A 72089-nucleotide genomic window follows, 5' to 3' on the forward strand; every position below is an offset into this window, starting at 1 on the left:
CAAATTAGGCTTAATGGATTGTTCCTTATTCTATGTTAATAGGTGTGTTGTATAATCTAGGATCATATGACCGAGGAACCGTAGGTGACAAAGGGTAATCCTTTAATCGGGCATCCTAGGTTATCTCTACTACCTAGGGACATTGGGTAATCAAGGGAGCGATACTCCGACACGACCATCACAGGGGAGTGTCGAAATTTAGTTAAACTTCCTACATTGCATAAGGAAAAAGGATGAGAGATGAGCAATCCATAACATATTGATTAACATTACAATGAAACTGAACCCCTAGAACACTTACCTTGATATATTCTCCTCAAAACTCTCTTTCTCTCTTTTACTTCCTCAACCCTATTTTGTAAGACTTCAACCAATATTTTGATCGTCTAGTTAGCTAGCTGTGTGAACTCACTAGTGCTCATCAATCCCAGTGGGATCGATATTTTATTACTGATGATATAACCACACACTTGTGGTTCGTAACACCTTAGAAGGACTAACCGCCAACGAAAGCAACAAGAAAGATGGTTGGATCAAGCATCCATCTACCAAAGTTCGAGGGGGAGTTCACACTTTAGAAGCGTCGAATGGAGGTATTTTTCAAAATCAATTTCAATATACTTTTAACTATTAAATATATTTTTGAAGCACCTAGGAATGAGAACGGAGAAGAAAATGAAGAGTACCAATGGAACAAGAAGCAGCAAATTGACTTTATGACCAACAGCAAGGAAGAGTTCTATCTACTGAGCATACTATCAACCCAGGAAGTCAATTGGATTGACACATACGACTCCACCAAAGAAATCTGGGAAAAGTTTCTAGAGCTTCATAAATGTACCTCAGAGGCCAAACTAACAAGACGAGACTTGCTCCAAAATCAACTTAGCAATCTATGGCTAAAACAAGGAGAAACGGTCGCACAAATGCAAGCAAAGCTGGAAGAGGTAATTACTAGGCTCAACAACCTTAGAGAAATAGTAATAAATAGAGATTCACTAAGGTATGTATCAAATGCATTTTCAAGAACCTCGGAATGGACGTCAATCATAGATTCTGACTACATCTCCAAGGATATCGAGGTAAGTATATTAGAAAGTTTGTTTCAATTTTAGAACTTCATGAATCTCAATGTGCATAACTCAGAAAAGAAAGGAACCGAAATAGAACCTAGCACTAAAAACCAAAAATATCAAACCGAATTTAGAATCATTCCTTAATGAAAATGAAGAGGCTTATATGGTAAGGAAATTTAAAAAGATTTTAATTTTAACAACTTTAATAAGACACGTGCCAAAAAGTTTCTACGAGGAAGAAGGAAAGTGAGGTACTACAATTGCAATGAAGAAGGCATATCAAGGTCAACTATCCAAAATTGAAGAACAAGGGAAATGAAAAAGACAAAAGAACAAGAAGGACCAAGCACAAGAACCTCAAGGCGTCTCGGAGCAAATCGTCGTCAAAAGAGTCTGAGACCGAGGAATACACCAGACTAGTACTAATGGCCAACCACCAAGAAAAAGATGATAAAAGTACTTCGGGAGAGAGCATGGGTGAAGGGGAGCATCCACCTACAAATTCGACGCAATAAGTAAGGTATGATTCTTACCCGCTGATAAATTATACAAAGCTATTAAAATGCCAAGTAGATCACTATGTAAAACTAGGAAACATATAAATTCAAAGAAAAACTATGTAAGTCTACTAGAAGATTTTGATAAACTTAAGGTTGAAAATGTAAAATTAAAAGAGCAAATAGAAATGTTAGAAAAAGGATCATACATGTTCAAAGTCAAATTTTTTACAAGTTCCAAATTTTAGATATTTTAGAGGGCTTAATTGGTATATTAGAAATCATAGGGGTCAATTACAAAATTATCAAAAAAAAAATGATATTCCTAGAAAATTCTTAATAAATCTAGTAGGTAGAAATTTGTATAGTTCCAAAAACATGTTTAGCCAATTAAACAGTCTTAATTTGCATGCTAGAATTTAATTTGGTTGATTTTTTTGAAAAAAAAATATTTTCACAAATATTCTGTCTGATATTTTATTTTAATTTTTTTTTGTTATAAATACATATGTTATCTATTAGCAAAAAAAAATAGAATTTTTTTACTGTTAAATAATTTTTTATTAATTATTTAATAAAAATGAAATTTTTAAATTTTAAAAATGTTCTGAGAATGATTTTTAAAAATCTTGATTTTTCTACTGATAATCATTATATTTTGAATGTTTAAAAAAATTGACAATTTAGTTTGAAATTCAAATTTATTTTTAAGCATTTAATTTCAAAAATACCTATTTATGAAATGAAAAATATTTTCTCACTATCAAAAAATCAGATTTTTTGGGAAAAATTTTTCTATGGTTAGATTGATACTCTTTAATATTGACAAAAATTTTAGAAGTTTTTAAAAATTATAAATAATTTTTAAATTTTATTTAGAGAATTAACGTATAATTCTTAGAAATTATTTTCTTTTTATTGAAAAATATTTTTTTTGAAAAATATACAGAATGCCATGCTATTGGTAAACCCCTTATAAAATTTTTAGATTTCTTTCTATTTTTTTTTTTCATTTTCTTCACCTATTTTTTTATGTTATCCAAGGAGGGAGAAATTATGAGGGTTAAGTTAAGGGGGAGATTACAATTTTATTGTTTGTACTTAATTGCAAGATTTAATGTTTTCAATTGTTAACATAAATCATTTATTATTTATTTACCCTAACTTTAACTCGAGTTGAGGTATATCAAAAAGAGAAATATTGTAAATATCCCGGGTTAGTTTTGATGTTGATCAATCAAAGTTAAATTAGACTCTATGTATTTGATGTCTTGTATTTGAGTGTGCAGGAACTTAGGAATAAAAGAAATTAAGCGGAAGATGTAGTGAGCGAAAAGGATGGCATGGAGAGGTAGTCGACGGGCTTTGTGCATTCAAGCTGGGGACGAGGAGTTGCGGAAGAGTACACCAATGGAGCAAGAAGGATGTGCGCGACACATCTGAGGGACGAGAAGTCGGAAGGAAGTTTACTTGAGGAGAATGTTGGAGTTGAGTTTGGTGAGCTCGACTCTAGACAATCGAATCATCACTAAGGCGTGTGAAGGGTGATGGTCAACTCATAAGTTGACTATCCAAGGCACCTCCAATTGACTGGAGGTGCCTTGTTGAAGTGAAGATCCGAGGTGCCTCCAATGAGTTTGAGGCACTTCACATGCAATGGACTTGAGCCGCCTTTGATTGAATTGAGGCGCCTTTGTTGGAACTAAGGCACATCCAATGAGCTGAGATGCTTCCATTCAGCAAGATCAGTTGAATGTTGGCAAACTTTATCTGATTGGAGGCGCCCCTAGTCAACCGAGGCATCCTGAATTGTCAAGTCAACAAAATCGTCACTTTGACTGGTGAGCTATAAATAGCATCTTAGAGCTAGTTGTAAAATATACACCTGTAATCAATTCTGTATTTTCTTTTTAAGCTTTTAACTGCAATAAGGGGTTTCTCTACCTCCGACCTCTATCGAAGAAGGAATTTTCTTAATGCATTTTCCACTGACTTGGATTAATAACCACTCAGGTTGTAACCAAGTAAATTCTATATCCTTTCTTTATTTTTATATTATTTGTTTTTAATTAATTATGTGTCCTTGCTAAGTAAAAAGTAAGAAAATTTGTAACTTTAATTTGCAGGATTATTCATTTCCCTCTAGCCGGTTCATCCAATCCAACAGAACTATCTGATGAAGAAAGCAAATCTATAAGTCATCTTCACGACAGATTCAAGGAGCTTCTCAATGGTCTTAACACAATAAGGGAATGACTTAAAAATCATGATCTCATCAGATATGCTCTTAAGGTATTTCCATGGACTACTTTATTGGCATCCATGGTAGATGTGTATAAAATGTGTAGGGATTTGTATAATATAAAATTAAATTAGTTATTTTACAAATTCAAACTTCATAAAACAGACTAACCTTTATATGTAAGAAAAAGGTATAGCCTTAGTTATTGGCATGTCTAATACAGTCAGGATCAAAATCAAAGTCAAACATTAAATCTAAATCCGAGTTTGAGTCTGAACCATGCACTGATGAAGAAGATAAATCCTAAAAAATTGTTAACATGGTGAAGAAAATGATGAGGAGAAATAATTTCATCGAAAGAGGAGTTAAAAAAGAAATTCAAAGAAGTAAAGAAACAAAGAAAATATCTGGTGTTTTGAGTGCAACAAGAAATGGTACTACAAGTTAGAATGGTCTTAGTTGAAGGAACCAAAGAAAGATGATAAGCCAAGGAAGCAAAAAAGAAAGAGGGCACTCAAAGTAACTTGTGATGAATCATCTATTGAGTCAAAATCAAACTCACAACAAGTCAATTTTATGGCTCTCATGACTAAGGAGCTTCCAAGTTTGAGTCCGAGTCTAAGATCAAGTCTGAATTAGAATCAAAATCTAACTCAAATTCAAAACATTAAGAAATGATCAATGACTCAGACAAGTCCACTAATAATGTAACAAATTCCCTGACAAATTATATGATACAATTGCTTATCTAACTAAGCCTTTAACTAAGTTTAAGCCCAAAGTCAAGTCACACCTTAACGAGGTCAGAGAGCATGATGATGCATTATAATCATAAAATTTAAATCTAATATGCTTCTTATTAACATGAAAAGGTACATCATTAAATATTGCATAAGAGCGCAATGATGATATCTTGGGATTTATCTTAGGAGCTATCCTTTGACTTGAGATTCCTTTCTTGTGACTCTTGAGTTGCCTCTTATTTTGACATATATAGTTGTGGTTGTGTCCTTTCTCATTATACTTGAAGCACATAATATGGTCTGCTTCAAGGGAATGACTTCCTTAGATTTCTCCTTAACTTTAGCCTTAGGATGTCATTTGAACCTTCCCCATCATATTGGGATATCTGCTCTTATAGTGTCCATTTTTCTACACTCAAAGCATGATTGAGTATGATATGGTCCTTGTTATTCAATTCAGGTAATACCTTTAGTTGTTAGGTTCTCAATGCTTGAAGAAATGGACTTTCTTCTTCAACATGTCTAGATTAGGTGGAAGGCTCATTGACCTTGACTTTGAATGTTAAATTTGAGACTTCTTGTTGATCTAGTGTCAATAGTATTTCCTCATTGAAATCGCATGATTATGTAGAAGCTTCATCAACTTCCACTTTTGAGGTTGATTTCTCTCATTCTCAAATGGTCAAACACCTCTCATCCTCTATTTTCTCTTGTCCATAAGCAAACTAGCTTCTATTTTAGATTCTTCCAACTCTTATGCTAATGAGAGATTCTCATGGAATCTGCTTAACTTACTCCACAATTTATGAGCATCTTTATGCTCATTAATCCTATATAAAATATTTTAGAACACTAACCAAAAAGCAAATGTTTGGCTAGCTTATTATTTGTCTCAAATTTTTTAACTTTCTTCTTGGCCCACTTTTCTCTCTTTAGAATTCTTTCTTTCTTATCCTTTGGAACTTTGAAACATTCCTTGTGCGAACTAATTTGTGATGTCCATCATTATCAAATACTTCATCCTTACCTCTTATAGGTAAAATCTCCTACTAAAAATATAATACAACGTGGATGTCATAACAACGTCCATCTCCAAATCCATGATATAATGATATCGAATCCTGATTAATACTGTGCTTCTCTAGCTCTTTGCTCCATTGATGATTAAGCCTAGAGAGACTTACTCTCATACTAACGGTTGAATTGATAGTGAGACTAAGGAGTGACTTCTTAATTATCATTTGTTTGTGTCTACAATAGAGTATGTAATGGAAATGAATCAAATAAAAAAAAACAAGAGCAACACTTAGCCTTGACGTGGTTCAGAATCCTCAATTCCTACTTCATAACTTATGACTTGTCAGTGAGTCACCGATAGAATATCTCTAAGTTTTTTCCTTCTCGAATACTTTCTACAGATAAAGCAACCTAACTTGTCATTGAGTCATTCCTAGAATTCCTCTAGCTTTTTCACTTCTCGAATACCGTCTAGAGGTAAAGAAATCTTTTGCAATTAAGATTATAATGAATAAGAAGTTACAAGAAAAATAATAACAATTCCAACAAGAAATAATAATTCCAATATTGGAGGCCTAACATTTGAGACTTCTCTGGCCAAGAGATCTTGTCTTTGGGACTACCTCTATGCCTAATATTAGTTAATATTGATCCATTAGGGTGCCCATTTGATAAGAGGCCTAGTTTCTAAGACTTCCACTTGCTAAAAGGGCATACCTCCATTATTTTGGCATGTCAAGCAGCCTTATCTTTGGAACTTCATTATCTATTTGGTATCATCTATATGGTAACAATCAACCTTGACTTTCAAAACTTTCACTTACCCAATTTTAGATTCACCGTGATTTATTAAGACTTCTACTTATCTAACCTTAATTCATTTTGACTTGTTAAGATTTTCACTTATCCTGCCTTAGGTCCACCATGATTCACCAAAACTTCCATGTCATGATTCGTCAGAACTTCTACTTATCTAGCCTAAGGTCCACATATCAATTTGTTAAACATCCAATTAATTTTAATCTATTGAGACTTTTTTCGCTTATCAAACATCTAATCAATCATGACTTATCATATTTCATCTAATACCACACCGAGAGTCCAATCAACCCTAACTCACTTAGGTGACATTTGGTTAAATGACTGAAATGACTATGTATATAAACTTAATAGTAAGATGGAATAAGAATGAAAATAAAAATGAAATCCACCTAGTCATATGAGTTTGGTTGATTCCTATAAATCCGCAAATCATTCTCAAACTGTTATTCTCAAACTCATAATCCAAATACTATATTTTGCTATCATTCCATTCCCTCATTCTTAAATCTACCAACCAGACACCAACTTTGTCCGATATCTAATATTCAATCATGATATATCAACCTAACTTAACCACATAAGTACATTGCTTAAAAATTAAAACACCTTGATCTAATTTTACCAATTAGAAAATAAGTACAACTACACTGAACTCATAAAGTCAATGTGGCAATATATGTGACTACACATGTTTTTATAGCCACAAAGCAACTACACAAAACACTTATTTCGTGTATCCTCTTGAAGCAACTCCTTTCAGAAAAAATAAAACCCTTTCTTATTCAAATGCCTTTTATACTCTACAAATATTTTATCTATTTAAGTTTATTTTTCATTCAATTTAGCTTTAAAAAATCACTGAATTCCAAATTTTAAAATGTTCCAGCTTTAGAAAGAACACTATTGCATTTTAAGAAACAACTAACCCAACTTAAATGGGACAATATCATCTCCGAAAGAGAGATTCAAACTCTCACCTCATTCTAATGCCGATCATATTATTACTCCACCGGCTTATATCAGAGTTGACTACCGAAAAGATATTTTGGCCACCAAAGAGTTGTCAAGTCGTAACCTAGATCACCTGCTGAATCACCGCATAGTCAACAGGCTCACCCACAAGGAGATGAAGATCTCTGCCCACCCAATAATTCACTCATTCTTTAACATATTCTAAACTATGAACTTTTTCCCCCTTCATTATTTACGTTCGATGAATCAGTCCATACACCATGAAGCAACAACGCTAATTTTTTTTTAAAAAAAAAAAACAGAATAAAATTGCTGAAAGGAATCTTTTTCTCAATGTTAGATTACAACATTATATTGGGGGGGTAAAAAACTAGTAAACTATTCCTTTATTCAAGGTTCTTGCAATACAGCAGAATGACAAAGGGACAAGTATAGTAGTTTTCTCAGCTCATGCTAGCACAAGCGGAAAACAAATGAGCAAAGTCATCAAAATGTGAACAATTGCCGCTGCGGTGTGATACTGTAGTTCATATGGTATACCAAAAGATATTAATTTTTTGATGGATGAAATTTGCTCTCAACAGCTTGAGCAACAGCTCGATACCATGTTGCTGCTGCCATTGCTCCAGGATCAGGAACAGAAGATAGTAGATCAGGAGCAATATAAGAAGATCGGCCAGCCTGCGTGTTGGTACATCTTTTATCATGTTGGAGCAGAGTACAAGCATATAGACATGCATGCATTGAACTATACAGGCAACAAAACGTGTGTAACCTATGAAAGAGCTACCATTGAAAGTACTAAATATCAACTCCACTCCAGCATGAGGACCTAGTACAACAAAGGCTTTTAACTAGTGTATCACCACTAAATGGATGTTAAGTTGCAATAAATGATACAGGTGTATTGAAATATCCTTCTCAAGTTAAGATATCAAGTTAAGCTAAATGAATGTCAAATAGTGATAAGTGGAGCTAAATAGTGATATCTTAATTTGAGAAAGATAGGAAAGTAGCCTGAAGATTATGGAAATAAATGCTTCAAATATCTCAATTTTCTCAACTATTATTACCTGTCTTTTTTTTAGTAGATCTTCCTATTTTCTTTTGGAAAATTGCTAGTTCTAATTGAGCCCTAGGCTAGTTGAAGTGCATCCTTAAGGGGTTTATTGGGCCGCTTTAGAAAGACTTGGGGGGTAACAAGGTGCAAGAACATGATATTGAAAATAGTAGAGAGTTGACTCTAATGCCAAATTACGAGGGATAAAAATATTATATTATTGCAATAAAATTTCTACATATATACCCTATAATTAAATACTCAAGTGGGACTAATCACACATGATATAATTAATTACTCCAGCACCATCAAATGCAACTGCTTAAGATGCTTTTTTGTAGCATAATGCATAACACAACATCAGCTGCAGAGTACTATACCAGGGCACGCATATTCTTCGTAGACTCAGCCCCAGTCACTGCTGCTTCAGAAGATAACAGAAGGGCTTTTAAAGGATCATCTCCAGCATCCAATCTCTGACCATAGGAAATATTAAAATAAATCTTTGTCATAAAGGACATATCAAAGGAAAACATGCGCCTTAATTTACCTCTCTTAGAACTTCAGATGCTGGAATTAGTGCATCCAACATAGTCCGATATCCAGCAACTGCACCACCATATTTACTGACAGCTGCTACAGATGCCTCCAGAGCAGTAGCCCCTGATCAGTGCATCACTCTGTTACAATTACTAACGCAGCAAAGAAACCCTATGAGCCACAAAAACTTTTCTTACATTGTCTCGATGAAATAACTTGGTTTTGTTTCAAGCTTGCATATGCAGCCTTGCAGAATATATCATACCTGTTCAGTACACAACAAATAATATAATGTAAAACGCATCCATATGCTAACAATGGAATACAGGAAAACGAACATGTGAAAAAGGGAAACAATTTTTGATAAAGAGTAATGATATACTACAGGATTCCACTAGTTCCGCCCATAACCCTTCTAAGCGAGGCTCCGATCTCATTTACTGTTTCTGCAGCATCATTCAGTGGATAGCTGTGAAGTAAACTAGAATTAGAAAATGAATGGTGGCATGCAGAAAGGACACTTGAATTGTGTCTCTATGACACTTCATCATCCAAATATATTTTTAAATCATCATATATTCAACTATTGACACTTGAAGAGAAATGATGGTCAAAATAAACTTCAAATCAATCAAATTTGCCAGTAAATTGGTATGCATACAAGATGTCAACTATGCTTGACTAAACTTGGAACAATTTTTCCTGAGAAAATAAGGATTTTTAAACTATCTAATATTGTGATCCTTAGTATCTGAAATCAATCTTTCCATTAACCTTCTGCAAGATAAACACAACATAATTTTCTGGAAAAGAAAAGTTGATGTTTATTTAAACATTTTATTGAAAATTGAATGTGCCTAATCCAGCCTAAAATAGTGAAAAAAAAACACTAAAAGTAGGTGCACTAAAGGAATCCAAAAAGGAGATGCCTAATTGCCTTTTGATCCTTCTACTTGCTTCACATAACCAAGATATGTTTTCTATAGCCTATAGCACTAGAAAGAATGCATACCATTTAATGTCTTCAAGAATAGTTGTAGCACCCCTGTACATCTGTAGATGTAAACACGGTATTTCTTAAACATATAAAACAGACTTTTACTAAAACGAAAATCAGTGATATCATCAAGTTTACTCACAGTGCTCCCACAATCACCATCACCCACTTTACTGTCCCACTCATTTAATTTCTCTGTCAGATTAATTATCTCTTGTGCAGCTGCCTCAATAGCAACTTGTAATATGCAGCCTAGCTCATTAAGCTTTCTTGGTTCACTCACTATCGACTGAAGAAAAATAATTTACAAGGAAAATAGAAATAAGGGGTGCAATTTAATGCAATATTTTCTACTTCTGAATAAAGCCATCACCAAAATATGAAAAGCTAAGAAATCAACAAAATACAGTTTACATCTGGTCTGATGTATGCAATTACAACAAGAAGCAAACAAGCTATGTTATCATTAACTTAATTCAATGTCTCACATATACATATTAAACTACAATACAGAGTGATGAAGAATTTTTTGAGTGTGGTAAATAAATTTGTCAATTTTGATTTAGTGCCAGCAGCATTATGAATGGGAGCAAACAGTGGTTCATCTAAATAGCTGACTACTATGCCAAAAGGGAAAAGAAAAATTAGAAAAGAAATTAAACAACACACAAAGTCCCAAAAAGAATTGATTCCAGCGCATAAGCCACTTCAAATTTTTACATCAGACAACTTCACCAAAGGACAAATACCTGATCAATCATAAGCATTTTTATTATTACCCTACTAAGTGAATTAATCACCGTTTTACATTCCAGTCTTCTCTTTATAATGTTTCTTAATCTGTCTTAGTTTTCTTATACAGAACAGGAATTTATGAAATCTTGCCACAAATTCATTACAATATATACTATATACTACGAGTTCTGTTTCTGTCTATGGACCCAGCCATACTACTTCTCACAGAAACCAAAAGTGCAACACAGCAATAAGTTCAGCAAACTTATCTAGATTTTTGCTTAGAATCAAATGCAATTTTGTAGGTGATACTAGGCTTCTTATCTGCAAGATACAACCACAACATTACAACAAATATAGCAGATGCAGTTTGGTTCTGGACCATTGTTTGATGCAGTAATACAAGTTATGCAAAACATCCCTACAATCAATTCCAACCTAGAACAAGGCTCTGTTTCGCATTCGTGGTCAATAAAACAGCACTCTAGTTTCACCAACAATGGTTCTCGTTGTTAAGTGATGTTCTCTTCTTTAAAATGTATGAGATTCCTTCATTTCAAAATGTCGAACTCTTCATCTACTTCACCATCACTTCATCTAGCAGCCCTCAAGCCTATGTTTATTACCACGGAAAATTGAATGGGAGAAACGATGAAAACGACAATTCTTAATGGCACATCATTCCTTGCATGATGCCTACATGAGGATGTTGCAAACTTCTACCAGATCTATTCCACCCATTATGCCTGTGTCAGATCGGCCTACTATTTTACTTCAGCCACAGTGAGGAGGGTTTCATGGAGGTGGCAAAGATCGTAACAAAAGACACAAGCAATGGAGGTAGGCAGACTCCAATTCACCTAATATGAGAAGCTTAGAGATATGAAGGATATGTTTTGCACTTTCCATGCAAATTCCAATTGGCTATACCTCATATAACACTCATATGGCTCAATCTGGACTAACTTCATAGGATGAACACCCTGCCAATAAACAATCTAGTCCTAGCTCCAACATTATCTCTGCTTAGGAATGCACTCCAATTTCCTTCGATTCCATGCTACAACAAATGTCTCATCATGGCATAATACTTGCTTGACGTATACCCATACTAAATTCAAAAGCTTCTAGTATTACTTCATTTTCTAACCTCTTGCCTTACTAATGGTAAGATTGCCAATAGGCCCTTCTCATCCATTTGAGGCATTGATTAGTGTTATTATCTATCCATTTTTCCTTCTTCCTTTTATATACCTTGAGTTTCCTATGAATGTATTGTCAGTAAGCAAACTCATCAAAGCATTGAGCTATCAATAAGGTTTATCTAGCAATTCTATGCCCATTCAAAATTCAAGGACAGGAGAAGTGAAAAACATAGAGCTTTGAGTTGATGATTATATACCAATTGACTATGTTATATCCATAACAACAACAACAACCAAACCTTTTCCCACTAGGTGGGGTTGACTGTATGAATCCTTTTACGCCATTGAGCTCTATCTCCTATTATATCATCATCTATATTTAAATAAATTTTATCTTGTTTTATTGTTGCTAACCAAGTCTTTTTTGGTCTTCCTCTTCCTCGTTTGATATGCATGTTTATCATAGTTTCACATCGCCTAACTGGAGCATTTATTGATCGTCTAAGTACATGTCCGTGCCATCTTAAACGTGTCCCTCGGAGTTTGTCCTCAATAGATGCAACTCCAACTTTCTCTCTAATGCTCTCATTTCTTATTTTGTCCATCTTCGTATGTTCACACATCCACCTTAACATCCTCATCTCTGTAACTCTCATCTTTTGCTCATGTGCTCGAGTCATAGCCCAACATTCAGCTCCATATAACATAGCAGGTCTAACTACGGTTTTATAGAACTTACCTATAAGTTTAAGAGGTACTTTACGGTCACATAAAACACCCGACGCTCCCCTCCATTTCACTCATCCTGCTTGTATTCTATGTAAGACATCTCTCTCAATCCCTCCATTATTTTTAAAAATGATCCTAAATATTTAAATCTCTCAGTTCCGGACAACTCGTCCTCTCCTATCTTAACAATTGTTTCATTACTTCTAATATTGCTAAACTTAAATTCCATATATTCTGTCTTTAATCTACTAAGCTTAAAATATTTCCCTTCTAGTGTTTCCCTCCAAGATTCTATCTTAGCATTTACTTCTTCACATGTCTCATCAACCAAAATAATATCATCTGCAAACAACATGCACCACGGTACTGTGTCTTGAATGTGCGCAGTGAGTTCGTTCATAATTAGTGTAAAAAGATAGGGACTTAGGGCTGATCCTTGATGTAACCCTATCTTTATTGGAAATGTTTCAGTTACTCCACCTGAAGTCTTTACTCTGATCGTTACATCCTCATATATATTCTTAATTAGTTCAATATATGTTACGCTAACACCTCTCTTTTCTAAAATTCTCCATATAAGTTCTCTTGGGACTCTATCATAAGCTTTTTCTAAGTCAATGAATACCATGTGTAGATCTTGTTTTTGCTCCTGATATTTTTCAATTAATTGTCTAAGGAGATGTATAGGTTCTATTGTCGACCTTCCGGGCATGAACCAAATTGATTTTCTGTCACTGTGGTCTCCTTAATCTTTTTTCTATTACTTTTTCCCCAAGTTTCATAGTATGACTCATTAGTTTAATACCCCTATAGTTTGCACAATTTTGTATGTCTCCCTTGTTCTTATATAAGGGAACTAGAGTACTTATCCTCCATTGATCAGACATTCTTTTCATTTTCAATATCATATTAAATAATTTTGTAAGTCATTCAATACCTAGTTTCCCTAAGCACTTCCATACCTCTATCGGAATATTATCTGGTCCAACGGCTTTTCCATTGTGCATCTCATTTAAAGTTTGCTTTACTTCTGAAATTTGAATTCTACGATAAAAATTAAAAATTCTATGCTCATTTGACCTAATTAAATTACCTAAGTTAAGTTGGTCACCTAAACCTTCATTAAAAAGTTAATGAAAATACCTCTTCCACCGCTCTTTTATTTCTCCATCATTTACTAATACCCTATTACATTCATCTTTAATACATTTTATTTGGCTACGATCTCTTGTTTTCCTTTCTCTCACTTTAGCTATTCTATAAATGTCTCTTTCCCCTTCTTTTGTATCCAATTTTTGATATAACCGTTCAAAAGTTTCATTTTTTGCTTCACTCACTATTTTCTTAGCTTCTTTCTTGGCTATTGTATATTTTTTTAAGTTTTCCTCGTTCTTACAAATATATAATTCCTTATAAGCTATTCGTTTTTCCTTCACTTTCTCTTGTACTTTCTCATTCCACCACCAAGATTCTTTATTTAGTGGTGCATGTCCCTTTGATTCACCGAGTACACTCTTAGCTGTTATTTTCAACTTTGATACCATCTTATCCCATGTTGTATTAGAGTCATCGTATATTTCACCTAATGCTTGTATTTTTACCTTCTCCTTAAATATATTTTGTTTCCCATTCTTTAACTTCCACCACTTAATTCTAGGAATTGTATATATTTTCTTTCTATTGATACTATGTTTGAGGCATATATCCAACACTACTACCCTATGTTGGGTAGTTAAGCTTTCTCGAGATGACTTTGCAATCTTTACAAATCTTTCTATCCTTCTTCCTAACCATAAGAAAGTCAATTTGCGATTTATTATTCCCACTTTTGAATGTGACTAAGTGTTCTTCTCTTTTCTTAAAAAAATGTATATGCTATCGCAAAATCTAATATAGTTTTCCCTCTCTCATATTCCTCAGTTTTCACTCCGACATGCCCATTTAGATCACCTCCTATTAAAATCATTTGATTTGGTAGAATATTTTATAATATTTCATCTAAGTCCTCCCAAAACCTTGATTTGGTAGATTCATCTAATCCTACTTGTGGTGCATATACGCTAATTATGTTCATAGTTTCTTTCGCCACTATTATCTTAAGGGCTATAATTCTATCCCCTTTTCTAACTACTCCTACAACTTCATCCTTTAACAAACTATCTACAATGATACCCACTCCATTTCTTGCTTTACTCTTTCCAGTGTACCATAACTTAAAACCCGAGTTCTCTATCATCTTTGCCTTCTCGCCTGTCCATTTTGTCTCTTGTACACACAAAATACTAATTTTTCTCCTAATCATCATATCTACTACCTCCATTGATTTACCAGTGAGAGTTCCTATATTCCATATTCCAAATCTTAGATTATTAGTTTTCCTATCATATTTTTGTTATTATCTAACCTATGGTGTGAGAACTCTTGCCTATTTAACACTACACCCAAGTTCTCATGGAGATATAGCGGTCCTTGCTAAGACATTACAGTCGGACCCTGTAACGCGAACTCTTGCATATTTATCACTACATCCGAGTTCTGGAGATGTAGCGGTCCTTGTCGAGACGTTACAGTCGGACCCTGCAACGCGTTCCTTCCGGGGAACAACCTAGTATTAGCACAATAGTTTAATGGATTCATTCATTGAATATTTGTCATAATTTGACGCTGGCTGACAACCTAACGCAACCCTCCTCCTTTATCCGGGCTTGGGATCGGCCATGACCGGTCATCATGGGCGGAGTTTGACTATGTTATATCCATAAACAAAAAAAAAATACTAAGGGTGTAGTTGTAAATTTTAAAACTTCTTGGATCTTTTCACAACAGTGTGATTAAAAAGCAACGACCTGAATTTTTTTCCTTCCTCTCCTGTGACTTTGTCTTTCCCATCTGCCCTAACCTCTTTTTAATTCTCCCTAACCCATATCTTTGTCAACCCCATCTTTTTTTTTTCTTAACCACAAATCATGTTGCCGCCATCGCCTCGCTGCAAGCCGTCGTTGTCGTTGCCGCCACTACCACTCCACAATAATAAGCCGACTAGACTCAATCAATTTAGGTGGAGTTTATTTCTACATGTTCTCATTGAACTACCTTGTGCATGATTAAACCTATAACTACAAACTACAAACAACCACCAAACTTTATCCCCACTAGATGGTATCGACTAAAATCCTTTTATGACATTGAGTCACATCCCCTACTTTATCATCATCTATATTTTAATAAATTTTATCCATTTTATTATTGATAATCAAGTCTTTTCAATTTTCCTTTTCGTGTATATTTATAATAGTTTCACTCTAAATAAAGAATTTATTACTCGTCTAAGTACATATTCATGTCATTTAAATGTGTCTTTCAGAATTTTTTTCAATAGATGTAACTTTAATTTTCTCTCTAATGTACTTATTTTTTATCTTGTCCATCTTCCTATATCCACACATTCACCTTAACAACCTCATCTCAGCAACTTCCATCTTATACTCATATGCTCAAGTTATAGCCCAACATTCAGTTCCACATAATATAACAAGTCTACCGTCATTTTGTAGGACTTCCCATTAAATTTCAGAGATACTTTACTATCACAAAAAAGATCTGACGCACTCCTTCATTTTAGAAATCCTGTTTATATTATATATAAGACATATATCAATCTCTCCATCCTTTTGCAAAAATAATCCTAAATACTTAAAGTTCATAGATGCTCTTCTATCTTAACAATTGTCTCACTACATAAATTTAAATTCTATATATTCTGTCTTTATTCTATTAAATTTAAAATCTTTCACTTCCTCCTTCACATGTCGGATTTAACAAAATAATATCATATGCAAATAACATGTACAATAGTACAAAGGATAAGGACTTAGAGTTGATCCTTAGGATGCGTTTAATTCAAGTTATCATGTATAACCTTGGTTATATGATTACCAAGTAATCACATAACTAAGGTTATGGGGAATAAAACATAACCAAATGTTGTTTGGTTCAACTTAGGTAATGCAACAAAAACTTGTTTGTTTAAAGGTTTTAATGAATAACCTAATTTAATATTTTACTATATTACTCTTAGTTACAAAACCAACCATATATATCTTTTAAACTCTACGTTTTTTTATTTTTTCATTTTCACATTTTTTCTTTATTTTTATGTTTGTTTTTTTATTTTTTATTTCTTTTCATTTTTTTATTTTTTAAATTTTTTCTATTTTTTATATATATATTTTTTAAAAAATATGTTTTTATTATTTTTTATTATTTTTTATTTTTTTATGTTTTTCCCATTTTTTTATTATTGTTTACATTTTTCTATTTTTTAAATTTTTTAATGTTTTTTTACATTTTTTTATTTTTTTAAAAGTTTTTTATTTTATTTTTTATTTTTTTCTTTACATTTTTGTTTTTTATCACATTTTTCTTTTATTCGAGGATATTTTGGGTAAAAAAATTTGTTCACCCCGGAATTAAGAAAAATCTCAATTTTTCGAGGTTTTTCGATTCCGGGTTACATGTCCCTTTTGCTGACGTGTCGGACATGGAACATTACTCGGGAATCATCCATTACCTAAATCAAACAGGATTTTCGTTGATAACCTTGAATGGATAACCAACCAAACGCACCCTTAATGTAATCCTATTTTTATGAAAAATGTTTCGGTTAATCCACATGACGTCTTTACTCTTATTATTACATCCTCATATATATCCTTGATTAATTCAATATACGACCCCACGGGTCATCCGAGATGGTAAGTGGTGGCATGCTTGCCACATGAGGTCGTGGGGTCGAACCGCAGGGCTATCGGAGCATAAATCCCCGAATCCTGTGCAACTCACCCCACCACCACTTGCCCTCTCGGCTGTCGTGATTTACCTCCCTCGTGATGGCCTGGGGTCGGGTGCGGCGAGGGCGCTGGGGGCGAGCAATTTCGCCTTTTGCCACTTGCCACTTGATTAATTCAATATACACTACACTAACACTTATTTTTTTTGGAATTTTCTATATAATTTCCTTTGGGGCTCTATCATAAGTTTTTTTTAAGATAATATCATGGGTAATCTTGCTTTTGTACTCAATATTTTTGTATAGTTTATATTGTAGACATAAATCCAAATTGATTTTCGATCACCGTGATTTCCTTTTATTTTTTTTATTACTCTTTTTCAAAATTTCATGGTATGACTTATTAGTTTAATACCCCTATAGTTTGCATAATTTTGTACGTCTCATTTATTCTCTATAAGGGAATTAGAGTACTTACCCTCCACTAATAATGTGTTTTTTTCATTGTCAATATAAAAGTTGAATAATTTTGTAAATCATTTAATGTCTTATTTTCCTAGGCACTTCTATACATCTATCGGAATATCATCTAATCTAACTATTTTTTTTATTTTACATCTCATTTAAATATTATTCTACTTCTAAAGTTTAAATTCTATGATAAAAAATTAAGTTTTTATACTCATTTAACCAACTTAAATTACCTAAGTTAAGTTGGTCATCTAAACTTTAACTAAAAAATTGAAAAAAAATACCTCTTCCATCACTCTCTTATTTCCTTATCATTTAATAATATTCTATTATATTTATTTTTAATGCATCTTATTTGGATAAAATTTCTTGTCTTCTTTCTAGCTTTAGTTATTCTATAAATATCTTTTTCCCCTTCTTTTGCATCTAGTTGCTGATATAAGCACTCAAAAGTTTCATTCTTGATTTCATTTATTATTTCTCTTTTTTTGGCTAGTGTATATTTAAAAAAAAAAATCTCATTCTTTGTATAATATCTTAAGGCAAAAATCAAATAAGCACCCTCATTTTTAGAATCATCAAGATGACGCCCCACTTTGATATTGTTATCAAAAGGGCACCTCATCCCATGAACAATTACCCAACTACCATTCACTACATTATTCTCATTATTATCTCTTACCAATTATTTCCTGCCTAAATCCTGAACCAGGGGCATGTTTTAGCGTTTAGTAGCTACTACAACGTGAATATTTGGTAAACTTTGAGAGATCGTAACTTTTGACTCGAGTTGAACCACTAAATGCATAATATATCAAATTGAAACTCGTTAAAAGATCTACATTTGCTACACCCGTAATGACCTAGGCTTAGGCCAAAAAAGTCATTTAAAGTCTTTTCGGAGGCTTTGAAAAATTTTAGTCCTCTTTATTAATGTTATTTTCTATATTATAACAGTTATAAAATCATAGTTGCTACAACTATTGTAGTTGTAGCAAATATGAGACCGTAACTACTACAACATGTGTAACTACAGTTTCGTAACTGCTACCACGCACTTGAACGATTCAAGATTTAAGCAAAAGATATAGACGGGATAATAATAAGAACGGTATTAGAGGCTAGTTGTGTCATTTTACATAAGGTGAGGCACCCTTTGACAATATAGAAAAATAGGGGTGCTCTTTTGACTTTTGTCCAATACCTTATAAGTTGTTCATTTTTGCTTAACTTTCTCCTATACTTTCTCATTTCACACTAAGATTCTTTATTTGTCGGTGCACGTCCCTTTAACTCATCAAGTACACTCTTAGTTATCATTTTCAACTTTAATATCATCTTATTCTATATCGTATTCAAATCCCCATGTATTTCTCCTAATACATTTATTTCTGTTCTCTCCTTAAATATACTTTATTTCCTATCTTTTAACTTCCACTACTTATTTCTAGGAGTCGTGCACATTTTCCTTCTATCAATACAATGCTTGATGAGCATATCCAATACTAACCTATATTGGGTAGTTAAGTCTTCCAATTTTTTAACATGACTTTGAAAAACGTATTAGCTAATATAAGTTCATATATTATAGTAAAATCTAATATAATTTTCCCTTCTTTATTTCTTGTTTCAAACTCATTCTCTCATGCACCCTACAATGGAAAAAAAATTATTTATAATTGCTGATGAAGAAAGATTCAGTAGATTAAAATGTATATAATATGTGCTCGATTATTTCTATAAATTAACTTAGTGCATGATGATGAAAAATAAATAATAATTTCATTGATAATCAAATTAAGTATTTATCATAGGAACATTAAAGATAAATTCTTAATTGTGTATATTATGTCTTGTTAGAAGAAAAATTAATTGCATACTCTTATTTACCTCTATTGCTCAATCATATCCTTTATGTTTACTTCTCCTTTGATACTCGTGTTTATCAAATTATTGTATTCTATCAAAATTTATTAATGAAACTTATAAGGGATAACTTGCATTATTATAAGAAATAAAGAGTGGACCAATATCATATATAATTACATTAATATAGTTCCTATAACTAAAAAATATGAGAGGGCTTCGACTCAACGCTTACATAGCTTCTCAACTAAATAAATAGAGATTCTTATCAAGTTATTTATATTAGGTTAGTAATAAAATATTTCTTTATAAACATGGAACATTTGTTTCATGCTTTTAAAAGAATTTTCGAGTCTTTCTACACTTTCATAGCCTTTGGCCAAATTAAGATAATTTTCTTCACCAAATGGATTGCGGGTCGTTCACCCTACTCTTATGTAAGGCACCTTACTAGGTGGATTGTTAGTGTTGTGCCCAAAGAATGTCCACATATCTCCATAATAGTATGATATTGTCCACTTTAGGCCTAATCCCTCATGACTTTGTTCTTGGGCTCTATCCAAAAGGCCTCATGTCAATGGAGATATCCTATATCCTTTTGAATTCATGATCTTTACCAAATCTTGGGACTTTGATTGAACCCCAACAATCCTCCCCTCAAATGAAGGACCACAATTACTCTCATGGTCTGAGCCTCCTCGTGAGCATCCGGTCACCCTAACCTGCTCTGGGCCTCATGAGCATCCGGTCACCCTAACCTGCTCTGGGCCTCCCCGCGAGCCTCCACATCTGGTCATCCTGGCTTGCTCTGAGCCTCCACATCTGGTCACCCTGACCTGCTTCGAGCCTTCCCACAAGCATCTGTCACTCATGACCTACTTCGGGTCTCCTCGTGAGCATCCAGTCATCCTGATCTACTCGCCCCTGCAAGTATCTAATCACTCTGACCTGCTCCGAGCCCGCCACAAGCATCTGATCACCTTGGCCTGCTCCGGGCCTCCTCGGGAGCATCCGGTCACTCATGACAAGCTCCGGGCCTACCCTCAACTTCGTTCAAGACCACCCCACATGACATTTGATCTGGACCATGACTCTGATATCATTTGTTGAGACCAAATGATGTCTACATATCTCCACAATGGTATGATATTGTCCACTTTAGGCCTAGGCCCTCATGGCTTTGCTCTTGAGCTCTATCCAAAAAGATCTCATGCCAATGGAGATATCCTATATCCTTTTAAACCTATGATCTTTACCAAATATTTTCAATATGAGACTTTAATTGAACCCCAACAGCTAGCTCACTTTATTTTTATGTAAGACATTTTTCAAGTGAATTGCAAGTCATTCACCCTAATATGTACGTATATATGCATATATATGATGTATTTCGTATTGGATGGATTGTGAGTCGTTCACCCATGTAGATACAATACATCTCGTTCAAGTGGATTGCAGATCGTTCACCCTATCTATGTATAAGTGCATACTACAATGCATTTCATTATAAATGAATTGTTGGTCATTCACTCTCATATACAATGCATCCCTCTTGGGTGGATTGCAGGTTGCTTACTTTTATTTTTACAGTTATATGATGTATTCATATTATGTGGATTACATAACGTTCACTTTTACTTACACGACATAGCTTTAATGGGTGTATTGCATGTTATTCACCCACTTGATAAATTATGTTAAGTCTTCAATAAAATAAGACTATAATATGTATAACGTTGAAAACAAGAAAGTAAAAAATTGATGAAACAAGAATTAAAGATGAATGACATAAAAAAGGTATAATCAAATGGTGCTTACGAACATGGAAACATAAATTATCAATTATGTTGTTAGCCTCTCTTATGTTGTTACCCTTATATTTTCATGCACGACTCTCCTATTTCCACTTTTCACATTGTGCTCGCTTTCCTTTTCCTTTGACCTCCATACCAGACTTAAGATGATTTTCAAAGTTTGGTCAATATTATGGACGATTGCTTAGGGTGGCATCCGGCCGGAGGTGTCTTGCGACTCCTCAGGCGTCGCCTGCGACGCATCGGAGATGAGGACGCCTCCGGTGCCGGTTTCGCCCGCCCAATGGTAAAAGTCATCTGTGTCGGGCGGCACGGAACGACATTTCATTCGTTGGTTTTACATACTTTTTTTACCTTGATAGACAATACATTACCTTAATAATATTGAAAACATTTCTATCTTTTTGTGCCTCGGTAATTGAAATAAAAACTCAATTTGATATGGCAATTCTAATTAGTATATTTCTCATAAGTTCCAGTTCTTTTCTAGCCAATGTATCCTTATTAGTCATCCTATACTTATTTCCCATGACATTGTAGAGAAAAATAGACACCCGATCAAGATAGCTTGCACATTACTACTTCACATGGAAGTTCCATACAAATTTTTGAATGATGCAGTTCTCATTGCATGCATCTTATAAATGGCATATCTTCTATTGTTAATCATGGTCAAATTGCCTTCAACATTTTATTCCCAACTGATATCATATATAGTATCTTTCCTGATTCCATTTAGTTGTATTTTGTTCATCTCTTAAACCCAGGTAGAGAAAATGTCTCCTAAAATTGTATAGAGTATCTTCCTTAGCTACACTGCTATGCAAATAGGGCATCAACTGCTGAGTTACAAGTTGTCTTCATCCATGCAGATGTTATGTCATAATTAAGCTGCCACACACACTTTGTTTGGGAAAAGGTGCAATCTAAGAAGATAATCACATCATTCATTTGTTTGAAGGATATTAATAGATTTACTAAGTCTTCATGACCTCCTAAAATAAATATATTTGCAACAGTTGGAAACAACTTAGAGAAGGGAGAGTTTGTGACCTACTCATACGCATGCTAATACACACGGTTGTATATGTGAAGTTACAATAAGGTAATACATATATAGGTAGAGGGGACTAACCGATAAGCCTAATAATTTCCCCCTTAACAATTATTAGATAAGAGAAATTAGATGTAAGTACAGTAGATAAAATGAGAAAAACTAGGTTACAATGAAGGCATGTTATAAAATATTGATAAATTTTATAGTTAAACAGGAATCAATTGGAGCTGACAGTGTAGGAGAGAGTTGAGTATGTAGTGGGTAAAAGATGATTAAAGAAACAAGTTACCTAAACTAAAAATGATTGATTACTAGTGGCATGCCTAGCATAGTTCAATGGAAGGATAAAATTCATATAATTGGTCTCATATAGTTGGGACTAACATGGCTTGTTGATGTTGAAGTTGTAGACTGGAAGTAAATTAAAGAAGCAACATCTTTCCTCTCAAAAAAGGCAATATATTGTCAACGTCTTAGACAAAGAGCTAGACTTCAACTGCTATTTGAAAAGACTGTTTCCAACAAAAAGTGAAGTAGAAGTACTACTCAAAACTGATGTTCTACCTCTTTTTTGCTACTTGCATTTGATGCTGGTACTGGAACAGGAATTTTGGTAGGCGGTCGATCACCTACAACTTCACATTACCTACCTCAGTTCAATAGACTAGACCTTGACAAAGTAAAAAATGAATGCAACCAGCAATGTAACCAACAAACCCATACAAATATACAGTAAGAAAGAAGGACAATAATAGCCAAATAAACTATATTGGATATGAAAACATTCTATAAAAAGTCCATTGGCTTAGTGAGAAAATTTGACTTGTTGTTTATTGTTTGTTACTTGATCTAAAACCAGATCAACTAAGCACCATACACTAGATGAGCAGCAGACTCAAAATACAAAAGTCAACATCAGCATTTAGTTGCCACTAACTATTGTCAAGGCATGGAATCTTAATCTCAATGCATCACATAGCTAGCTTGAGAGTTCATGGATCATACTGTTCTTTTTGTTACAATGAGTTCATATGCAGAGTCCATTAGTCAAATATGCTTCACCTATATTTTACAACCTTCATCTTCCAAGTACATTGTAAAATGAAGAACACTTGACTAATATGCATTACTTGGTAAATCATCATTTAGAAGCCTCAAGAATATGACAATTAAATTTATGTTGAACAGTAAACATTTTTATTCATTTTACAAATAGGTTCTGTAATACTAAAACATATTCAAAATTGTGAAACACTTGGATAGTAGCTTCGATCATATTCACATCTCAATCATCCCATTTGAAAGAATAAAATTGGTGCTCTAGGTTGTCGAACATTAATCATGGTAAATTGCCAACAGTCATACAAATGGAAAATTCATAAGGTCCAATGATATTAAGGAAATCATACGGATAAAACATAAAATTCAAACTAAACAAAGTTGTTCATTCCATGGGTTCATGCTTATAACAAATGTACGTTTAGATGAAATTGAATAAATAATGTAATTATACAAAGTAATGGGGAATTACCTTCCACACCAACAGGCCAACATGGAGCCCGAGTTGGGGCATCCAAACGAGCCAGAATTGCTGGATCTGCCTTCATAATGGAAATGGAAAATCCTGTTCAAATACAGCCGTATTGATTAGTGCTAAGAAACATTGAAGACTGGAGCTTCTTGGATAAGCTGACCTGCCATATCGAGTGAAGTCATAAATGATCCAGTGTAAACACGGTCAATAGCAAGTCCATGTTCTAGCTGTAATTGCGGAACAGCCTTTCCTGCTGCAATCATCAACTCCATCACAGGTGTGGCACCAAGTCTACATTCATGAAAAACTGGATTCAGATACAGTTGGATGTTGGAATTTCCTGTGACGACATGTCTAGAAAAACATTCATTTGTAATTCATTTAATAAGTAATTTGAAGCATGACTATTGTATAGAAGACATCTAGTACAAAAAATTCAACAGGAAACAAAATATGAAATCACCGCACCAATTTCTAATCTCTATTAGAGAGTACAAATTGAATATTTACTTAAAAACTTAAGTCTGGTAGCTCCAATCTATACTTTCATATTCATATCATGAAAGTGACTTGTACCACCTCTGTACTAGGACCTCACAACTGGTATTATGATTGAATCAAGTTTAAGCATGGGACAGTGTAAGAAATAATAATTAGATGAGTATTAGAACATACAGAGTTTAGTCAAGTGAGCTACTTAGTGAATCAGTGTCATACTGGAGTGTAATGATTCTTTTTGAATTAAATAAAAATTCTTTCACAACTCTGTAACTAGAGGTGCCCAAAGCTTAGGGTTTAAATTTTTCCTCCTTCCCATAACAAGATCACAGGTTTCATACACCTTGAGTAGACTCTTCTATCCATTTATATTATTCATCATCATAATATTATATTCATATTCAAACATTTCCATTCACAAATAAGTCCCTATAATTAGTATTAGGAACCTTAATGCAATTATAGAAACGTGTTTGGAAATACTATATAATGCAAGGGTCTGCATGTAAAATTATGATGAGTAATAAACACACACCCATAGAAAGGGCCCTAATCTTTCTCATCTACATGATATCTAATCTCTTCATGGCACCCAAACCAGCCTAATTCAATCTAATCGCACTATCCCTCCACATCAATGTCAATCACAGGATCAGCAAGAGCATCAGATTCTCAAACGAGTGTGTCGCCAAACAGTTGATTTGTTCTCACATCTGCTACCATCTCCAAGGCATCATCACCCAGCCAATCTGTCATCTCCAGACAGGCTTCATGTAGCAAATTAGGCTTGATGAGAGCATCAGATTGAAAGATTGGTCGAAGAATAATTTTGAGATTGAAGCATCAGAGTAGCATCAAATTGGTCGAGATAATCATATTAGCATCAGATTAGAATATCAAATTGGGATCGATTTCTGAGGATTTCTGCCAAAATGTTATCCGCATCAGGTTATGGAGTGATTTTGCAACTTTTTTTGGAGGATTTCTTCAACAGATTGGGAACAATAGCCAGCCATTACACCAGTTTCACCAATTCCTATGTTGATTTGTGAGCAGGCTGACTTCTTCTCCTTGAACAAAAGAGACTTTAAACAAAACTCAAAATGTAAAGTTCCTCAACCACATCACCAACAGTGCCGTCTACTAATTCCTTGAAGATTTCAGGATCCATGAATATCACCAATGAAAAAGTTAATGGGAAGAATTATACCCCATGCCTGTGGCGGTTCAAATCTAGTTCATGAATCAAGGTTACCTGGAACACCTTACAATCCAAGCTACCAAGATTTTCAAGTTTATCAGAGCCTCATGGGAGCAGATTGATGTTCAATTGCTTGCACTTCTTTGATAATCCATAGATCCTAGCCTCATGAGCATCTTTTAATACTTCTTTTCATAATGCAAGACTTGGACACCAGCTAGAGTTTTATACTTAGGTGATAGATTTTGAACCTGTGATATTAAAAACACAAAAAACAGGAAGAAACAGAACTAAACTATATATCTTATTATTTAATGAATTACATGAACATATAATTATAGTTATATGTTTACAAGAGATAAAAATAAACTAGAGATAAAATCAGAGATAAAATAGGAAGATAAGATAAGATATTTTACACTCCCCCTCAAGCTGGATAGTATATGTTATACATCCCAAGCTTGTCTATTAACCGGTCAAATATAGGCTTAAAGAGAGCCATTGTAAGAATGTCTATAGCCTGTTGTGCGGTAAGTACGTGAGAGACTTTGATAATGCCTTCATCAATCTTCTCCTTAATGAAATGTCGGTCAATCTCAACATGCTTCTATCATGATAGATGGGGTTGTGTGAATTGAGATCGCAGCTTTGTTGTCGCACCAAATAATTATAGAACTTTGCTTTGGTATGTCTTCAAGGAGTTGTTCCAACCAAAGGGGTTCACATATACCAAGAGCAGTGAAACGAAGCTCGGCCTCGACACTACTTCTTGCTATAACATACTACTTCTTACTTCACCAAGTGACCAGATTTCCGAACACAAAAGAGCAATCACTCGAAGTGGATCTCCGATCATTCGGACACCCTGCCAAATCAGCATCAACAAATACTTCAACATTTCTTGTGAATTTCTTTCTGAACATCAACCCTATGTCAAAAGTTCCCTTTAGATACTTCAAAATTATGTTTGCAGCATTCAAGTGACATTGATACGGTGAGTGCATAAATTGACTAATACAACTCGCTGGAAATGCGATGTTAGGTTGGTGTGCGTAAGATAAATCAATTTGCCAACAAATCGTTGAAACATGCCTCGGTTATCTTCTGGACGAGTCTTAAGTTTTACATTTGGATCCATGGGAGTATCAACATGTTTACATCCTATTAACCCGGTGTCTCTTAGCAAGTCAAGAATATATTTTCATTGTGAGACGAATATTCCTTCCTTGGTTCGAGCAACTTCCATTCCAAGGAAAAATCGAAGTTTCCCAAGATCCTTCATTTCAAATGTTGCTGCAAGATGTTTCTTGATTCTTTCCATCTCTTCAAGGTTATTATCGGTGATTATAATGTCGTATACATAAATAATCAGTATGGCAATCTTATCCTTTACCCTATGGTGAAATAGAGTATGGTCGGTGTAAGCTTGCTTGTAACCAAGTTGTTGAACCGTCTTGGCAAACATGTCAAACCAAGCCTTAGGAGATTACTTTAGACCGTAGAAAGCCTTCTTTAGACAACAAACTGAGGCTCCTTTATTCAAGTGGCAGATCTGTATACACCTCTTCTGCTAAATCACAGTTGACAAAGGCATTCTTGACGTCTAGTTGGTAAAGTGGTCAATCTAAGATTGCTGTAAGAGATAGTAATACCTGAATAGTGTTGATCTTTGCCACAAGAGCGAAATCTCTTGGTAGTCAATTTTGTAAGTTTGAGTGTATCCCTTGGCCACGAGACGGGCTTTATATCTTTCAACTGACCATCGCTTTTACACTTAATCGTGAAGACCTACCAATAGCCAATCAAGTTTTTTCCTATTGGTCGATTAATTATGTCCCATGTATCGTTGTTTTCCAAGGCTTTTATTTCTTCATAGAGCGTTGTATGCCAATGTTTGTGTTTAAGAGCCTCGTCAATATTGGCTGGTACTGCTGTTTCTGATAGATTTGTTACCAAAGCACGCATGTTTAAATAGATAAGAGTATCCTAAAAAATGTGAGATAGGATGCTGAGTAATCAAACAAATACCTTTATGAAGTGCGATTGGCATATCCAATTGTGGTAGCTTAGTATCATCAAGACCAGAACTTGAGCCAAACGAGTAAGGTGATGGAGATATCAGATCAGAATTGATTTCTATGTGCTTTCTTCTGCTGTAAGCTACTAGAAAAAATCAATGGGTTTGAAAATTTTGGGTACTAGAGTGATACAGGAAGATATTTGAGGTGATTGTGGATTTTCCTGACTTGGAATTTCTAGATATGCAAAAGAAGGGTAATCTTGAATTTCTAAATTTTTTTTATGGGTCTTGTGGAAGTAAGATAGTTCCTGATTTTGTGGAGTTAATATCTCCCCCTAAGCTCGATTAGGAAGTTGATTTGTTTCCCATAAATATTCCCAATTAATTAGAGAAATATGCAATAAGGCTAAATTTTTTATCAGAGACTCTCCCTGGGTAGAAGGTTTCGAATAAAAGGATTGATGTTAAAAAAAGATGACATCTCTAGAGATAAAATATTTTCTCTTTGAAGGAGAATAACATCTATAACCTTTTTCTTTTTGGAAAAGTACCCAACAAAAATGTACTTGTAACTTCTAGGATCTAACTTAGACCTAAGATGATTATAAATATGAATGAAAACTGAGCATCCAAATCTGTATAAAGGAAAATCAAAAAAGATATGAGATTTTGGAAAACATTCTTGTAGATTGGAAATTGGGGTTTTAAATTTTAACACCCAAGTTGGTAACTGATTTATCAAATAGCAAGCAGTTAACATATCCCCCAAAAATATTTATGTAGATTGCTAGTAAAAAGTAGTGTGCGATCAACTTCTAGAAGATGACGATTTTTCCTTTCAGATATACCATTTTGTTGTGCTGTATCAACATAAGAGCTTTGATGAATAATATCCCTTTTTGAAGAAAAATCATTTAGTCAGGAATTAAAAAATTCGATTCCATTATCAGTTCCAAGAATTTGGATACAAGAGTTAAATTGAGTGAGAATCATGTTATAAAATTGCTCAAATATATACGCAACTTCAGATTTTTCACGTAAAAGAAATATCCAATAAATCCAAGAATGGTCATCAATAAAGGAAATAAACTACCCTTTATTTGAAATTGAATAAATTCGTGAAGGACCTGATATGTCATATGAACAAGCGAAAAAGGTTTCAAAGCATGATATAAATGAATTGAAAAAGGAACCTTAGTGTGTTTAGAAAATTGATAAATTTCACAGAGTGATCTAAAGGAAGAAACAACGAAGGAAATAAGCAACGCATATAAGAGAAGCTAGATGGCCAAGACGGTGGAGTGGCTTTATTTGGTGGTGGCGGTGAGAAGAGACTAAACTACGAACAACTTGACAATAGCAAATCTGAGAGTTAGTACATAGAAAGTAGTACAATCCAGCCACCTCAGCAGCACGTCCAATCGTCCTCCCCGAGTTCTGATCCCGAAAAACACACAAGTTTTGGGAAAAATTAGCCACCCAATCCGAATCCCGAGTTAGTTTGCTAATTGAGAGTAAGTTATATGACAACTTGGGAACCAAATAAACTTTATACAATAAAAGATTAGGACTAAGAGTCAGTTCTAATTCCCACTACTGTTTCATCCATCCTCCAAAATAAGAGTACGAGTACCAGAATATTGACTGTATGAAGAAAAAATACTACGAGTACCTAACATATGCTCAGAAGCACCAGAATCAATAATCCAAGACTCACTTGTTGTGGTTGACTCATTCATAGTAGAGGAGGAAATACCATGAGTCACCAAAGATGTAGAGGATGAGAACATTTAACTAATCTGATTGAGTTGGGCCTGGGTGAAGGTCAAAGATGATGAGGATGCTGCATCGGATTTGGCTACAAGCGGAGGCTTGGATCTAGACCCGACCCTGGGCCAAGTCCGACCGACCCGTTGACCCGATTACGCTAGGCCGAACCGGAACCGGCCCGACACCTGCCGGACCGATTCCGATTCCATAGATCAAGAACCGACGAACCGCCGATTCGGCCTGTAGTTCACAATTTTTTTTTTACTTTTTGCCCGATTCTTAGCCGATGGAAACCTCCGGTTAACTAGCGGTTCTAGCCAGTGAGGGAGGGATGAGGGTTTTTTGGATTTTTTTCAACAGTTAAGATCATTTGACGATTTTTTAATCAATGGCTATGATTTAGTGTCCATTACTATCCAAACTCTATAAATAGAGAGATCATTTCATCATTTTCACACACATCTTCTCTACTCTTAATCTCAATTTCATATTCTCTATACGTTTTCGTCTTCATTTCTATGCACTTTCGTATCCAATTTTCAATTACAAAGGAAGGAGATTATGGAGGTGCATCATCTCGCGCTCAAAAGGGAAAGAAAATAGTAAATCCCCGCAAGGACCCAACATTCAATCCACCGATGATGAGATCGAGCACCTTCCGAATCCTCTTCTAAAGTCTGATGATGAGATCGAGGACCCAACATTCAAAACACAAGGAAGTACTGATGCAATTACTTCTAAGGTTCGAAAAATTCCTCCTCTAAAGTCTTTTATTTTTACTAAACATTTTGAGAATGTCACTCTTCCAATTACGTGCAAAATATAAGTACCGCAATGCTTCTTACAAATTTCAAGCCGACGACGGCTATGGGTCGTTGAAACATGTAAAAACGAAGCATCCGATGAAATATGAACTCGACTGTTCTCAAACATAATTATCTAGATTTTCTTCAACTAGCGGTATTACTAATTCCGGTTTATTTTTATATTCGGATAATAAATTAAGAGAATCATTAGCTAAATATATTTCCGTAAAACATCTTTCTTTTAGTTTTGGATCTAAATGCACATTTGAAGATTTTTATAAAGAATCTTTTAATCCATGTGTTAAACATGTTTCTAGGACTACATTTACTCGTACAATTAAAAAATTAGTAAAACAAGGAAAAAAGAATTTAATTGATGAATTTAGTAAATTAAATAATAAATTTCTTTATGTTCTGATATTTAAAGTTATCATTGACAAACATATTCGTATATGGGTGTGATCATTCGCAAACACATTCATATTCGTAAAAATGAGCTTAAATTAAAGGTAACTACTGTAGAGCATCAAAATAGTTATAATGAATATTATCCTTCATACATATAGAGAAGGGGAGACTTGGCACAACGGTAAAATTGTTGTCATGTGACCAAAAAATCACGGATTCGAATCCTGAAAAGTCTTTTGCAAAAAGTAGGGTAAGGCTGCGTACAATGGATCTTTCCCCGGGACCCCGTATAGCGGGAGCTTCGTGCACCGGACTGTCCTTTTTTATCCTTCATACATATATAATTCCATAAATAACTTATACCCTCTTCCACAATTTCATTATCCTATATTGAGAATAATTAAGTTTTTCTATGAAAATAACGATCAATAATTAAGATAGATGACCCTAAAATAAAAAACTATTTTGTTATTATAGTATTGACTCTTATCAAACCACCATGATTTTCCAAAATAAAACTCATGGGAGAAATTAAAATATTTTGGCAACGTGTTCAAGCCAACCTAGTCATGCTATGACCTGAACCCATCCCATGATCCCATGATGGTCTTTGATAAAAAGAGAACTAACCAAAACAATCCATTTCAAATCCATACAATAACAACACAGTCTAATCCCACTAAGTCGGGTCGGATATATGGATCCTTCAACGACATTGGACTTTATACCCCATTATATCATCATCATCTATACTTAAATAAATATTATATTATTTTATTATTACTAGGTCTTTTTTTAGTATTCCCCGTTTGATGTGGATATTTGTCATAGTTTCACATTGTTAACTGAAGCATTTATTAGCCGTATATTCGTGTCATCTTAAACGTGTCTCTCAAGTTTTTCCTCAATAGATGCAACTCCGATTTTCTCTCTAATGCTTCATTTCTTATTTTATCCATCCTCGTATAACATCCACCTTAAAATTCTCATCTATGTAACTCTCATATTCTGCTCATGTGCTCGAGTTATAGCCTAACATTGAATGTCACATAACATGACAAGTCTAACCGCTGTTTTGTAAAACTTCCTTTTAAATTTTAAAGATACTTTACAATTACATAAAACACCCGACGTTCTCCTCCATTTCAACCATCTTGCTTATATTCTATATAAGACATCTCTCTCAATCCCTCCATCATTTTACATATATGACCCTCAATACATAAAGCTTTAGTTTCAGACAACTCGTCATCTCCTATCTTAACTGTTGAATACTTCTGAAGATTCCCTTAATTATAGAAATTATGATTGATTTGTATTCCCTTGATTATTAGGATTGAGATTCTCTTTTCCACATGATATCAGAGCGAGGTTGAAAGGCAAATCTTATTTTTTCTGTGTCGTTGTTCCTTGTGCCGCAACATCGCCCGACGCTGTTGTCCTCCTCTCCTCTTCACAAACTGACACCGACGTTTTCCTGCATCATGAGCACATAGTCCTTCGTCCTTTCTTGTAGTCCGGCGACGGAGAGCAGCTCGGGAGATCAGCAGTTTAACGACGACAGGGATTATTCTTCATGTAGTTCCACCGTCCTCACCTATCTTCTTGCATCGCTTGAGTCTTTCTTCGCTATGTGCCCTCTTTCATTGAACTGATCAATGGCTTTCTCCGGCACTTTAAAATCGGATATTTCAATCTTTACCAACAACATCACTGCACCATTCTCTTTCGAGCAGTTGGATGGTAAGAACTACTCTTCTTGAGCCTCTCACATCAAGCTTTGGCTTGTTGGATAGGGTTATGAGACACATCTCACTCACATCAAAGAGGATGTCCAAGTCGTCGATCGTCCTCTATAGAAAACGATTGACGTCCGGTTATGTTGCATTATCCGAGCCACCATCCATCCAATTTTTAGGAATGTCTTCCGCACTCACAAAACCTGTAACTCTGTTTGGACAAAGGCTCAACAACTATTTACAAACACCTCTCGGCGATTCTATTAGGTTTGAGTGTTAGTATTAGCCCTAGTACCAATTATGAGATGATTGTAAAAGGCTTATTTTGTATCATATATATATCATTATTAATAAAAGACAAAGTTGGTTATTATATTTATTTCAGTTCAGTGCCAATTGAATAAGTATAATAATGTCCTTGGGTAGTAGGTTCTTATCTACAGTATATCAATTGGTTGAATTGATAGTGAGATATTATAGATATACATAGAACACTATTCTTAACTGTTCCTAGTCGAGCATTAATATACAAGGACAATATTAATACGTTGAGACTAGCATGTAGGTCAACGAATGACTTGATCTCACAAGTCATGGATATGAGATATCAGGTTGACACATTAGTATATATTAGAGAATATATACTGAATGACCCGCCATGAGAATATTTCATGGATCGTCGTATGAGTGTCGTAAACATTCTCATGTGACTATTGGTATGAATAGTCCTTAGACTGAAATCACTACGGTTCCTACATAAGGAGTTGTATATTTTAGTATCGTCAAACGTCACCCGTAACAGGGTGGACTATAAAGTCGATCACTGGGTTACAATAAATTATGCAGAGGAATGTGAGTGATGTAGATGGGATCTATCTCTTTGACGGAAGCGATATCCCTTGATTAGTAGGACACAAGAAAGCATGACCATGCGCAAATGAGTCAATATGAGATATTGAGCTTATTTGATTGAGTGTGTCTACTTAGAGATCAAGGAACACAAAAATTGATAAGAGGATGGCATGGTCTATGCCTCATTAATCAATCTAGATATCAAGGATAAAGGGACCAAGTCATACAAGATGATAGCCACGGACAAGTTAAGTCGGATCTCGACTTTCTCGTCACTTGGGTAGCAATGATGTCTTGCTAGATGTCACTCATTGTTTATGTATCGCAAATGTTGGTTTGGGAACATTGCCAACATTACGAGAACCTATAGGGTCACACACAAAGAATAAGTTGATATGGAGATGAGTTCATGTGATGAATCAATGGATTAAGTGTAATCTGAATTTGACTCATTGAGTTAGACTCAAAGGGATCCAATTGTTGGATTGAGTCGAGTTGCTTGAGAATCAATGGGTTGGACTCATTGGGTGAGCTTGAGTTCACCAAGGAAGTTGAATGGTCAAAATTGAACCATTAGATTGAATGGTTAATTTTGAACCATTAGATTAGAAGATGAAAGGGTGGAGACTCTTGGTATACCATGGGATGGTTATAAATATCATTTTGAATGATATTTTTCATGAGTTTTAAGAGAGTTTTCATGTGTTGAGACCCTTGGCATTCTTCTTCCTCCTTCCCCCTCTTGGCCGAAATTACCATTGTGGTTGCTAGCACAACCTTGTGATTTCTTCTCCATCTTACTTTGTTTGTGAGACAAGCAAAAACAAGGCTTGTTCGTGTGGATACCATAGAGGCGCGGACGTGTGATCGTGCTGAGATCCGAGCTGTCGGGAGATCGTGTGCACGCATCAAGAGTATAATCCTATCATATAGTTTAGTATAGTTTGTTTTCAGAAAATGTTTCTTCCCTTCGCATGGATCTGCTAGATGGAGGATCTAGTAAATTTGCGCTGCGTTTCCGCGTCTTTGGCACGCTAGATCCCAACATTGAGAAGATCTCATGACCACCCTCAGTGCCCATAGGTTAAGGATTCAATGTTTACCTATTTAGGTTCAGTCTCTAGCTTTCTTTGTGACTTCAATGAACTACTTCCACCTGCGATCACTCCTATTGCGGGGCTTGAAAATCGGAAGAAATTTTTTGTCGATGGCTTTATATGGTTTGCCCCAAGATTATTCTCATATTCACAATCAGATCCTGAGCAACTCAACAGAAGCTATCATGGATAGTACCTAGGCACCTCTCCTCCGTGTCCCTGTCAAAGTGTTGTTGTTGCCTCCACTGCAACCGACCAGGACACACGATTGATAAGTGTTGGAGTCTCCATGGTCGACCTCCTCGTGCTGCTCAGATCGCTCAGAGTTCTGTCATTTCTTCTGCTTCCGTTGCACAATTGCCACCGGATCTGACTCCACCGCCCCCACCGCCTTCCTATGATGACTTTCTGAAATGGTATGAGGATCGTCAAGCTTCAGATTCCACTGCTGTCGTCGCACATGCTGGTAATTCCTTTGCTGGCAATTCCTTTGCTGGCATATCTCGCTCTTAGGGTCCTTAGGTTCTTGACTCTAGGGCCACCGATCATATCACTGGTAATAAATCCTTTTTCTTGTCTCTCTACTTTCGGTTATTTACCCTTTGTCACCATGGCCAATGGTTCCCAAACTCAGTCCAGGTGTTGGTATTGTTCATCATTCCTCGTCTTTTTCTATCTATAATGTTCTTTATGTCCCTGGAGTTCCCTTAAATTTATTGTCCATAAGCCAACTTACTCGGGCCTTTGATTGTGTCATCTCTTTTACTAAAACTTATGTTTCCTTATAGGACCAAAGTACGGGGAGGAGAATTGGCTTCGAATGTGAGTCTCATAGCCTATACAGGCTTTAACAACCCTCTCTTATTGGTTCGGCGGCGACATCTCCACTTCTTATTCATGCTCAATTGGGGCATCCAAGTCTGGATAAGTTGAAACAACTACGTCCTAGTCTTTCTCACTTAGAGTTTTTGTCTTGTGAGTCGTGTCAATTAGGAAAGCATGTCCGTAGTTCTTTTTCTTCTCGTACAGTCGAGCTACGCCCCCCTTTTGTTTTGGTTCATTCTGATATTTAGGGTCTGAGTCATATTTCTTCTACATTAGGATCACGATATTTTGTTAATTTTATAGACGATTTTCCCCGTTGTACTTGATTATATCTAACGAAGGATTGTTCAGAATTATTTCCTATTTTTCAATCTTTATTCCATGAAATCAAAACTCAATTTGGTATTTCTCTTCAAACTTTGCAAAGTGATAATGCGAGTATCTATCTACTCAATTTTGTACCTTCTTGGTATCTCACTGTTGCATCGCACGTCTTGCCCTCATACCCCTCAACAGAATAAGATTGCAGAACGTAAGAATCGTCATCTCCTCGAGATCACCCGGACTCTTCTTCTCCACTCTCACATTCCTCATCAGTTTTGGGGTGACGCTATACTAACTGCGTGTTATCTCATCAATCGCATGTCTTCCCCAACTTTCCAGGGTAAAATACCTCATTAGTCTCTTCATCCTTTACCGCCTAGGGTCTTTAGTTCTATATGTTTTGCTCATGCTCTTAATCCTGGCTTGACAAATTCTCTCCCCGGTCTCATAAGTGTGTCTTCCTTGGATACCCCGATATCAGAAAGGGTATAAGTGTTATTCCTCTACTCTCCATCAGTACTTTATCCCTGCTAATGTCACATTCTTTGATCTGATTCCCTTTTTAGGGTCTCACGCATCTCCATCCGAGTTCTCTCCTCCGCCTCCAGTAGTGACTGTCTTTATCCTCCGGGGGCGTCTCTATCACCTCCAGCCCATCTCCTCCTTTGTAGGTTTATCGGCATTGTCCTCGCCCTGCTTTGCCGCCGCCCATCACTGACACTGCCATAGACACACCTTTGGAGCCAAGTCCTTCGCCTCTTCCTCCGGTCCCGTCTCCTGAGTCTGATATTCCCATTGCACTTCGGAAAAGTATGCATTCCACTCGTAATCCTTCTCCTCATTAAATTTCCTTAAGTTATCGTCTTTCTCCTTCCTACTTTTGTTGTCTTTCTTCTTTGTCGTCTATCTCTCTTCCAAAGACTACAGGTGATGTCCAGGATGAAAACAGGCTATGCTCAATGAAATGTGTGTCTTGCAGCGCAGTGGGACTTGGGACCTCGTTCAGCTATCACCTGGGAAGTCAGTTGTTGGTTGTCGATGGATGTATACAATGAAAGTTAGTCCAGACGACACGATTGACCGACTTATGGCTCACCTCGTCGCTAAAAGCTATACTCAAATCTTCGGATTGGATTATGAGAACACTCTTGCTCCTGTTGCCAAGATGTCTGTGCGCCTTTTCCTGTCCATTGTTGCGATTTGACATTGACCTCTTTATCAGTTGGACATCAAGAATGCATACCTACATGGTGACCTGCTCGAGGAGGTCTACAAGGAGCAACCTTCTCAGGAGGAATCTTTTGGTCTTGTATATCTTTATATGACCTCAAGCAGTCACCCAAGGCATGATTCGGTAGATTTAGTATTGTAATTCAACAGTTTGACATGACTCGGAGTGAGGCTAACCATTCTGTCTTTTATCGCTACTCCTCTACTTGTTGCATCTATTTAGTGGTTTGTGTTGATATCGTCATCGCAGATAGTGATCAACTCGAGATTTCACAGGTAAAATAACATCTTTTCAAACATTTCCAGACAAAGGATCTCGGCAAACTCAAATATTTCTTGGGGATAGAAGTAGCACAGTCTAAAGATAAGATCATTATATCCCAAAGGAAGTATGCAATGGATATTCCGGAAGAAACAGAAATGTTAAACTCAAAGACAATCAACAACCCCATGGATCCTAATGTTAAGCTCCTGCCAAATCAGGGAGAATCTCTTCCAAATTCTGAATGGTACAGATGATTAGTAAGGAAACTAAGCTATCTTACTGTTATTCGTCCGAATATCTCGTTTGCAATAAGTGCAGTAAGTCAGTTTCTCAACTCTACATGCAAGGATCATTGGGATGTTGTGACTTACATTATTCGATATATCAGAGGTACACCTGGAAAGTCTTTTGTACGAAGACAAAGAATATACTCGAGTTGTAGGATATTCTGATGCAGATTGAGCAGGATCTCCTGCTGATAGAAGATCCACTTCTGGGTTTTGTATATTTGTCGGAGATAACCTTGTTTCTTGGAAAAGCAAAAAAGCAAAATATTGTGGCAAGATCCAATGCAAAGGCAGAGTATCGAGCTATGGCCATAGCCAGTCAAGAGCTTATATAGCTAAAACAGTTGCTTCAGGAACTAAGGTTTGGAGAGGCTACATAAGTATCACTTATATGTGACAACCAGGCCACCATGCATATCACCTCGAACCCAATTTTTCATGAGAGGATAAAACATATTAAAGTTGATTGTCACTTTTGTCAAAAAGAAAGTTATATCTAGAGAAATATCTACTAGCTTTGTCAATTCACATGATCAACTAGCAGATATATTCACTAAGTTACTGAGAGGTCCCCGAATTGACTATATATATAAAAATTTGGTGCATATGATCTATATTCTCCCGCTTGAGAGGGAGTGTTGAATACTTCTGAAGATTACCTTAATTATAAGGATTATGATTGATTTGTATTCTCTTGATTATTGGAATTAAGATTAATTTTTCTTTTATCTCCTTATGTATATAAATACCTACATGTAAACATATTAATGATAAGATAAAGAGATTTTCTCTTTTCCACATTAACAATTATCTCATTACGTCTCCTGTTACTAAACTTAAATTCCATATATTATCTTGACTTTACTAAGCATAAACCTTTCACTTATAGTATTTCCCACCAAGATTCTAGTTTAGCATTTACTACTTCACATATCTACCAAAACAATATTATCTGCAAACAACATGCACGACGGTATTGTATTTTGAATGTATTTAGTAAGTTTGTCTATGATTAGTATAAAAGGATAGAGACTTAGAATTGATCCTTAATGTAATCATATCTTTATTAGAAATGCTTCAATTAATTCATATGAAATCTTCAATCTGGTCGTTACATCCTTATACATATCATTAATTAGTTCAATATATGTTACGCTAACACCTTACTTTTCTAAAATTTTTCATATAATTTCTCCTAAGACTCTATCATAAGCTTTTTCTAAATCAATGAATATCATGTGTAGATTTTGTTTTTGCTCCCGATACTTTTCAATTAGTTGATGCATAGCTTCTATTGACGACTTTGTAAGCATAAATCCAAATTAATTTTTATCACCGTGGTCTCCTTCCTTAATCTTTTATTTTTTATTACTTTTTTTTAAAATTTTATAATATGACTCATTAGTTTAATATCCCTATAGTTTGCATAATTTTATACATATCCCTTATTCTACATAAGAAAACTAAAGTACTTACCCTCCATTAATTAGACATTTATTTCGTTTTCAATATCATGTTAAATAATTTTGTAAGTCATTCAATACCTTATTTCCCTAGGCACTACCTCTATCGGAATATCAGTCTAATGATTTTTTTATTTTACATTCCATTTAAAGCCTGTTTTACTTTTTGAAATTTGAATTTTACGATAAAAATTTAAATTTCTATACTCATTTGACCTACTTAAATTATCTAAGTTGGTCACTTAAACATTTATTAAAAAGTTAATGAAAATACCTCTTCTACCATTTTTTTATTTCTCCATTATTTACTAGTACCTACTGCATTCATCTTTAATATATCTTAATTTCATTCTTTGCTTAATTTACTACTTTCTTATATCTTGGCTATTGTATATTTTTTAAGTTTTCGTCGTTCTTACAAATATATAATTTTTTATAGATTATTGGTTTTTCTTCATACTTTCTCATTCCACCACCAAGATTCCTTAACTCATCGAGCACACTTTTAGTTAACTATTTTCAACTTTAATATCATCTTATTTTATATCATATTAGAGTGTAAACCTTCTCCTTAAATATATTTTATTTTCCATCCTTTAACTTCCACCACTTAATTCTATGAGTCATGTATATTTTCCTACTACTGATACTATGCTTGAAAAGTATATCCAACGCTATTAACTTATATTAGGTAGTTAAGCTTTTTCCAGAAATAACTTTACAATCTTTATAAATCTTTCTATCTCTCTTCCTAATCATAAGAAAGTGAATTTGCGATTTATTATTTCCTCTTTTGAATGCAACAAAGTGTTCTTCTCTTTTTTAAAAAAATAAGGTCAAATGTTATCGGAAAATCCAATATAGCTTTCGCTTCTTCATTTTTTATTCCAAACGTATAACCCTCGTGCACTCTCATATTTTTCATTTTTCACTCTGACATATCCATTTAGATCGTCGCCTATTAAAATCATTTCATTTACTAGAATTTTGTAATACTTCATCTAGGTCATTCCAAAACCTTAATTTGGTATCTTTATCTGATCCTACTTGAGATGCAAATATGTTAATTACGTTCATATTTTTTTCACCACTACTATCTTGACAGCTATAATCTATCATCTTTCTACCTACTCCGGTAACTTTATTCTTTAACGAACTATCTACAATAATACCTAATTATTTTTTTCTCTTTCCTGTGTACTATAACCTAAAATCTGAGTTCTCTATCATCTTTATCTTCTCACTTATTTGTCTCTTGTACACATAACATATTAATTATTCTCTTAATCATCGTATCTACTACCTCTATTTTTTTACCTGTGAAGGTTCTATGTTTTAAATCTTACATTATTAAGTTTTCAATAATATTTGTTCTTATCTGACCTGTGTGGTGTGAAAACTCTTGCATATTTAACACTACATTCAAGTTCTAATGAGATATAGCGATAAGTCGAACCCTATAACACAAACTCTTATACATTTTACACTACACTTGAGTTCTGAAGATGTAGCGGCCCTTGCCGACACGTTATAGTTAGACCATGCAACACGTTCATTCAAGGGAAGGACCTAATATTAATATAATAGTTTAATAAATTCATTCATTAAACATTTGCCTTAGCTGAACACACCCCTACTTTATCCAGGCTTAGGACCAACTATGATGAGGTTAATTCATCATGGGCAGAGTTACATTTCAAATCCATAGTAAAATAAAAATCTAAATCAATGATTCTGACATGTGAAAAAATATGGTTCCCAATTTAAAACTTTATAAAGATGTAATATTGGGAATGAGCATTGCTCTAGACATATTGCGATAGATGACCTTAATTTTAGTGGGCAATTAGACCAAAATGTATCTTTGTTTGGATAAACAGAATAGAAAATTGTTTTATTATTATCATTATTATAACATTAACTCCTATTGAACAACCATGATTTTCCAAAGTAAAACCAGTTGGAGAAACTAAAATTTTTTAGCAAAGCATGCAAGCTAAGCTAGTCTTGCTATGACTTGAACCCATCCCACGAATGATGAACCCATGATGATCTTTAGATGAAATGAGGATTAACCGAAAAATGCATTTCAATATACTCTAAGGATAAACTCCATAGTAAAATAAAAATCTAAAACAATCATTCTAAAGTATGACAGAATATGGTTCCCAATGTGAAACTTTATAAAGATGTAATATAGGAATGAGCATTGAAGCCCACCCCTCCCCCACCCTCTTTAAAGCAATAAGTGGATTACTTTCATCCACCTATTAAAGCAGACTTATTACAAAACCAGTTTCGATAGTGTAAGAAAATTGTAGTTAGTAAATACTATTGTGACCACAATTTCAAAAACAAAAGCATAAAATCTAAGTTGAAAAAGAAAAATGTCCGAAAGTGGCACTGACTTTAAAGATAACACCTAGAGCCCCTACTTTACTTAAATTCAATGAACCTTTGGCCAATTTACATATCCTAACTTTAAAAGTGTCTTGTGATAATTTGACCCCTTTAGAAAACAAGCACACAAACCATGACATAATGTTGTATTCTCGAGATGAATTGTTAAAGTTCATGTTAAAGAAATTATTATTGACTTGACCATTTTGAATAATAATTGATTGCTAATGACGATATTATATCTAATTCGTTCATGCTTACCTAAAAGAAGAAAAGAGAAAATTAAGGAAAACAAAGATAATGAAATAAGAATGCAAAACATCCATTTTGACAATTAAACTTTCATTGATACGTGTGCCTTTTTAGTTACTTATGGCTCTGAAACTCAACCGACTATAAAGTTGTTTTTATTTTCCATTTTATTTTCACAAAAATTTAGGATTCCACTAAGCATATATAAGATAAATATTGATGGTAAGAACATATTTCTACCGAGTAGTATAAACTATACAATAGTTCTCTTCTTGCATTCATGCATTTAAATTAAGAAGACCTCCAAGAACCATTTTCCCCATTTTATTAAGCTGATTTGTGTTAATAAAATTGATTTAAATGTCTAGTTATTTAACTTACCAATACATTTGAACAATGGTTTAATTTTTCAAAGATAATTTTATTATCTTTAGTCAATGTTCTCATCCTCAACACTGCTTTTTTAGACACTAAGACTACAGTAAACATATAGAGATTGTTCCCACTTTGTGATCGATCATACCATTTCCTTACACATTGGAATTGGATTTATTACTTTAAGGTTTCCATTTGCCTAAATAAGTTATTTAGACGAATTATTTAATGTTTGGCAATAGATCACCAACTAGGAGCAAACTAAGCGCAAGAGGAGATCAAGTGGAGAACACAATGGTTTATAGATCTATTGACATCAAATTTGTGTGGATATCAAGGATTGAAATACAGAGGCATGCAGCGCGAAACAGGCACTATTTGTCATTCCAATGTGGGATAAACACAGGTACCTATCGGCACCGTGACTACGAGGCCATCGCGAGGTCGCCGCAAGGTTGCGGAGGGCACGGCGACCTCACGGTTGCCCTCCCTACATTGGCGCAAAGGTCACCACGACCTCTGTGGGTCACAGAGGCAACCAAGACCTCCATGGGTCGCACTGGAGATGCTCATGCCCGCGTCACGGCAAGGACGCATGCATCGTGGCAGGGGCGTTTAGGGAATAATTAAACTTAAACTTAGTTAATAATCTAAATAGATTTAATCAAAGCCTAATAAAACTATCATATTAATTTAATATATTTTTTTATTTTTTAAATTCTGAAAATATATAATAAAATTTCGATTTATTTATCATATGGAGACGCGGGGATCTCGTTAATTTTATTTTTTTTTCTTTTTTTTAAAAAAATATTTTTTGTATTTTTAATTTTTTAAATATTTAAATTAAATTTTTTTATTTTTAATTAATATATTTATATTTTAAAAATACCTAAACCATAATGGCACGGCACAATACGATACCGAAAGTTATTGTTCCAGTCATAAACCGAAACTCCGATATAACTCGAGACTCGAGATTTTAAACCATAATGAATATTCAATAGTTAGGTGTTTAAGGTGGTCAAATTACCAAATACAAATATATATAGCTAGGTAGATATAGATTTATTTACATCAAATGTTATAATAATTTCTTATTGGAGAAAACATGAATATAGTAACATTCTATTTGTAGTTCCTTGGTGAGTGAGAATGTACAATTTAAATTAGAAAATTAAGATTTAGAATATTTTAGAATACTAATTTTAGATTTTAAAAATTGTTTAAAAGTTGCAAGTTTTTATTATTGTGATCAAGATAGGGAAATTTATTATTTATTTTATAGGATAAGTTATTCTATAACTTGGTTGTTTGTTTCCTAAATCTGTAGCGATATATTTATTTGGATTATGACATTGTTTTATTATCTTCAAATTAATTTGTTGTTTGGCAATCATTTCTTTTTACAGGAAATCAATTGATGCACACAATTTTGTGATTCATTCACCAAGGCACAAAGGTTTATCACCTTCTTGCTCATTTTGCATCACATATTTTACAAAATCTAGAATTTAGGAGCAATATTTTTCAATTCATAGTTCTCAAAAAATTCAAGAGAAGCAATAAAAGAAAATAGGAATAAGAACAATATCAGTGGTTGATAGATACCAAGTCCAAACTTGGATTAAGGAAACCAAAACTGATACTTCCACTATTGCACATGAACATCATCTAGTTTGCCGTTTCACATTGAAAATAACAAAGATGGCAATTGTATACCCACTAATTTGATTCAGAGAGAGAAAATTAGGTAATGTGTTAAGGTTTATCTGTGGAACCAAGTTTGTGGCACTAATTCAACAAATATGATCAGTTTTCAGCAAAAGCATCTTAGAGACAAAGTACCCGGTAATGTCACTGGTTAATAACTATGTATTTTTAATAAGAAAACAAGGAAACAAGCATGTGACATGGTGGTAGTTGCTTTATAGCTCCATAAATAACTTCTTTCTTCCACATCAAGACACTATATTGGCACCCAATTTTAATAGGTGAACTTAAGAAATTAGAATCTCAATTCCAAGGAAACCATTTTATGTTCAATTCACAGGTCAACAAATTAATAATAAGCTACTTCAAGTTACTAGTTAGTCAAGCACAATGTGCTGCTCTATAAAGCACAAATTAATAGAGTAGAGTTAACCATTTCTGTTCAATTCACATATCAATAAATTTCTAATTAGCTACTTCAAGTAACTAGTTAATCAAGTACATTGTGCAGCTCTTTAGAAAAATTAATACAATAGGAATTAGGTAAATATGAGAATATATATCTAAGAAACTACAAAATAATGTAAGAACCCATACCCATTAATCATCAGAACCACTCGGCTGCCCCTGGTGATTGGGACATATTGAGTTTCCTGCAAGTATTGGAAGACTACTTCACTGTCGATGTAGAAAAAAAAAAACTCCAACTATTCTTTGATTGTTAATATCAGGAAACGTGGATATAGTTTTCTATATGAATGTCTCATATGTAAACAGCATTAAACTAGAACATATGAATTGGAAAGGGTAAATCAGACAAGAAGAAACATATTATATCATAATATAACTACATGGTTCTAAGTTTTAACTGCCAATGGATAAATGCACTATGATACCCAATAATACAAATCTAGCCAGGTAATAACTAAAACTATCTCATCCACACGGTCAAAATAAAGAATGACAAATATCCACCCATAGTTGGCATTATAGCCTAGCAAGTAAACATGACCCATCTCAAAAACCTACAGATGTCTTGGATGCTTTTGACCAAAAGGAGACTCTCAACCCTTCCTCTGTCTCTTTGCTTAGTTTTGAGCTCTCAGAACTCACATTGGATTAACAAGGGAGTTTCCAAATTCATCTTATTTGGAGTCACCTTCATCTCTTCACCTCAAAGCGAAAACTCCACCTCAAAGGAATCAATTTCAACTCATCCAATCAAAGTCACCACCACCCTTCACCTAACAAGGGATCATCCACACTTCTTCAACTTATACAGAGTCAACTTAGCCTTTTCACGCTGTGAGTCACCTCTACCTCTACACCTCTAAGGAGTCACCTTCAAATCTTCACTTTATAAGCAAGTCATGTTTACCAGGAATCATCTTGCAAAGTCATCATCTCCACCTCTTCATGTGATGAGAACCTTTTCACCTTATAAGGAACCATCTCCGCCTTACACCTGACCAATAGAATAGAGACATCTGAGTATCCACTTGAGTGTTGGTATCTAACACGGATATAGAGGGATTAGATGAAGAGTTCAATCATTCATAAGACTGACCGCATCAAAGTTTCATTGAGCTACTCATACTAAGGAATAGCAGCACTAGCTCTATCAAATCATTTGAACAACTAGTTTATAAAAAGTGGAATTGTGAGTTAGTCAAACCAAGAGCACCTAGTCTGGGCTATGTTGTTGACATTAGGCTTCCTTCAAATAAAGTACTATATCTAAGCCTGATAAAGCTACATAGAACAGGCCTCGAAGGTAAGAGAGCAGGCTCATTAAATCTCATACCATTTCCGAACTAACCACCTTGCTCCTTGAAAGCTTGATTCTTTTTTATTGCTACAATGTTGTTTTGATCAACAAGTTCCTTTCCTTACGGCAGATTGACAGACTAGAAAAGCCTTCTTGCTTGTGTCTGGAAGCATTTCTGCCATTGACATCATTTGCAAAGTTGTGATCCCAGGAAATGCTACCTAATGAGAATTGGGAAACGATGACTTAAAAATAGTTGCCTCAAGCACTTCTATTAGTGGCAACTAACCCTTCATCAAGATGGCCACTTCCACTAGTCTTCTACTAATCCTTTTAATATGGCCACAGCCCTTTCAAAACTTTCTTATGCTCGGGATTCTGTTCAAAGTCATAAATTTTTAAATGTTGATGGGTATGGGTTGCCACAGCCTAAATGTATCATTATGGCCAATAACTGATATCATGTATGTTGACATGGGTAAATTGTCACTGTGTCACTCGCACTAACACAATGTAGAAGGTACCAACTGACATAAGGATTGTCTCAGTATATTAGCCAAAAATGTATTATTATAGTTGTTAACCAATACTGAAACTATGCTGGCATGAATAAATGGCATTGTGTCACTAGTGCCAACACAATTGGAAGGGACCAACCAAGCAAAGTTTGTCTCCGTAGGTCCATCCTGAATCAATTGAGACAAAAATACTCACTTCACATGATATCCTTCAATTCTATGGTCAAGGGGAGAAGATGAGACATTATAAAGAGAAAGGAGTGAGAATAGGAATAAATATCCATAACAGAAGCAATAGCAATAGCAACAGGAATAACCAAATGCATTTCTATTCTATAACTGTCTAATCTAGTTTCAATTGTGTCATTAAAAATTTAATTTATTTGTTTTTTTAATTTCTACTGGCTCATTTGAAGGCAAACAAGTTACGTATAAAAGTATTATCAGTCTTCATTTGAATAGATCTCGACATTATTTTAAGTGTGCAAAGTGACAACACGACATCATATAAAACTATACCATTCCGAGCTGAAGCCAAAACTTTAGGGTGAAACAATACTTAAAAATTTGATTGGGCTACTCAATTACAACATTTTTGCTTTCAAGTGTCATAATGTTGCATTCCTAGAAGTTTTCCTAGTTATCATGCCCCTTGGTCTTGTCTATAAATGCTCCTGAGTTAAGTACTAGGGCTGCCAAACCAAGCTCTTAGATGCTGCTTTGAAACTTATTTGTTGTTGGACTTTCATCAAGATTTACTTGCTCAAACCCACGGAGACATCTTTGTTTGCATTCCTTTCTGATCTGTCATTGCATGTGCCTTTAGTAATTTGAGAATATTGTTAGCTGTTATCTTGTCTATAAATGATCCTGAGGCAAAGTACTAGGGCTGTTGAATCAAGTTGTTAGATGCTTGTCTGAAACTTATTTTGTTGTTCAACTTTAATACAGATTTACTTGTTCAAACTTATAGAGACTTCTTTGCTTGCACTCCTTTCTAATTTTTTATTGCATATGCTTTTAGTAATTTGTGAATATTGTTAGTTGTTATCTTTCAATTTCAATATATGACTTTAGCCTATTACAATTTTTTCTAGTTGACATATTTCAGTTATTTAGTTATTTTCTATATGTTTTCCTATTGCACTCAATGCTGGTGATTAGCAAAAGCTTGAGATATATTGCATGCTGTTTGTAATGCCTTTTCTATAATTGTCATGATGCTATGTAACTCATGTTCTATCCATGAGAAAAGAGACACTTGATCAACACTTTGATGATATTGGTTTAACTGTTCTATGACCGAAGACACTATATATACTTGAATAAATGATTCTCGTGCTACAGCATGCATACCGCTGACAATATCTGCTTGAGAACATGAGAGACCACAACATCAACTGGCTGAAGATCAACAACAGCAGCGCCTGGTTCTCCATGCTGAAAAGACGACTTGAAAAGATAAGCATCATATTTTGCTAAAAATGAGAATGGCAGTGAAGAACAGTGCTTCTTTATGCTGATAGATTATCAGGTAACATCCTTCTTAGTATATTTTATGTTGAAAGTGGTTTTTACCATTGAATTAGAACATAACTTACAATTCCAAGTCCAAGTTCCATCAATCCTGGACCTAGGCGATCTGATGTGACCTGACCAGGAAGTGTACAGACTGATAGTGCAACTCCCATTGTACCCACCATTTCAGAAGCATGCTTTGCTTCTGCAGCAACATCAGCAAGGTGTAGACCAGCATCTGCAGCGGCTCCAGCAACCTAAAATATGGACAAAGAAATTAGTACATAGCAGAATTTTTTTCAGCACAAATTCTAAATGTCAAAATTAGGCTTAACACATTCAATTGGTGTAACTATTAAAGAATAAGGTCTTATTTCTACATGCAATTTTAAGCCTTTGGTCTCCCTGCAATAATGGATATGGGATAACTCTTCAGAGCTAATAGATATCTCCTAGATGAAGAACATATTGGGGTCAAGCATAATTGGATTTTGATTGGCGCCAAAGACAACACCTTATGAACTAGAATTGTTCCTGCTAATCCTCTTCGTCCAGCTATGCCACGAGGTGGTGGAAGAGCACAATCATCTCCAACGACAACCATCTAAGGATATCAAATCAAATAAATGCCAAAGAATCATTAATAACTAAATATCATATAAATATGAGAGAATTTGTTTCAATTACCTCAACTTTATATCCCTCTGCTTTTGCTTGCTCAGCTGCCAATCCAAAATTCAGTCGATCACCAGTATAATTCTGCTCACATATAGTTGTCAAAAAAAAAATAACAATAGACTGTCAATTGTTAATATTCCTCAAACATTCAAATAGAAAATCAAAGGAAAAAAGGGATTATTTACAAATGCACATTCCAAGACAAACACTATAGTACCGTGACTATCAAAAGGCAACCCTTGGGACCTGTTACAGCTCGAATACCCTGCAAAGTCGAACCCAAGTGAGCTTATATTTCATATGGACATGATAAGTAGATTTACATGTTTAAAAAGACGTACAGCCAAAATAGAGTCGACTGGCGGGGAGGTAAAAACATCACCACATATGGCAGCTGTTAACATCCCTGGACCAACAAATCCTGCTTGAGCAGGTTCATGCCCACCTCCACCTCCTGCAATTTAAAGTTAGATGGATGTCATTCCTGACAGATTACTTTGAGCAGGCTGCAAGATTGAAATGCCACAGAAATGCTCAAGCATAACAGTCCTCTGACATGGCTAATTTGTCATGATAACTAAATATCCTGTTATCAATAAATACATATGTTCATTCCTCTAATCATAGGTGCACTTGTGGACATGTATTTTTGAAGGGTTGAACTTGGGAAGATGGAATGCCTATATGACCCACTTGCATCCAGTGCTAGGCAAAAAAAATGCATGTGCATAATGTGGATATAGTTTTAGCTTTGATGAGAAAAACATTGATAAGGAGTACAAATAGAAGGGTTTTTTGGCCATCAAATTGACTATATGCAGATACCAAATTTGTTTGGTTAATTATACAGACAGGTTCACAAGAACCTCTAGGCTTTAAACTAGAATTGGCATTGAGGCACAAGACACGTATCAATTTTTCAGAGAATAAGAAAATATGTAAACAAACATGCAAAGAGAAGGATAACTTAATAGCAAGCAGTACCAGATATGACAGCCACTTTATCGTATGTAGCACTCAAGACATCAGCACGTAGTACTACCTTAATCTGCGAGATAGAGTGAGAATTTATTTACAAAGATTATATGATTCATGGCATACTTTCACGAGAAATATACCTGTGGAAAGCCATCCAAGTACTGTAAACCAGGATAAGTTTCAACTAATCCCTCAATAAATTCAGTTACCACATCTGCATTTTGGTTAGCCAAATCAACTCCTTATTAAATACAAATCATTTTACATTAGGGTTAAAAACAAGGAATTTGTCTGCAAAAAGGAAGAAGTCAACAGCTCAACACATGCATCCTCTCCAACGTGCAAAAGATTCACATTTGCCACTGTATAATAAAACAGATATGCCCGAGGTATGCATCCAAATCATTGAACAACAACACTTCCACTTATAACCATATCAGCAATTCAAAAGCTAAATCAACTTTAACCAGTTTAAGAGAATTCATTGGATATCCATAAAGCAACAAATATGGTTAAAAAAGTAAACAAGTGTCAGAACCTAGGGCATGCATACTAATCAACAGCCTAGTCATATTTAAGTTGGAACACAGTGTTCTTTTCTTAAGATACATATTGAAGTCAATTCAAATTGATCACCTTAACAATGACTGCATGTTCTTAATCATTAAAAGTAGCATAAACTATCAAATTAAAATGGAAAAAAACCCATCTGGGAGACATTATTGAGAGTCTAAGTTGAACAGTAAAATCCTTATAATGAATCTAAGATGATAACTTACCTAAATCTTAAGATCTAGATTAAGGACCTCTATTATTACACAAAAAATAACAAAAAATCTAAAAGGAAAAGAATCATCAGCATTCTCTCTTATGAAAGATCACCAATAATCCAAGGTTTTCTTTAACATAAAATCCAAGGATGATAAGATTTGCTCAAGATAATGGCAGTATTTCACTAGCACAGACCTCATACAAGTCAAACAGTAAAAAAACTGCAATAGTTACTACAAGTCAAAATTCCCCCCATTAAGATAATATCAAGCATCTAAAATCATGATTTCATAAAACAAAAATAAAGAACCAAAGACCAAAGGCGGTGCCAAGCTATCAAGACATATTCAAGTAAGTTGAGATGATCACAAGTATAAGCCAGCATCTGATACAACAATGTATCGTCAAACAAGTAGAACTTGGCTAGCACACCGTGCAGTATGATTAAACAACAGATATGGGGTGGGGGTGAAATCCTGATCATGATCTAGATCCAATCATATTCCCAGATCAACCATTATGTAAAACTTCAGGATTTTCCCAATGTGTGTCCTAGACTCTTTGTATTCTAAAAGGAGAATATGTTATGTTGTTTGTATGAGCTTTTGATGCCGACAAACTAAGATCATTCCATGTGGCTATACTTCCATAATCTAGTCAAACCCCACATAAGCATCTGACTCTGCTTTATTTATATATTTTTCTTGAAGCCGTCAGTGCTTTACTTCTCCGCGTTCTCTATGTTTCTTTCTTCTCACCGCATGTAGAAGGGTGTTCGAATCCTAACAGCTGGGATCAGAGCTATTCTGATCCTAATACTTGTTCCAAAAACAAGAAAGTCAGCTAATATAGAACTAAAAACGAGCTCATCAGCATCTAATCGAATAATAGAAACCCTTAGAGCAGGCATTCATCTATACGAGGCAGTATCCAATGAAAATCAAGAACACTCAACGATAGACTCCACAATGCAGTCAGATCACAGCAATCGCAATATTCACCATAGATAAGAAAAAATCGAATGAACAGAAATCATAGAAAGCAAACAAAGAAAAAAAAAGTAACTGAGAAGAGACCATTCGGATCATTGACCAGCTTCTTTCCCTGGTACGCCATTCTGGCAAATGGAATTCGACCACGAACCCACGATCGCCGAGTCGCCCTCCTCGATCGAAGACGAGAAAACCCTAGCTCGAGCCCTCGGCACAGAGAACAGAGGAAGACAGCGGAGACGAGGACGCTCAAGGAAGACTTTCAGCTCGTAATATATTTTTTGCCCTTTTTCTTTTGATTCTCAGAGAGCACCCTATTTATAGATCGGAAGTCTTATCTGGGAAGCGAGTCCCTAAGCGACCCATTTGCCCGAACAGAGAATGCCAAATTATTGCCTTGCCCACTCGGTATTCTCGAGGTAGTTGCGCCACGTGTTCGCCGTTGAAATCACAGCCGTTCGATCAAGGTATTAGCCGCGGGTACTTGAGTATGCCAATTGTGCCGTTTAAGTTGACAAGAAGCCCAAAGTAATTAGATGGTAAGTGGTTTTTTTTTGTTGTTTCTTTAATGGACAGCATAAGTGTCTTCAGCCGATACAAACCGTCCATTTGTCCCTTAGCTTCCAGTTTTCCTTATATCTATTGCCAGATTGTGCTGTTGTCTGTTACAAGTGAGCAATTGTCCATTTCGTTCCCCGTCTTTCCAAGCCCGCCTCATCGCAGCATACAACTGCGGTTCTAACCCAAAGTTACACTATGTACGCGGTATTGACACGTGACTTGCAGCACCAAGAAAAGCAAAAGAACCTTAAAATTTGCTGGTTTGCACTCCAAGAACTTATTTGATAACTAAAAAAAATTATTTCCAATTTATACTTTTGAAAAATGAAAAATAAATATTTACTGTATTATTCATCTTTAATAAATTTAAATTTGTTAGAAAAATAATTGCAAATGTATTAAAAGATTTTAAATCAAATAAAGCTCTTGACTTACCAAACTAATTTGTAAATTAGTTTTGGTCATTTATAACAATTTTTTTAAGACCAAGATGGTTTTCAAATTAATTAATTTATGATATGCGTGTTTAACAAAATATATATATATATATATATAATCAAGGAAAATAACGTAAATGAAGGAAAGAGAAAATATAATATATGTGCATTGAGTTGAAATGTGAGAAATATAGAAGAAAAAATTTTAAGATTTAATCATCCAAATAACTCAAGTCGTGTGTAAAAATAACAGAGTTTTACACTGACTATACATATTTAGTTTGAAGGGACAAATCATATTTATACTAAGTAAATATAAAAAATATAGTAATAATATTGAGCTGTATTAGGACATCTTTAATGGAGATTTTTCTTCAGATTTTTGTTCTTCAAATTTGTGTAAAAAAATTGGCCACCGTTGTGGCCAGATTTATCTTTTTCGAAACCATCGGCTGGGAAGCCAAGTTTTTGTCGAATAGTGAACCCTAATTAAAAAAATAAATTTTTTTTATGAAATTAACTGTTTTTTTTTTACTTTTTATTTTCTTTCATTTTTTTCTTTCATTTTTTCTTTTTTTCTGGCCGTTTTTATTCCTAGTGTTTATTTTCCAACTGTTTCATATTTTTTTTCCCATTTGCAATGGCTAATTTGGATACCTATATATATTTATTCTCTCTGTAAATTTTTCTAATTCATCCTATGCTCAATCAAGTCATTCTATTATTATTTTTTCTAATCCATTTTATCCTTTTTCTTTTCTTCCAAAATGGATCTAAATTATAGTGGATCCTTAAGAAAATTTTCCAATTCTAAACATACAACTTTACAAAGTTTACACATTTGTCTTGATGTTCAGTGATCCGGTGGTCAGAACGGGGGACCACTACAAGAAAATCTTCATTCAACAACACTCAAACGACAACGGTTTTATACTAAACTGTTGTTTTTTTACCTTTTAACAACGGTTTTAACAAAAACCGTTGTCTTTTAGCAATTTTTTTGACCTACAACAATGATTTTTAAAAATCGTTGTCTATTTATGTTTTTTTGGGGCTACGACAACGGTTTTTAAAGGCTACGACAACGGTTTTTGAAAACCGTTGTCTATGTGCGCTTTTTTTTGGGGGTTACGACAACGGTTTTTAAAAACATTTGTCTATTAAGTGTTGTTGAATACCATATTTTTTTCCCTCACCATTTTTTTTCCCTTCGTCATTTTTTACCGCCGAGTTTTTCTTTCCCTCTCCCCGAAATTTTTTGCCGCCGATTCCGCCCCTTTACCTTCTCGATCCCTAAGCATTTCGGTCCAACCAACGATCTCTTCATCTACTTCACGTTTTTCTTTCTTCTCGATCCCACCTCGCTGCCACCAAAATCCACCCAACTTCCCCGACGAGCTTTTTTTCATCCTGTAAGAGGAAGGCAGAATGAATCTGCGCTTCTTTTGTTTTCTCCTCTTCTTCATCCTGGAAGAGGATGTGAAGGGCTTAGGGTGTCTCAGATCTCAGCGGTGACTCGTCTCCTTGCTTGTGCTTGGTCCCTCTTCACCAAAACCTCTTCCCTCCTCGTTGGTCTTCTTCCTCATCCGAAGGGTGTCGTGATCGGTGTGTGATGACGACAGGTGAGGCGGCGGCATCTCCGAAGGTGGGCATCGCGTTCTCCAACCGCCTCCGGCACGTGGAATCCTTGTCCTTGCACCCCTCGGGCGCTGGTCAGATCTCACACCTTAACGCCGTCATCCTCGGTGAGTCCCTAGAATGAGGAGAACGACCTCATCTTCCCCTCACAAGAATTTTCCAGCCAGGCCCTCGTCTCCTCTCCCGAACAGGTGTGTGCTGCTTGTACTTGAACTCTTCGGTTCGAGCTTTCTTGGGCTAATTCCGTTTTATGGGCTTGAAGGTTCCTCCTTTATTGGGCATTTCGTTGTTTTTGTAAGTAAGTTTTGGCTTTGTTTAGGTTTATGTAAGTTTTATTCTTTTGTGGAAACTTGTAGATTGTGATATTTGCTATTGTACAGAACTAGTTGTGTGCTTTTTTTCCCGATTCGGAAGAATGCGAAAACTTTAAAATGGAACATTGTTTAGTTTCTTGGATAAACTTGTTTTACCTTTTTTTTCTCAACATTAATATCATGTATCTTCAGTATCGGAACATGTACAGAAATTGATAGAGGATCCAGCTGGTTCTGGTCAGAGATCGCTTCCCAATTCTACTGGAATGAGAAGTGAAATCTGGAGGTTTAGACCAAAAACATTGTTGTGAGGAAGGGAATTGTCAAATTCGAGGTGAGTTGTCTTACACTTAATCTTGTTTGGTGGACAATGATGAATATTTTTTGTTCTTTGTTTTCTCCTTTTGGAGTTCAGTTGTTGCCGTAAATATGATATTTGTTAGAGAATGTCAGCATCCTTGTGAAGAGTTTGAGTGTTTTTCTTACTGAAGGAGTGAAACTGTTACAAATGGATAAGAGAACCTGCCAATGTTTTTAAAATCTCATTGTTCAAATAGTTTGAGACTTTCATATGCTATATTTTGTTGTTGATTGATGTCTTAATTTTTAATAACTTTTATTCTTGTAGTTGTTGCCTTCTGATTGGGTTACTTATATTCAATTAGAGGCAAACTTTTCTTCATGCTTTCTTTTGTTTTGGATACTCAGATATTGCAGTTTTTGTTCTTGTTTTGTTCATCATCTAGGTATTCTAGTTTGATTTTTAGTTGCATACATTTTCAGATCATTTGGAGGTTAAATGACAGACTTGTTAAGCTGCATATTTCCTTACATGTTTTTATGTACTTACTGTAGCTGCACGAACTAAAAATTACAGTGGCGCTAAACTGGAAGGTGTTGTTAGAAGTGCTGTCTCATATGCCTTGAATCGACAGATAAGCTTCGATGATTTGACCAAGCCCTTGGATGAGGAGAGCATAAAAGTCACTATGGATGATTTTTTGAATGCTCTTCATGAGGTTGGACTAGCTTTTGGTGCATCAATGGATGATCTTGAACAACGCAGGTATGTTCAAGTTTGACATTGTCTCGGTTGAAGATGATTCCACATCCTTGAAAGCAATTCTACTTGGGGGTGTTCAGGAGGGCCTACAGATTTTTGTGCTCTGAATTTTCTTAATGTTACATAATGTGGCATTATCTTTAATGTGCAAATGGCTTTCAGGCTTAATGGGATTATCGATTGTGGTGAGAGGCATAAACACATCCATGAGAGAGCCCTGCTTCTTGTGGAGCAAATCAAAGACAATCAGAGCCCACTTGTTACATACCTTCTGGAAGGTCCAACTGGCAGGTAAATTTACAACCAGCTTTCTAATTGATTAATCTGACTTTTCTGCCGATTCAATCTGCTATTTATTCTTTTATGTCAGTGGCAAAACTTCAATGGCAGCTACAATTGGTATAGAGAGTGATTTCCCATATGTCAAGATGGTAAGTTGTGATATTATTGATGAAAGAAAAATACTTATGTCAGTACCATCATGTTAAATGATTAAATCCTCTCATTATTAGATATCTGCAGAAAGCATGATTGGTCTCGGTGAAGTAACTAAATGTGCACAAATTGTCAAGGTGAGTTGAATGCTAGAATAATTTAGTAAAAGTTCTCAATTTATTAAATTGTAAATAAAAAAACATTTTAAGTATTTATCCTACTAATTTTGTCCATGCATTAGTAATATCCTACTAATTTTGTCCATGCATTGTTTCTATCTGGGTTGCAAGATGAGTTACTACCCCCTTTGCAAATGCAGATGCTGCACTCTAAAGCTATTATTGAAAATGAAATCCAAGAAACAACTTGGAATATTGCCCTGTAATAAATTCCATGAGATATCCAAGAATTGCAGTTGAGATAATTGCCTAAGACTGAAAGGGATTGACCCACTTAACTTATTGCCATGAATGTTAAAGTTCCATAACTGAGATCCTTGTGGACATTTAGACAAACCATCAAGTAGATTTGCTAGTTCTCCACCAATATTATTCAAAGACAAATCAAGAGTTTCCAAGTTGTATAGATCACCCAAACTCAATGGTATTTGCCCATCAAGTTATTCATTGATGCATCAAAATACCTTAAGTTGTGAAGATTACCCATGTTTTCTGGTATTTGACCAGAAATATTATTATCAGATAGTAATAACTCCTCCAAATAGATGAGATTGTACTCCCAAGTCTAACTCTCCTTAGTAGTTCTATCTGTTTCTTGCATAATTCTTAATCCAACTTTGCATTCATTATCAAATGCTGCAAGACATTGCTTCCTGATGCATAATTTAATAGTTAACTTATATTTGCATGCAGATTTGAGAACAATTTTTAAGAAAGAAATAAAGACAAGCTATTGTTTCATGTCATCTTTCTTTGTTTCCTGGTATATCTTTTGACTATGCTACAACAATTAGTTGTTGATTTGTATTCTGAATCAGTCTTGAGTCTCTAGGCTAATAACAACTGGCATTCTGGGGCCATCTCAACTCTCTGTGGTAGTTGTGCTATTGAGACGAAAGAAAACAATTTAAAAGTAATGCTAATAAAGTTCGTTTGAAATTATATCATATTCATATATATTATTTGTGATATGTTGAACACATCTACCAAAATTCTTTAAGAAATAGCTTACGTTTGCCTTATTGTAATTTGCAGGCATGCAGTAGTGATGAAGATGGTTTGCTTGGTTTCGACGTACATAGTGATGGCCATGGCCAAAGGTGCTGCCTAAACTCATGATTTTTGTTTTGACGCCATTAATTCCACCCAATTCAACGGATATGGTGTTTTATTGCAGGCAACTAACTGTTCTAGCAAGAGATGAGCGAATGGAGATCACCTCAAGCATGAATGGTGCTCCTCTATTCCCTCCAAAGAAGAAATATTTTTCTTGTATCGAAATGAATGGTTTTCTGCCATTAATAGCAATTTTGTCAATCTTCATTTCTTGCTCTATGTATAGTTGCCTTGATGTATCCTTACTATCTTGATTATATTTGGTTTGTCAGGTTATTGCGTCTCAAGACTAGCTCGAGGTGACAAAATATGCTGGATTAGTCTGTGCTCAGGCCCATCAAGAAATCCTACAAGTTGAAGATTGTGATGGGACTTGGGTTGACAATAATTAAGTGCAATCCTACATGACATGAACCACCATCACAAGTTTCTAGTATTTTAGCTATTGTTCATTAGTTGTAAATGGAGTTTATTTGTATTGGGATAAATTTTATTTAAACATGAGATATGTTTCTTCTTTTGTGATTGTAATTCTTGTATAACTAACATTTTGAATGATATTAATGTGGGGAATATTCTTTCTTGATTATGATTCTTTATTATATATTTAAATTGAAATTTGATATATTTGTATTAAAATATAATAATTTAAAAGACAACGGCTTAAAACTGTTATTTTTATCTATCACCCTCAAAGACAACGGTTAAAAACCATTGTCGTAGCCCCAAAAACGGTTGTAACTGCAGTAAAAATGCTCTAAATAACAACGGTTTTAAACCGTTGTCTTTTCATTCAAAGACAACGGTTTAAAACCGTTGCAAAACTGTTGTCTTTTTATTCAAAGACAACGGTTTAAAATTACAATGGTTTTAAATGGCATACGACAACGGTTTTTAACCGTTGTCTTTCAATGTTTTTGTTGTAGTGGACCCCCGTTCTAGAGAGTCAACGCCACGTGGAAGTCAAAGGGCCAGGTGGCCGACCGGAGATGGGTGGGTCGAACGGCCGGCCGGCTGATCGGTGTCTAACTGATGGCAGAAGGCGCCCCAGCAGGAAGCTGGGCCCCGGCGCTCATGGTACAGGATCGTAAGGCCGAGCGGAGGGTACGCTCGGCCGAAGACATGAGGTAGCATACTGCTAGCAGTCTCCACAAAGCACATTACCGAGAATCTCCCAAGTAGACCACTATAGGTGTCCGGCAGGACGTAAGGCAGAGACTGGCCGGCCGGATGCCTATAGTGGGAGCAAGGGGAAAAGGACAAAGAACATCTTTTTCTGACAGCAGGTATGTTCTACGTTTAGGCCATACTCCGAATCTTACGACAGGGGATTCCGCTGTCCCATCGAAGACGTGCTTGGACTGTAGCAGTATGGGGTCAGGTAAGCTCACTAACAGGCCCTTACTGGGGTATGGGCTGAGGACACGTGTACACCTCGGTGTGTGTGCACCCGCTTCTCCGCAGCCCTATATAAAGGCCCTCATCCCTCGCCGGAGGTACGCATTCTACGATTCTTGGAGCCACTTTCTTGTTGAGCTTTGCCTGACTTGAGCGTCGGAGGGTCATCGCCAGGAACCCCTTCCCGGCCCGACTTCTGTGCAGGTTCACCAAAGGTCCGGGCGGATAGTCAGCAGATCTACGTCAGCCGCTTGGAGAGGGCCACGTGCCCAGCGTCCGTTGATTCAGCTTTCGGACAGGATCAAATTGGCGCCGTCTGTGGGAACGCACCTGCATCCGAGCGGAAGCAATGGACGAGGCTGGACGACCGCCCACGGTGATGCTCTCCACAAAGGAACTCGACGCTCTAATCAAGACAAGAGCAGCTAAGCTCGTGGAGCAACAGAGAGAGAATGCGCAAGCCGAGCGGCTGAAGCAACAAACAACGTCAGCATCAGGTGCCCGAGCGGAGGCAATGATCCCCGAGCGGACGCCTCCCCCAAGACAATGATCCAACCGACATTCAAGGGGGAGCACCGCCGAGCGGATGAAGATGGATTGGGACTTGGATCAACCATGAAGCGCAAATCATCTCCAGCCGTACCGAGCTGGGTGAGAGGTGCGCTGATGTAATTTTATATATGTTTTGGTCGCCTATGTCCTTGTAATGCAGGAAGTAGAAATAATTAAAGGATGACAAATAGCTTCGCCGAACGGCAGTGTCAAAATTAGCCTTAATGGTCGTCGAGCTCCGACGTTAAAAATCGAGAGACGAGCCGGCGTCTATAAATCCTCCGAGCGGAAGACCGTCGAGCTCCGACGTTAAAAATCAAGAGACGAGCCGGCGTCTATAAATCCTCCGAGCGGAAGCCCGTCGAGCTCTGACGTTAAAAATCGAGAGACGAGCCGGCGTCTATAAATCCTCCGAGCGGAACATCGTCGAGCTCCGACATTAAAAATCGAGAGACGAGCCGGCGTCTATAAACCCTCCGAGCGGAAGGCCGTCGAGCTCCGACGTTAAAAATCGAGAGACGAGCCTGCATCTATAAACCCTCCGAGCGGAAGACCGTCGAGCTCCGACGTTAAAAATCGAGAGATGAGCCTGCGTCTATAAACCCTTCGAGCGGAAGACCGTCGAGCTCCGACGTTAAAAATCGAGAGACGAGCCGGCGTCTATAAACTCCCGAGCGGAAGACCGTCGAGCTCCGACGTTAAATATCGAGAGACGAGCCGGCGTCTATAAACCCTCCGAGCGGAAGACCGCCGAGCTCCGACGTTAAAAATCGAGAGACGAGCCGGCGTCTATAAACCCTCCGAGCGGAAGACCGTCGAGCTCCGACGTTAAAAATCGAGAGACGAGCCGGCGTCTATAAACCCTCCGAGCGGAAGACCGTCGAGCTCCGACGTTAAAAATCGAGAGACGAGCCGGCGTCTATAAACCCTCCGAGCGGAAGACCGTCGAGCTCCGACGTTAAAAATCGAGAGACGAGCCGGCGTCTATAAACCCTCCGAGCGGAAAAAGCCGATCAAGGGGACTCGTACTCGCCGTCAATATCGTTCGACCACCTACGTGTTCCGCTCGGCCCAGTACCCAAAGATACTTCACCAACATCCAGTGAATAACCTCTTCTGTCGAAGCAGAATATATTCGTCCTGCTCGGTCGAACTGATGGTCCAGTCAGTCGGACTAATCGCCTCCTTTGACTAGACTTGAAGGGGAGGCAAGTGATCCGGTGGTAAGAACGGGGGACCCCCGTTCTGGGGAGTCAACGCCACATGGAAATCAAAGGGCCAGGTGGCCGACCAGAGATGGGTGGGTCGAACGGCCGGCCGACTGATCGGTGTCTAACTGATGGCAGAAGGCGCCCCAACAGGAAGCTGGGCCCCGGCGCTCATGGTACAGGATCGTAAGACCGAGCGGAGGGCACGCTCGGCTGAAGACATGAGGTATCATACTGCTAGCAGTCTCCACAAAGCACATTACCGAGAATCTCCCAAGTAGACCACTATAGGTGTCCGGCCGGACGTAAGGCAGAGACTGGCCGGCCAGATGCCTATAGTGGGAGCAAGGGGAAAATGACAAAGGACATCTTTTTCTGACAGCAGGTATGTTCTACGTTTAGGCCATACTCCGAATCTTACGACAGGGGATTCCGTTGTCCCATCGAAGACGTGCTTGGACTGTAGCAGTATGGGGTTAGGTAAGCTCACTGACAGGCCCTTACTGGGGTATGGGCTGAGGACACGTGTACACCTCGGTGTGTGTGCACCCGCTTCTCCGTAGCCCTATATAAAGGCCCTCATCCCTCGCCGGAGGTACGCATTCTACGATTCTTGGAGCCACTTTCTTGTTGAGTTTTGCCTGACTTGAGCGTCGGAGGGTCGTCGCCGGGAACCCCTTCCCGGCCCGACTTCTGTGCAGGTTCACCGAAGGTCCGGGCGGATAGTCAGCAGATCTACGTCAGCCGCTTGGAGAGCGCCACGTGCCCAGCGTCCGTTGATTCAGCTTTCGGACAGGATCAAGTTCAGTATTCTTAATTTTTCATTTTTACACACTCTTCTAAAATTTTTTCAAATGTTTCATATATTCCACAATTTTCTTTAAATTTTTAAAGTTCTCAAAATTTGTTGACTCCTCTGAGTAATTTCCCTCAACCTCCATTTTATATGTACCCTCCCGAATATTGACAGCCTATAATAGGCCAATTTGTAATGTCACCCCTTTCTTATGGAATTTCTTCTTCACAGCCATCATTCATGCTCTCGAATGAATCAAGGAAGGCTAGCATAGATGTATCTGAGATGGGCAAAGAATCAGTGTCACCATTTGCGATTCTAGAGTTGGGCAAAGCGAGTTTTGGTGTGTGTGATACACCAAACGAGCCAAGTGGTCAATGCACGAAGAGATCCACCTTGCAAAGGCATGGATCAATTAATCTTAGCACTGATTCAATTATCGGTAATGATCAAAAGGAACAAAATATTTGGAAACGAATTACGGATTTTTACAACAAGTATTGGCGCGATCTACAGTGAATGTAAAATCACATTTCTATATGCTCCATATGATGATGAATGAATTTATAGCCATACACAATAACTTTTATATATATCATGAAAGCAGGTGTAGTGATGAGGATGTGCTTATGAGAGCACATAAAATGTGACGGGAAAATCATTACAACAAGTAATTTAATTATGAACATGTTTGACAAGTTCTTAGAGATTATAATAAATATGCTCCACAAAAAGTTAGTCATCATGCTAACAAACAATACGAGACCTCAGAATCAAGGGAGCACACATTCTCATCCAATCCAGATACTCCTATTGATGTAGATGGTTGTAAAGTTTATACTCGTCCAATATAGCAAAAAATAACGAAAAGGAAGGGCAAATTTAAAACTAGAGACATTGATGATATGGAATTCAATAATAGATAGCAAAAATCGAAGAATTACAAAGAGAGCGAATTGAGATGCAAATGCACGAAATGGCAATGAATGCGTATGAAATCTTTATGAAGGATACTAGTACAATGGTGGAGCCAACTCCGGTTGATCCCTTGCAGTGGGCTATCAATGTCGGCGCTAATATTGTTGCCCCCGGGTTGTACTCATATTTTTTTTCTTTTTCCACAATTAACTTAAGCTTATCCCTTTCTAAATCCCTTCGGGCTCCTGGGCTAAAGCCTAAATAGGCTTAATGTGACTCCACCATTGTAAATAGTGGGATGATAAGAGATCAGCTTAACTTACATTTTAAATTTTGTGAAAGTATTAAAAAGAGATATGGTATGTAGTGGATGTGTTTAAGATGATCTTTATAAAATTTATTAATTTTTATTTCATTTATGTAATTCATTTTTATCTATATTAATATTATTTGTATTAAAATGAGTTTACTAAAATGAGGAGAAATAATTTGGTTTACTAAAATTGATTAATTTTTTTTGAAACCATCAGTTGGGTTCGAAATATTGAACCCAAGTTTTTGTCAAATGGTGGGTCATAGTTTAAAAAATAATATTTTTTATAATATAGCCGTTGTTTTTGTCTTTCTTTTTTCCTACCATTTTTGTTTTTTTCCTACCATTTTATTTTAGACCATTTTTTTTTTGCCATTTTTTCGATTTTTTAGCCTATTTAAAAAAAATCGTTACAAATTAGTCGTTATAAAACTAGTCGTTACAAATACTTCTTTATATTCATGTATAGAAGTTATAATCCTCCATACTACTAACATTATTTTCACAACCCACATTGATAGTAGTCATTTATTTCATCACTATCCCAATCGCACTAAGCATTCTATTCTCTGCAATCAATGGAGAAATTTTTTGGCTAATTCAGATGATGACTTGGATCAAATGATGTTGATGCTACTTGAGCATGAGAAAATGAAAGTTCTAGCGACTCAAAGTTCTTCCGACAAAATTCATGGAAGGTATTTAAATCGATATCGCGAAGTCGGGCATGATTGCCTCTTGAATGATTACTTCTCTGATTAGCTAGTATATCCCGATGAAGTATTTCGATGATGACTTCAAATGCGAAGAGGGTTATTCCTTAACATAGTCAATATTTTGCGAAATCATTCAAAATATTTTTAATAGAGGGTTGATGCAGCGGAAAGACATGGTTTATCACCCCTTCAGAAATGCACGACCGTTATCCGTAAATTGGCATATGGATCTTCTGCTGACATTTGTGATGAATACCTATGAATAGGTGAAATAACTGCCTTAGATTTCTTGGTCAACTTTTGTCAATGTGCGATTAAAGTATTTGGGCTACAATACTTAAGAAGTCCTAATGTTCTTGTCCAACGTTTACTTGAAATGCATGAACACAGACACTGGTTCCTTGACATGTTGGGTAGCCTTGATTATATGCATTGGGAATGGAGAAATTACCCCGTTGCTTGGAAATGTCAGTTTACTTGAGGCGATCATAGGGTCTCAACAATTGTATTTGAAGCAGTTTCATCTACAGACTTATGGATATGACAATTTTTTTTTTGAAATTTCAAAATTACGTAATGATATCAATGTGCTTAATAAATCATCTTTATTCAATAAAGTTCTACAAAGAAACACACTAAAGGTTAATTTTATAGCAAATGATACACAATATACAAAGGGTACTATTTAACTAATGAGATTTACCCTAAATGCGCTACTTTAGTCAAGAGCTCTTCATCCCCCCAGGATTCCAAGATTAAAGTTTTTCAAGCAAAGACAAGAAGATGCAAGAAAAGAGGTTGAGTGAGCATTTAGAGTGTTTCAATCTCGTTAGGCAATTATCAAGATCCAGGATGATTTTGGTATAAGAATAATTTGAAAGATATCATGTATACGTATATTATTTTGCACAACATGATTATTGAGGATGAGATGATGTAATAATCAATTGATCGAATGATAAAAAAAGATCCTCCAACACAGATATTTCAGGATTCAACCCAAAAGTTTCGAGAATACTTTCGGATAAACTGCGAGCTATGTGATTATTAAGTACATTATCAGCTTTGAGTCGACTTGGTTGAACATATTTGGACATGCTACTAGCGCGTTGAGTAAAAATCATTTTTTATAAATTTTTTATAATAATTTATTATTTAATGTTGTATTATATTATTTTTTAACAAATTTGATGATATAAGAATAATCCATTAACAAATAATTGATATTTTTTTTAAAGATATGTGAATTATTCAGTGTGGGTCATAAAAAAAAATTATAAAGAAGTTTCTTTATAATAGAGAAAAAACATAAGAAATTTTACTTTTAACGTGGTACCTACAAAATAAAAAAACTTTACTTTTAAAGTTTTTCCATTCAAGATGCCCTCATCCAGCACCCATGTCTACACTTCGGTTACTCAATGCGACCTGCTTCTCTCTGCGATTTGCTCAGCTGTTCCGTTCCTTTTAATTGGGAAAGGAATTAATATTTCTTTTTAGGAAAAATATATATATTGGGGCGAGAAAAAGGACAGGTAACTAAAAATGGAGCACCTAATTCTCAATTCTCAGTTAATACCTAAATTACTCTCTCTCTCTAGGGTCGGGGCATGTAAATCATGTCAGCCTTTCATTAGTTCAAAAACGTATGGGTTAGCTTAACATAAGATCACAAACTACAAATCACTTGCGATTAGAGATTTCCAAATCAGCACCATTCATATATTTCAAATAACATACATAGTCATATAAATTATCTTTTCAAACGTTGAATTGCAAGCTAAATTACAAATCAGTTTGTGCCTTAAAAATTCCATAATAAGAAAGGAGTATTTTAGGTAGAAAACTAAAAGAAATATTCTAGGTTTAAAATGCAGAAGCATTTTTCTACCCTCTAAGGGCATCCCAATGGGGAATAAATTGTTGGATTTAAAAAATAAACTTCCATTTTTAAACCTACTAGTATTGGATGACTTAAATTTTTTGTTTAATAAAAAACTTTGTTTCAAAATCAAGAACAAGAATTTTACCAAATTTTTTGGGTCTCATTAATATCTAGCCACCACTATTCTTTTCCCTACTCTATTCTTGTTTGTACTATTGATTTTGCAGTAATGTACTTTTCAGAATATATATATATATATATATATATATATATATATATATATATATATATATATATATATATAATACGGACCTGGCCATGCGGACTCATCCACGATCTACAAAATTTGATTTTTTTTAAATATTTTTTTATTTTTTAAATATAAGTTTTTCTTGTGTTTCTTCGTTCTCGCCACTGCTCACCGTGCCTCCTCGCCCGCCGGCCATCCGCTCACCGCGCCGGCGGCCTCCGGCCGCCTGGACCCACCCACACTATAGCCCAGGGGGTGAGCCCGTTGGGGATCGCGGCATGGATTCTGGCTGCCGCCGCCTGCCCACCGCCGAGCTGAGAAGAAGTCTCGACGGCGAGGGGATCTAGTCGCGCCGGATTCCGGCCACGATCGAGCCTAAATCCGGCTGTGATTTCGCCGGAATCTGGCGTGATCGCGTTCGGTAGTGACGCGCTCGGAATCCGGCCGCGATCGCACCAGATTCCAAACACGATCGCGACCGGAATCCGGCGCGATCGCGTTCGGTCGTGACGCGTCCGGAATCCGGCCGCAATCGCGCCGAATTCTGGTCGTGGCGCGATCGCGGTCGGATTCCGGATGCGTCACGACCGAACGCGATCGCGCTAGATTCCGGAGAGATCGCAGCCGGATTCCGACGCGACTAGATCCCCTCGCTACCGAGACTTCCTCTCAGCTCGGCGATGGGCAGGCGGCAACGGCGGGTGGCCAGCGGCGACGAGGCGCGGTGAGCGTGGCTTCGTTACAGCGTGAACAAAGAAGAAGAAAAAATTAAGAAAGAGAAAATATTGTTTTAAAAAAAATAAAATAATATGACATGGCAGTTGGTCCGTAACAATCCGTAGGATAAAGTCCGTAGCATAACAATTTTGTATATATATATATAGCTATTAAAAATTATCCGTTGCATTGCATATTAGCAGTTACAAACTAGTTATTAAAAATTAGTCGTTGCAAATTAGCTGTTAAAAATTAGCCGTTACAAACTAGCTTATATATTCCAGCAACATCTTCATATTCATCCACTACACAAACGATATCATAAACCGTCTAAAATGTCGCCTTTGATAACAGTGACGCAGAGTTCTTTGAGCTACCAATAAAGATGATATAGATGAACAAAAGATGCTCACTATACTCCAACAACAAGCAACGCTCCTTCAGGCGCCAAAAATGTCTGACACCATAGGAAAGAGAAGAAGGTATGTGATGCAGGATTGTGAAGCCACACATGTTATCTTGTGAATGATTATTTCTCTCAACAACCTTTATGGAGCGCTAAAGTATTCCACCAACATTTTGGATGCGAAGAGATTTATTTATTGACATAGTCAATGACTTGGAACATCATCACAAATATTTTCAATGGAGGGTAGATATAACAAGGGATCTCACCACTTTATAAATGCACGGTTGCTATCCATCAATTGACATATGGAGGCTTAGCCGATCATTATGATGAGTACCTATGAGTTCTAAAACAACGTCGATAGTTTGTTTAATTTTTGCAGATGTGTAATTTAAATATTTGGCGAGCGATATTTGAGAAGACCCAATGTCGATGATTGACGACATTTACTTCAAATGTTTTAGTAAAGACATAGCTTCCTTGACATATTGGATATACTTAATTGTATGCATTAAGAATGGAAAAATTACTTGATCGTTTGGAAAGGACAATTTACTTAAGGCGACCATGGGGTCCCAACAATAATGCTTGGAGTAGTTGTGTCTGCAGACTTATGAGTATGACATGCATTTTTTAGGGTTGTAGGGTCAAATAATGATATCAATGTGCTTAACCAATCACTTTTGTTCAATGACTTGTTGCACAAAAATGCACCCGATGTTAATTTTACAATTAATGACACACAATATATAAAGGATTACTACCTAATAGATGAGATCTATCTAGAATGGGCAATTTTTGTCAAGAGTTTTCCTTACCTCAATATCCCAAGAGAAAGAAGTTCAAGAAAATGCAAGAAGTTGCAAGAAAGGATGTCGAGCGGGCATTTAGGGTGTTACAATCTCGTTGAGCAATAATCAGAGATCCAAGATGATTTTAGTACCAGGATAATTTAAAGATATCATGTATACTTGTATTATTTTACATAACATGGTTGTCGAATATGAAGAGGATGCTGCAACCAATTGATTGAATGAACCCAATGACAATACGTCACCACAAATAATTTAAGGCGTAATTGGAGAATTCACGAGAATATCTAGAGAAATTACAAGCTTCGTGACAAGGAAATACAACACCAATTTTACCATCAATTTCAAACCGACTTGATTGAGCACGTATGTACTTGCTACATCAATAATTAATTATCTTTATATTTTATTTTACTAATTAATTGTAATATTTTTTTAATTGCTGTACTCTATTTTCAAGATTTAAATAAATTATATTTTTATTCAAAAATACTATATTTAAATTATAAAGATTATTTAATTACCAAAACAAACAAATTATAAAGTGAAATTTATAAATAAAGATATATGAAATGAATGTAGAAAAAAAAAATATGAAATAAATTTAATATTTTTTTACCAAAATACTATATTTAATTATAAAAATTATTTAATTACTAAAATAAAAAATTATAAAGTAAAATTTATAAATAAAAATATATGAAATGAATGTAGATATGAAATGAATTAGTGGATTTATAATTTTTGATATAGCAGGTGAGGTGGCAAAAATAAATGTATTTTGTATGTTTACCATTGAGGATACTCTCATAGCATCCTAACAGCTTTGAAAAACCTCCCTCCTATAGTGGAGGGAGGTTTTTCATTTTAAGCGACGGAGCCTCTTCTTCACCTTTTATTATTTTATATTAAAATATTCTTTTAATATTTATTAAAAAAACAAATAATGACTTCTTCACATTTTTTTAGTTTTTTAATTAATATAATTTTTTTAATTTAAATATATTACTAGAGGTGTTTTTTTAATTAGGCTATATATATATATATGATGTGGAGGTTTAAAAAATATGAGATCCATAAAAAAGTTGTTGAGAGGTTTTTTTGATAGTGGAGAGATGTGTGAGGTTTTTTACTTTTGATGTGGCGCGGATGTAGCAACGAAGAATCTCTCTGAGAGCTCCAACGATTGGGGATGCTCTTAGAGAGCTCCCATTGTGGTGTGGATTGACAAAAGGAACTCCCTCCCATAGTGGGAGGGAGTTCCTACATTAATTACGAGGAAGCAGCTCTGTGTTCACGGAGCTTGTGTTTTATTATTTTTTATTAAATGTTTTATTTCTATTTAATAAAATAAAATAAAAATATTTTAAAAAGTAAGAAACGTTAATTTTTAACCGTTGTTCAACAGTTTACTTTTATTTTTTTATTTAAAAAACTATCTATAAATATATTCTCTCAACCTTTCATTCTTCTTATCATTTTCTCAATTTTCTACTCCTTTCAGCCATGAAAATATCTTGATTTATTTCAAATGACTGAAAATTCAAATCGATCTATACTCCGTGAATTCTAGAGAAATGAATTGATTGAAGATGCGAAAGATATAGATGAACAAAGAATACTCCAGCTATATGAGTAGTAACAAACAGTACGTCAAAGAGCTCAAAGTTCTTCTAATAGAACACAAAGTAGAATGTATTTAAATCGAGATTGTGAAGTTGGATATGCTCATCTTTTCAATTATTACTTCTCCGATGAACCAATGTATCCTGATGATATATACCGATGTCGATTCTGAATGCAAATAGGGTTATTTCTTCGTATACTTGATGCCTTAAAAAATCATTCAAAATACTTTCAATAGAAGGTCGATGCGACGGGGAAAAAAGATTTATCACAACTTTAAAAATGCATGGTGGCTATCTATCAATTGGCGTATGGAGTCCCTGCTGATCATTATTGATGCGGCGGTAAGGAAGAGCCTACCTGGCACGAGTCAAATGCCACGGTGTAGGTCAAAGTCAAGACGGTCAACATCAGGGAAGAGGATAATTGGTTGATCGGAGAGACCCTTGTCCGATTGACCATCTGAGTAAACAAATATAATTAGTCTGGTCAGCAGGAAGCCCGAGCCGAGCGGGCCACCCGTCTGGCTCGAAGAATGACGTTGGCATTATACACTTCATGAAGTAATAAGATAAAAGAGAAAAAAAGTCATATAATTAATAAAGGAAACAGAAACCAAATAGAGCACTCTATCTATCATTAAATGAGAAGAAGTCAAGACAAAGATATCCTCTGTCGTTAATCAATATCATTAAACAGGGGAAGATGGAGGGTTACCAGAAAAGTATAAAAAAGGCATGCTAGGTATAAAGAAAGGAAAGAAAAATCTTTATCCTTAGTACTTACTTTTTTCCTCTCCTGTTTCTGACTTGAGTGTCGAAGGGCCAACGCTAGGCACCCCTTCTTTGGTTTTGATTTTATTTTGCAGAGAGCGAGGTCTTCATCCCGTCAGTGGAACTACCACCTCCCCGGTTTTCCAACTTTGCACCTTCGGACAGGATCATTTTGGCGTCGTTTGTGGGAACGTAGACCGTATCAGAGCAAGAAGATGGAAGATGCTGGATGACTCACAACAGTGACACTGACACTAGAGGATCTCGACGCATTAATACAGGCTCAAGTGACGAAGATATTGGAGCAACATCAACAATAGGCGTTGGCCGAATGACAAGTACAGGAGCCTGCAGCTTCTGTAGAAGGTCGCCGGGCTGAGCGAGAAGATCAAACGGAACATCTTTCCATTCGGGACCCGAATGGAAAGAGTATGATCGACACTTATAGGGAAGAACCTCACGCGCCGGCCCCCCTACGTCAAGTGCCATTTTGGACCCCGACAGAAGAGTGGGGTCGGCCTGATAGAGATCGGGGATCATGCTTTGATGAGACACCCATTCGAAACACAAGAAAAAGGAAACCCGGGGGGGACGACTTGCCCGAACAGGTCAACCAACAGTTTTTAGAGGGGATTTTAAATGACCCTTTGCCGAAGCACTATACCCCATTGACAATTGGGGAATATTATGGGATGACCGACCCTGACGATCACCTGACCAAGTATAACAACGCAGTCACGCTGCACCAATACACAGACGGGGTAAAATATTGAGTCTTCCTTATCACGTTATCTGGATCGGCACAACGCTGGTTCAAACGTTTGCCGAGCGACTCGATCCACAGCTTCAAAGACTTCTGAGTGACCTTCCTACATCACTTTGCTAGTAGTCGCCGCCACCAGAAGACGAGCGTGAATCTATTCTCACTGAAACAAGGGTTGTGAGAGGCCTTAAGGGCATATATCCAACGCTTCAATCATGTGGCAATGAACATCCCGGTGGTCTCCTCGGATGTATTGGTAAACACTTTCACTCAGAGGCTCACTGAAGGAGAATTCTTCCGGTCACTCATTCAGAAGCCGCCAAAGGACTTTGGCCATCTACAAAAATAAGCCGATGAATACATCAATATAGGAGAAGCCCAGGCGGCTAGGAAAAAGGAGGCACCCGTTGAACCAGCGACGACGTTAGAGCGAAGTGAATCGAGCATCCATCAGCCTCCTAAAGGGCCTCGATTGGGAGGAACTCAACCACAACACGAGCATAGGACGCATGTCGTGCAACACGTTGGGGTCGGACGCCCAAAAACCTCCAGGGCCAAAATATGGACCCCCGATGTTTTGCTCCTTCAATCAGTCGGCGACTCATAATACATGGAACTGCTACCTGGCTAACAGGCCGGCCCCAAGAAGGCAGTATCGTCAATCACCATCGCCCGATCGGAGATATAGGCGTCGATCAACTGGGCGAAGGGAAGACGAAAAGGCAGTGGTCGAACCACGCTGCCATCAATCTCAATGACGGAATAGTCCAAGTCCTGTTCGGGAGCAGGCCGAACGAAGATAACACTCAACTCGAGAGGAAGAAAATAGGAACAACGCCACCCGGGATGAAGTAGGAATGATCACCGAGGGGTCGACCGATGGTGATTCCAATCAAGTGAGAAAGTTGCACCCGTGGTGGCTTGAAACTCACGCAGTCGATTGCAGTAAGGAGAAGGCCGAGGGACCTAAGATTAGCTTTGGTCCGAAGGATTTGGAGGGGGTAGAGATCCCCCATGACGACGCCCTGATTATCCGAGTGGGAATAGCTAATTATGTTTTCACCGTACCTTTGTTGACACAGGAAGTTCGGTGAACATCATCTTTAAGAAAGCATTTAATCAGCTGCAAATCAACCAGAGTGATTTATTGCCCATGACGACTCCACTCTACGGGTTCACCGACAATGAAGTATTGCCAATCGACCAACTGTATCTGGCCATCTCGCTCGGGGAAGAGCTGCTGAAGAGGACACGGACGACCAATTTCATCGTGGTGGATGCGCCGTCAACCTACAACGTCATTCTGGGCCGACTAACACTGAATAAGTTTCGAGCGGTGGTATCAACTTTTTGCCAGAAAATCAAGTTCCCGGTGGGGGACAAAGTGGGCGAGGTCAAAGGTGATCAGTTGGCCGCTCGGTGTTGTTACATCAAGATGGTCATAACGGAAGCACGAACCGCTCGGAAGACACCTTGCTTGGATGTGAGCGTTATCACGGAGAAGCCTCCTGCTCTGGTTTATGATGGGAATGAGGAGGTCTAGATCCATCCAAACCAATTGGAAGCGACAACCTTTATCGCTGCCGATCTAGAAAGTGAGAAGAAAATAGAGTTGGTCGCCTGCCTCAGACGAAATTGTAACGTGTTCGCCTAGTCGACGCACGAATTGTCTTGCATTTCTCCAAACGTGGCTCAGCACGAGCTACATGTCCGATCGGACTCCCAGCTAGTTAAACAGAAGAAGAGAGATTTTAGTCCGGAGTAAAATTTGATCATCCGGGCGTAGATAAAGAAATTACTGGAGGCAGGCCATATACGGGAAGTCCAATTCCCAAGTTGGCTCGTTAATGTGGTACTAGTCTCTAAGCCGGACAATAAATAAAGGGTCTGCATCAACTTTTGCAACTTAAATAAGGCATGCTCGAAGGACTTCTATCCATTGCCTCAAATAGACTAAATGATAGACTCTACAGCGGGTTGCGAATTAATATGCATGCTCGACGCATACTAGGGCTACCACCAAGTGTCGCTCGCCTGAGAAGATCAAGAGAAGGTAGTTTCATCATGGCTGACGGAACCTATTGCTACAACGTCATGCCATTCAGACTGAAGAATGCCGGAGCAACCTACCAAAGGCTGATGAATAAAGTGTTCCGTAGGCAGATCAATAGAAACATGGAGGTCTATGTCGATGACATACTAATAAAATTCCTCAGAGCGGCCGACCTCTGTATGGATGTTGAGGAAACGTGCCAAACTTTAAGAACCTATGAAATAAAGTTGTGCCTGTTCGGCGCAAGGAACAGTTGTTTTCTTAGGTATATCGTGGTCGAGCAGGGGATCGAGGCAAATCCAA

The 72089-nt window shown here is 36.2% G+C and overlaps 1 protein-coding gene and 2 long non-coding RNA genes across 4 annotated transcripts; 2 read left to right on the plus strand and 1 right to left on the minus strand.

Moving 5' to 3' along the window:
• Positions 1 to 7678: 7678 nt before the first annotated feature.
• LOC122047420 (putative 3,4-dihydroxy-2-butanone kinase) lies at positions 7679 to 51172 on the minus strand. Of its 2 annotated transcripts, none has more exons than XM_042608708.1 (20): positions 50939 to 51172; positions 49232 to 49305; positions 49098 to 49161; positions 48455 to 48567; positions 48331 to 48378; positions 48123 to 48194; positions 47950 to 48039; positions 47519 to 47692; positions 47274 to 47357; positions 44229 to 44284; positions 24267 to 24397; positions 24104 to 24196; positions 23137 to 23201; positions 10109 to 10255; positions 9982 to 10022; positions 9355 to 9438; positions 9167 to 9234; positions 8980 to 9092; positions 8810 to 8905; positions 7679 to 8050 (listed from the first exon to the last, which is right to left on the minus strand). In XM_042608708.1, exons 1-20 carry the CDS (start codon positions 50976 to 50978, stop codon positions 7919 to 7921), a joined length of 1785 nt encoding a protein of 594 aa, XP_042464642.1. In that variant the 5' UTR covers positions 50979 to 51172; the 3' UTR covers positions 7679 to 7918. The 2 variants fall into 2 exon arrangements, with proteins under 2 accessions (XP_042464642.1, XP_042464641.1); XM_042608707.1 differs by having other exon boundaries at positions 23137 to 23207; positions 50939 to 51171.
• A 3864-nt stretch (positions 51173 to 55036) lies between these two features.
• LOC122049591 lies at positions 55037 to 55413 on the plus strand. Its single transcript, XR_006130994.1, has 3 exons — positions 55037 to 55145; positions 55238 to 55298; positions 55380 to 55413. It is a non-coding gene; the product is annotated as an uncharacterized LOC122049591 (long non-coding RNA).
• A 1113-nt stretch (positions 55414 to 56526) lies between these two features.
• On the plus strand, positions 56527 to 56901 carry LOC122049592. Its single transcript, XR_006130995.1, has 3 exons — positions 56527 to 56581; positions 56659 to 56714; positions 56870 to 56901. It is a non-coding gene; the product is annotated as an uncharacterized LOC122049592 (long non-coding RNA).
• Positions 56902 to 72089: the final 15188 nt, after the last annotated feature.

The sequence above is a fragment of the Zingiber officinale genome, chromosome 2B (assembly GCF_018446385.1).
Source record: "Zingiber officinale cultivar Zhangliang chromosome 2B, Zo_v1.1, whole genome shotgun sequence".
NCBI classification, from domain to species: Eukaryota; Viridiplantae; Streptophyta; class Magnoliopsida; order Zingiberales; family Zingiberaceae; genus Zingiber; species Zingiber officinale.

Coding starts and splice junctions, on each gene's coding strand:
- LOC122047420 (XM_042608707.1), bottom strand. CDS start 50,978: ATGGCGTACCAGGGAAAGAAGCTGGTCAATGATCCGAATG. Junction 8,906..8,979: donor CATCTGAAGTTCTAAGAGAG/GTAAATTAAGGC, acceptor TCCTATGGTCAG/AGATTGGATGCTGGAGATGA. Junction 8,051..8,809: donor CGAAGAATATGCGTGCCCTG/GTATAGTACTCT, acceptor ACCAACACGCAG/GCTGGCCGATCTTCTTATAT.